Source organism: Trichosurus vulpecula, unplaced genomic scaffold (assembly GCF_011100635.1).
Source record: "Trichosurus vulpecula isolate mTriVul1 unplaced genomic scaffold, mTriVul1.pri scaffold_84_arrow_ctg1, whole genome shotgun sequence".
Classification (NCBI taxonomy): domain Eukaryota; kingdom Metazoa; phylum Chordata; class Mammalia; order Diprotodontia; family Phalangeridae; genus Trichosurus; species Trichosurus vulpecula.
In genome coordinates this window covers 1-50,733 of record NW_023494564.1, presented here as the reverse complement: position 1 = coordinate 50,733, position 50,733 = coordinate 1, and the positions used below count along the sequence as shown (strand labels likewise).

At 49.1% G+C, this 50,733-nt stretch overlaps 1 protein-coding gene across 1 annotated transcript; it reads right to left on the bottom strand.

Annotated features, from left to right (window-relative positions):
* Positions 1-6,124: 6,124 nt before the first annotated feature.
* LOC118833389 (plasma membrane calcium-transporting ATPase 3-like) lies at positions 6,125-27,239 on the bottom strand. Its single transcript, XM_036740746.1, has 6 exons — positions 26,909-27,239; positions 12,575-12,772; positions 10,748-11,005; positions 9,310-9,435; positions 7,039-7,164; positions 6,125-6,237 (listed from the first exon to the last, which is right to left on the bottom strand). The coding sequence occupies exons 1-6, from the start codon at positions 27,111-27,113 to the stop codon at positions 6,125-6,127; spliced, it is 1,026 nt and encodes a 341-aa protein (XP_036596641.1). The 5' UTR covers positions 27,114-27,239.
* Between the last annotated feature and the right edge of the window lie 23,494 nt (positions 27,240-50,733).

Here is a 50,733-nt window from a genome sequence, read left to right as displayed (position 1 = left end):
GTAAGGCTCCACCTCCCCACCCTAGTACCACTCCCACCTCCGGCTGGGGTCTGAAAATACTCAAGGTTCAAGGGGTCCTCCTTTGGGATTTGAGCTCTGTCTTCCAGAAGGCCCTTGACAACATGCAAAGACATCATGCTGGAAGGGGAAGCCATGAATGTGATACTAATAGCAACTCAGTTTAAGAGAGTAGCTGGGTGAACAGAGAGAAGAGCCCTGAGGAGAGGCTGCTCTGGACAAGGAAGTCTGGGGAGGGAGAGGAGAGGGAAAGGTACTACCCTGAGGCTTTGCCTAGAGAGGGCAGGCCTGAGGGAAGAAGCAAGTGGCTTGAGAATCAAGACACCTGGGTTCTATTTTGGACCCTGCCTCTAACTAGCTGTATGACCTTGGACAAGTCATTTTACATCTTTGGGTCTTGCAGAGGTCACTGGGGGCACCACAGTGCATAGAGCCTTGGGTCTGCAGTCAGGAAGACCTGAGTTCAAATCCAGCCTCAGACACTTACTACTAGCTGTGTGACCCTGGCAAGTCACTTAGCCCTGTTTGTCTCAGTTTCCTTAACTGTAAGTGGGGGGTAATAATAATACCTACCTTCCAGGGTTGTGAGGATCAAATGAAATAATAATTGTAAAGTGCTTAGCACAGTGCTTGGCACACAGTAGGTAATATAGAGACACTCCCTTCTCTTCCCCTCCCCTTGGCTTTGTCATCTATAAAATAGGGTGGCTGGATCTCCAGCAGTTTGGGTAATTCTGAAGTTTAAAGGTTCTGTGCCAATTCTATGCCAGATTCTAGCCTTGTGGAACTTTGGGCAAATCATGTTTCCTCTCAAGACCTCAGTTTCCCCCTCAGTAAAATGTGGAGGTCAGACTAGCTGGCCTCTGATTCCTGGGCCAGGGTCAGGTCAGATCAAGTCAGCCTATTCCCTTAGTGGCTACTAAGATAAGCCCTGCCTTTCTCTAGCTCCCAGCCTACTCTTTGCAGGGGGTATTAGAGCAGGACTCGGGAAACCTTCAAGGGCCATCTAAATGCGAGTTATGGTGATAACAACGGCAATGATGGTGATGGTGACAATGATGGATTTCAGTTCTCTGGGCACCTGCTAGAGGGTCTCCCTCTGCTCAAAGCTGAGTAATTGATAGATTCTTCATGGACTTATCTTCCTCATAAGGTCATCTCAGAACAAATAAGTAAAGAGGGGAATGGTTACTGTGGACCAATGGTATCCTAACCCTTAAGAAGCCGATGGTAGGTGATGTAGGAATGACTGGAATCTTGGGATATAAGAAACAAACCATCTGATGAAGATAGAGAAAGGTGGAACCTGACCAGATTTCAAAGACATCAGAGAAAAGACAAGTAACACCCCACAGACCGAACCAAAGGGAAATTGGCTCAAGAAGGATGGGAAGCCAAGAAAAGTAACATTCTGTTGAAAAAGAAAATGGGTAGGCATCTAAAGAGATGATGCAGCTACATAGTGAACTCTCTAATGGGTTCACCTGCAAAAAGTCTACATACAAAAGATAGAAGGAGACACATGTACAGAATCCCAAAGATTGTTATGATTTTCTAGGAACAGTCAGAAAGGCTTACATGGACTGAGGTTTGGGAAGAGTGCTGAGAAGCATCTAAAGGGCTTTTATGGTTATGCTCAGAACAAAAATCATAAGGGACAGGAGTCCTAGTGGAGGACAGGTATTGTGTTACTCTGACTGTGCTTCAGTTCCTCCACTCCTGGCTCTACTCATTGTCCATTTGACCCATTTGACAATAAGTGCACATGAACAGTGCCGACAGCTACATTAAGGTTGGTAGATGGTATAAGTCCCCTTGTGTGCCATGCCACCACCATCCCTGAAGGCCTAAAGGCTGCTTTGAATACTGATCTGCCAAGTGCATTGTCATGGCCAAAGAATTCATCACCTAGGGAGCCTCCTGATGTTCAGTGTCGCCATATTTGGCTAGACTGGTCTTCAGCTGAAGGCAGGCTGGTATGGAAGGTGAACCTGTCCTCCATGCCATGGCAGAGGCCTCAGATTTCAGACTACCTCCCCTCGGGCTCGGCCTAGTGCTCTGCACATGCTAGCTATTATCGGATGATTACTGAATAAATGAATTACTTTGCTTCCATCTTTTCTGCCAACAAATAATCTTTAAATTAGAACATACTGATGAGAGTGAAAGAACTCGCTGTTCCCAGGTCAGTCATTTGTTTGGGCCAGAGGGTTCCATCCAACTCATTTCAAACAGTACATTGCTCTCTTAACTATTCTCGCTTCTCTTGTGCTTATGTTCACTTGATAGTTTTGTTTTAGGAATTGAGGAGATTGGGAAAGGTCTTGGAAGAGCTGCTATCCTAGTTTGTTTGCTACAGCCCAGTAGCAAAATCCATGATTGGGTTGCTTCAATGAATAGGAAGTTTGTGAATGCTCAGGAAAGGAAGAGGTGGTAGCCCTAAGCCAGCCTAACCTTCCTCAAGAGTAGGTCATGCCAAACTAGCTTAATTTCCTTTACTGATATTTCCTGGATGGGCAGATGAAGAGAAGGTCATAGACAACACCAAAGTATCTGGCAGTGCCTTACTAAACCCTTTTGGACAAGATGGTTTTGGATCAGATTGAACAGTTAGGCCCCAAAAATGCCAACCGATGAACAGAAATTAGTTTGGAGAGAGATCTCTAGTGGAGTGCTTCAAAGATCTGTCATTGGTCACGTCATCAGCATTTTCGTCAATGATTTGAATGAAGGCATATATGTAACGCTTCTCAATTTTACCGAGTCAAAAATCTGGAGCTAATAAAGAATCCAAGATTCAAACATTCAATTCAGTTTAACAAACATGCAAAGCACTGAGTTAGATGCTACAGAGAGCAATGCAAGACTGAAGTAGGCTTGAAGAATGGTCTGAAGCACTAACAAGATGAAACTGAATAGATCGAAATAATTAAATGCACAAGTAAAGTACAGGGGAGTCATGGTCACTTACTTATAAGCTCAAGATGAGCCAGCTGTGGGACGCATCTACTAAAGAAGAGCTACCATGATCTCTGGCTGCACTACTGGTGTGCTGACTGGACAGGAAAGTGCTCATGCAATGGTCAGAACACACCTGGGGTCCTGTGGTCAGCTCTAGATGTTGCATTTTAAGAGGAACATTGACTATCTAGAGCCTGTCGAAAGAAGGGAGCCCAGGCTTGTGAAGGGTCTGTGAAAAGCATGTCATGTGATGATATTCAGCCTGAAGAATTAAAGACTTAGGGGAGAATGTGATGAGCATCTTCGGATATTTGAAAACTTGACATGTGGAAGGGAGACTGGACTTTTTTCTGCTTGGCCTCATAGTATAGGATGGGAGGAAGGACTTTCTAATATTCTAAGCTGTGCAATGACAGAAGGAGCTGTGTCTTGAGGTAGTGAGAGCCTCACGATTGCAGGTATCCATGAAATGGCTTGAAGCCCATCTGAAGTCCCTTCCAACTCTAAGATTCTAAGAGCTTAGTCTTGTTCTCTAGACTGAATACTTAGGCACTCCTTGCTATGCGTAATGATTTCTGGACCTTGAATCTATTCTTGTTAGACATATAATGTCTTCCAGGCTCTTTCTATCATCTTCACCCTCAGTCCCTATTAGCTCTACTCCTTGGCAGAGATTCCAACCCAGCACTGACATAGTGAGGTACATAAGAAGGTTGAGCACCCAGAAGATCAAGGGGTCCCAAGCTAGCTCCCGGGCACCATATGGCTTCCTTTCCCATCAAGAGAATGCTCCTTCCAGATGAATCAAGGCTCCATTCAGAGCTTGGGCTGTAGTCATAAGATCCTGCTCTTAGTCCTGGCTATGTCACTTACTGCATAAGTCACTGCTCTTTGGGGGAGCTTCCATTTCCTCTCTGAGGATTTAGTCAAGAGGAGAGTCGTCTCTGGTGGCTGAGAAGAGAGTTAGCTATGGAAAAGGAATCTAGCCTTTAAAAAGAGAATCTGTTTTCTTCCTTTCAAGATGGCTGCTTAGACTGAGTTCTCTCACATACCTACTTCAGTTTGTATCAGATTTAATAACGATCAATAAAATTTCAACAAAAACTATAGTAAGTGGCATCTTCCACCCCAGAATTGCATAAACAGCCAGAAAGAAGAGCACAGGCAAGAGGAAAGGGAGCCCCTTCCAGCAAAGCAAGTGGCACCACAAGAGATGGGATACATTTGGCTCTCAAAGCTCTGAATCAAGAGGCAGGAAGAGCAGGGGACTCCCTTGAGAAAGCCCCAGAGTGATTAAAAGCACATTGGGGGGACTTAGTGACCAGTAACTAGTGTGGTACCTCCCAGTGTTCAGAGGAATACAGACCTTGCACGGGGGCTCTGAGATTCCAAATACTCTGTCCTGAAATCCCAGAGAAAATCTTAAACATCCAGCACTCAACCTCAAAGTTCAGGCAAGTTGAACTATGGTGGATCCAGTGAGAGACCAAATAGAACTGAACCCCATTCCCTGCTCAAGTACAGCAGGTTGGTGGGCCCTAGCCCTGGCATGAAGCCCCAATTCAGGAACTAAAATTAAAGAGATAAGTAAGTAAAAGAAATTATCAAATCTAGATATACACAACCAGAAGGAGCAAGTAAATCCATAATGATTGCAAGCAGAAGTTTAAAGGGAAAAAATGGATTTTCCACAAGACTTGCATGAATACCTAGAAGAAATTATCATAGCCCCCTGTCCCTCACAAAAGGGGTCAATTGTAACATATTTTAAAAGGCACAGAAGAGACTAGAAGGTAGTTTGGAAGGAAGCACCAATCAGCAGGACAGTTTGGAAATTAATGTATAGGATTTATCGCATACTTTTTTTTTTAAAAAAGCAAGTCATGTGAAATGGAGAGTCATGTAGAAATCTATTTTTTTTGTTCCACTATGTTTATGGAAATGCCTTTGGGGATGGTGATGTTTATGTTCAGAATTAAAATTTCAGAAAAACAGAACATAAGGAAAAACTTTTTTTTTTAATGAGGGGATGAGACTAGATTATCTTGAAGGTCCCTTTGAGCTCTCACGTTCTGTGATTCTGTGATCCAACACCACAAAGTTGGCTGGATTCTAGGACCAAGGTGAGAGGGTCTGGTCTTAATTTGGCAACTGGGCACTACGTCAGAGCAGACAGATTGGTGCAGGTGCCCTTTCTAAGCTATCTATCTCCTCAATCTGGTCAGTTCTCAGATCTCAGAGGTGGAACACAAACAGGAGAAGTTCAAAGGTCTGGGACTAGGGAGCACCTAGGGAGACGGAAGGCAGGGATGTGGGTCAGGGCTCTGGTGGATCTTGATGGATTTGGGGCTGTCAGAGACTAGGAAATGACATAAAGGAGGCGATGCTCTAGGATTCAATGATTTCTTTAGGTCTCTTGAACATACTGTTGGCCAGGAAACAAGAATGGTGATGCGGTTGTCTCTGGGCTCCAGACTATGGCTTATCGATGGTTGGAGGTTGGGTGGTGGGGGGGGGGGTAGGATGCATAAGTGACAGAGTGGGATGTGTGTGTGAGGGGGAGGAGGGAGGGAGGAGTGGGGCAATCTGTTCACTGTGGCAAGTGCTGGTTTAGACCTGGGCTTTCAAAAGCAATTCAGCATCCCCACCACCACCACGCTCCCCACTCTGCAGGCTGTAAATATTGCATCAGCTGTTCCTGAACAGCCTGGGGCTACCTGGACCCCTGCCCCTGAGTCAAATGAAGGCTGCCATGCTGGGCAACAAGGGCACTGAGGGACCCCACCCCCACCCGGGAGACTGCTTTGGCACTAATGCCTCATCAGGCTTAGGCATCTATCTCTGGACTAGATGCCACTCTTCCTTGACCCCTGAACTTTCCCTGCCTTTCTCCCTCTTCCCCTGCAAGCCAGGGATTCCTGGGCAAGGGGAGATACTATATTTCCCTAAAGAGATTTCTACTTCTTTTACTGGAATGATTCTCTGGGGACCAGTTGAGGTCCAAGGCCAGTTTCCCATGCCCTCCTTTACTTCTGGGAAGGCTTTCTCCATTGGGGTAGGGTAGTTGTGAAGCCCACCATCTGAGGAATTCAGCCCATTTCTCTTCCCATAAAACCCAACCTCCCTCCTCCTGCAGGAGTCCCCTCTACAGCATCCATATCCGATGGTCATCCAGCCTGAGCCTGAACATTTTACCCCAGCTCCAATACTCACTAGTTTTGTGACCATGAGCACCTCTCTGAGCCTCGATATCCTCATCTGTAAAATGGGGATGAGAATGCTTGCACCACCAACTCTCAAGGGTGATGCAAAGAAAGTACTTTGTAAACCTTAAAGCACTACAGCAATGTGAGTTGCTTTTATATATTGCAACCGTAAGGAAGCCTGAGTAACTGAACTACGAGAGCAGGAAGGCAGTGACCGGTCCTCTGCTCTGGAGTTGCCAAGGGGTGGAAGCTAAAGCAAGATAAGCTGAATCGGATTCATGTCCTAGGCTAGATTGGTCTGTTGTTACCAAGCTAATTCTGCTGGAAGGAGTAGGGAGCCAGATGACTTAGGGGGAGGGAGGGAAAGGATGCTCCATCAATATCTCTAAGTTCTACTTTATTGTATGCATTCTTGGGGAAGTCTTCCATCTTGGAAGCTGTCCGATGTCTCAGTGGTGGTGAACACGGAAGGGCCATGACCTGGTCACCAGAGGTCATAGGACCCTGACATTATGGACTTCTTTAGTCCACTTCCCCTGCCTCCACCTTTTACAATAGCCTTGATGGGCTATTCCTGCCTAGATGTGAACTCTTTCAGCAGCACTTTTAAAAGCACTTTCTCTTCTGGGGGCTATAGTTTAAGGTGATCAAATGCCTTAAGGGAGTCTAAGGAGACTAATGCTGTTTAGGTTGAAACCTGTTTTTTAGTCTTTCCTTTGAAGAGCTGGGGGCCTAGGCTGAAGGTGATTTCTCTTATTTGTAGGGTTAATGGCTCTCAAATGACCCCAACTTGGCTTGAATCTAAGGGAGGGGGAGGGGAAGGCCTGGTGGATAATGGAGCACAGATGCTTACCTTTCTTCTCTTTCTTTTCCTCCTCTTCCCCACTGGCTCCAAGCAAAGTAAAAATAATGCCAGTCTGAGAGTTCACACCGACAGCAGTGACCACCATTCTTCCTGAACCTTCCATGACATGGGTACCTGATTAAACAAGAGAGAGTCAGGATACATGGACCCCTCTAGAGCCTTGGCTCCCTCCATCTATGAATCAGAACTAAGCCCCAGTACGGTTTGAGACACATACAGAAATAGCTGGTATAGAAATCAGGATAGTAGAAATGCTACAAAAAGGGGCAAAAGACCATCATCCAGATGCCTAGTTCAGGGGAGGGAGAAATCCCATCCATCTGGTAGTAGGTTTGGGGAAAATCTCGACAAATGCACATTGAATTGAACTAAATTACTCAACTGGGGATCCAAGGCCCTTCCTAATCTGGCTCCGAACTCACCTCAAATCAATTCTCATTAAGCAGAATACATTCTACACTCTACATTCCAGGCAAAGTTGACTTACTTAAGTCCTGAACATGACTCATGCTTTCCTGCCCCTCTCACCCTGGAATTTCTTCCCTCCACACCTTTCCCTATTGATATTCTGGCTGTCACTTATTGATTGAGTCAACCTGGGGAAATCATTTCAGCCTCAGTTTCTAACATTTCTAAGCCTCAGTTTCCTCACCTGTAAAATGAGGGAGTTGGACTCTATGCTGTTAAAGATCTCTTCCCACTCTAGTGCATCTTTGCTCCGAGGCAGGAAGCAATCTGCCTCAGACCATGAAGCCCGTAGTGGCAAAATCAAGTGACAGGAGTCTGGTCTCCTGGCTGTGAGTCCATTCTCTTCCCAACCCACAACACTGTAGTATATGTAAAGGAAGGATCTGGGATGCTAGGTCTAGGGCTGCCACATCCTTGCTTAGTGACTTTGGGGAACTTCCTTCTTCTCGCTGGGCCCTAGGCTGCTCCTTAAGATGAAGGCACTGGGACAGATAATGTCCCAAGTTCCTCCCAGATCTAACATTCTGTAACTCCATAAAATGGAAAAATCTATCTCTAAAGTGAAGACTTGGGCCAGGCTGTCTCTGTCCCATGAGCCTCGATCTTCCCTACAAGCTAGTCTGACTGTGTGGGACTGGCTTGTATTACTCAGGGTCACTATCTGATGGGTAAGGATGGCTCAGGCCATCCTACTCCCCCTCCCCACTCCCTACCTCCACCTCCCAGACTTCCAATATAGAAATGCCATGGAAAGTCTAAAGTTGGCTTTGATTTTCTCTAGTAAGGACAAATGATCTTCAGATTGAGAAAGATAGCATGAGGTAGCCAACAGGGACTGAACCCAAACTAAGTGTGAAGAAAGTAATGTAATATGCCAGATGCCAGTTAGGCCATTCACTAGGCCCAAGGGAAAACTCCTTTCATGGGTCAAGAGGGATAGGGTCCAAATCGTAATGTGAGTGCTTTCAAAAACCAAAGGCTAGGCCATGGCAAGAATTGGAATTTTTGGGAAAAGTCAAAGTACAAGAGATTATAGGATAATAAGCCCTTTGCTCTAGAGCTGGAAGGGACCTCGGAGGCTATCCAATCTAATCCCCTCATTTTACACAGGATGAATCTAAGGCCCAGGGACGGGAAGGGACTTGTCTAAGGTTGTACCAGGAGTAAAGTAGCAGAGCCAGGACTTGAACCCAAGCCCTCTAACTCCAGTGCCAGGCTGCTACCATACAGTCTCCTTCTAGTCCTTTGTTAGATAGGGTTACAAGAGTGGTGGGGCTGCTAGGTGGCACTGCAGAGGATAGAGCACTGGGCCTAGAGTCAGGAAAACTATGGCCTCAGACACTTAATAGCTGTGTGACCCTGGACAAGTCACATAACCCTTTTTGCCTCAGTTCCCTCATCTGGAAAATGACCTAGAGAAGGAAATGGCAAAACCAGTTCAGTATCTCTGCCAAGAAAACCCCAAATGGGGTCACAAAGAGTAGGATATGTCTGAAATGACTGAACAACAACACTAGAGTGGTGAGGCAGCTAGGTGGGGCAGTGGATAGAGAACCAGGCCTGGAGTCAGGAAGATTTGAGTTCAAATCCAGCCTCAGACACTTTGTGACCCTGGGCAAGTTACTTAACCCCTATTTGCCTCATGTCCTCATCTGCAAGATGGGCGTACACTGGTGAAGGGAGTGGCAAACCACTCCAATATCTTTGCCAAGAAAACCCCATGGACAAAGTCTACCTTTCACCTCATAGAGTCCCCTAGTCCTGCAGCCAGGACTTGGGACTCTTACTTACCAGAGAGCAACATGGGATCTTTGTCCACTGCTTTGCGCACATGATCTGATTCTCCTGTTAGGGAGCTCTCGTCGATTTTGAGGTCATTGCCCTGAATGAGCACTCCATCAGCAGGCAGGAGGTCACCTGGAGGGTCAGCCAGGGAGAAAAGGAATCAGGAAGCAGCGGGAACATTCAGGGCTCAACCAACCTCCCTCCCCTTTCTCTTTCTTTCTTTCAACACAGAAACATAGAAATCTCGTGGTGGGAGGTACCTCAGCAGGCACAGTCCGGCCAGTACCTACCTGTGTGCAAACCCTCCCACAACCCCCCTGACAAGTGGGCTATCCAGATTCTGCCCAAAGTGATGGAGAACTCACTACCTCCATTTCTGCAACAGTATGGTTAGAAAGTCCCTTCTTATATCAAGCTGGAGTCTTCCTCTTTACCCCCTTCTTTCTCTTGGGGCTGAGAATTCAACCTTTTGTCCCTGCTTCCCTTTTGTTCCCCTGCTGCTCCATTGGGGAACTGGGGGGTTCTATGTACAGTTATCTCTTCCACATCTTGGGGTTTAGGAGCACAGCACCTCCGCAATCTGGAAAATCCATGTAAAACCTTTTGGCTGCCCCTTCATACCAAAGAAGTCTGAATAATTATGGCATTATAGATAAAATTTGTTCATATTACACAATGCTATACATATATTTTTATGTATTTCTGAGTTTCTAAACTTTTTCTGTGTCATCTGTGGCTTCTGCAAAACTCCAAGAAACTTCCATTTAATTTCTCATGCAGACCCGCAATATACTGAAACCATGATGGGGAAAGTTGAGATGTGGAAGGCAGAACTGTACTGTATAATGCAGGGGTGGGGAACCTGTGGCCTTGAGGCCACATGTGGCCCTCTAGGTCCTCAAGGGTGGCCCTTTGGGTGAATCCAACTTCACAGAACAAATCCCCTCTAGGTCCTTAAATGCAGCCTTCTGACTGAATCCAAACTTCACAGAACGAATCTCCTTAATAAAAGGATTTGTTCTGTAAAACTTGGACTCGGTCAAAAGGCTGCACACAAGAACTTAGAAGGCCACATGTGGCCTACAGGCCGCAGGTTCCCCAGCCCTGGTAATGGCATATAGAACTGGTCAGTCCTGGGGGTGGATGACTCTAAGGGCAAGAAGAACATGAAAACATCTTCAAAGGGGGCACTGTAATACCTCAGGCCAAGCCTAGACAAAGAGAGAGTCTAGGAGCCACCTGGTTATGGTTGGCCAGCTATCATTAGAATTGGGCCTTTAGGTTAAGGTATGATCTCTAGAAGGCCCCCTTGTAGAGTCCATGTGTTCCCTGATGGAGAGAGGGGAAAGGAGGGAGGTCCCTGGATGGATGGGGAGGAGCGTCTCCATGTTCCAAGCCCTGTTGGCCCCTGGGAAGGTGTCATGAGCCCCCCATCCCTACTCACCGTATTTGATCTGGGCGATATCACCCACCACAAGCTCAGCCACAGGGACCTGGATGACCTGCCCCTTCCGGATGACCTGGAATTTCTGCTCTTGCTCAATTCGGCTCTGCAGACCACGGAACTGTTTCTCTTTGCTCCAATCATTGAAGGCCGTGACCAGCACCACGCAGATGACGGACAGTAGGATAGCTGCTCCCTCAATCCAGCCGGCCTCTGCCTCGCCCTCATCCTCAGCCCCAGCTGAGACATTCCCACAGGCTGCCCCCAAGGGAGAGGGAAAGGCTTAGATAGGCCTTGGCACACTCCCACCACTTCTGCAATCATGCAGGCCTAGGGCAACATCGTTCAGTCAGTCTGACGCTGCCTTAGCATGGGGGTTTGGGGAGAGGGTCAAGAGACAGAAGAGGAGGAGAAAGAGCTGGTCCTTGCCTCTGGGTCAAGGCCCTGGGCACCCCTGGGTCCAGCCAACAGAACAGACAGCGAGGTCTCCCTGGGCATGTGAGCACCTGATTATGTTGGTTGAATTGGATTGTAGAGACTATGGGAAGGAAAGAACACCAGGGGTGGGCAGGCTAAAATAGAAAACGCTGTATTTGGATTTGGAGGACCTGGGTTTGAATTCCTATTTTGCCAATTGCTTGGGCAAGTTGCTTCTGGCCTCAGTTTCCCTCTCTGTAAAATGAAGGGGTTGGACTAGATGGCTTTTGAGGTCTTGCTGGCTCTAGATCTAGGATATTATGTGTGACCTTGAAAGTCCCTTCCCCTTTCTAAGCCTCAGTTTCTTCCTCTGTAAAATGAGGAAATTGGACAGGATGGCCTCTGAGGCCCCTTCCATCTCTAGATCTAGGAGCCTATGAGTGACCCTGGGGAAATCATTTCGTCTCTCTGGGCCTCAGTTTCTCCATCTGTAAAATGAATGATATGGCAGAAGGGAAACAATAGAAGTGATTCCTTCTTTGGAAGGCATGAGGTTTCTTGGTCACCCTCCTCAATGGAGGCAGTGAAAGCAAGGGGAGATACCAACATTAGAAGATCTCAACGGGCCATCACTAGAAAAGGTGTGAGCTGTCTCCCCTGCCATCCGCCCCCCCCCCACGTCACGGCCCCTCATCCCCAGGTGCTATGTATGTAGGGCTCCCCTGATGGTGTGTGGGTAGTTGTGGCTGAGTGTGTCCTAGGTTTATGAGGGAATCATTTATCATGATTTTTCTTACTATACAATTTCATTACAGTTCTTTGCTTTGAATTGTCTTCTGGATGACGTGTTTCTTGCTCATGCACTACGGTATTGAGAGGATACAAGGCCCCGAGGTGGCTAATGTGGGGCCCCAATGAGAGGGCAGCGTCTCAGATGCTACAAAACTGTGAAGACCTCTGGGAGGGCGAAGGGGAAAGCAAATATTTACACCGAAAGAAAATGCGAGTTTTGCCTAGGAGAGAGGGGAGGTGGGTTATCTCAGGGTTCTGAGTACTTGCGGAAGGAAAACAGGGCTGGGGAGGGAGCCACAGTGTCAGCAGGAAGGCACTGGAAGCCTGGAGGCATCTCCAAGTCCTCCAGCCTCCATCAAAGCTTCCCGGCCTACCCTGGTCCTCAGGAATTTCTCCTGCCTTTGAACTGGAGCCCATATTGTCTCCCCCACACTGTTCCCCATTTTGATACATGCCACCTTTGGGTGAGGCCTGGATTCCTCACTGGGACTGGAAGCTTCCTGGGGGGCGGGCCTGAGTCTCTCCTTTCCCCAGATCTGCTGGCCTGAATTGTTGGGCTCCCTCCCTTCCCCTCTCTGTTCCTGGGTCAGCCCTCCTCCCTCATCATCCCATACTCACCATCACTCTGTTCTCCAGGGGGTGCATAAAAGGAGAGACCCAGAGAGATGATGGCAGCAATCTCCAGGATGATGAGGGTGACGTCCTGGAGAGCTTCCCACACCAACTGGAGAAAGGTTTTTGGCTTCTTGGGAGGGATGAAGTTCTGTCCATAGATCTGCCTCCGCTTTTCCAAGTCAGTGACATTATCTGACAGACCTGCATATTGGCAAGAAGGGGAACAAAAACCCAAGACAACAGTCAGACATAGGTGTGGGGTAAACCATCTAAGACTGTGGATGAAATCGTTCATTCAGACTAATTGGTACAACTTTCTCATAGAACAAATGCTGGCTTTGGAGTTGTGAGGGACCTGGGTTCGAATGTTGCCTCATACACTCACTAGCTGTGTGACCATGGGCAAGATACAAGTTCTTAGAGCCTCAGTTTCCTTATCTGTAAAATGGGGGTAAAGATTGTTGCAACATAGTTAGGTAGCAATCAATTAATAATGAATTCCCTGAGTGGTCTCTATATTAAAATTTACACTATTGGAAGTTATAATTGTGTTTTGGTTTAGTCATTTTTCAGTTGTGTCTGACTCTGTGTCCCCATTTGGGGTTTTCTTGGCAGAGAGGCTGGAGTTGTTTGCCATTTCCTTCTCCAACTCATTTTACAGATGAGGAAACTGAGGCCAACAGGGTGAAATGATTTGCCCAAGGTCACATAGCTAGGAAGTGTCTGGGGCTAGATTTGAACTCAGGTCCTCCTGACTTTAGGGCCAATGCTCTATCTACTGTACCACCTAGCTGCCTCTAAGCATCCAATTCCTTTTTCCCCCCACTTTTTTGGGGAGGCAATTGGGGTTAAGTGACTTGCCCAGAGCCACATAGCTAGGAAGTGTCTGAGGCTGGATTTGAACTCAAGTCTTCCTGACTCTAGGTCTGTCACTCTGAATACTGCATCACCAATTATGTAAAATATGGTAATTGGTTCCAGTCCAATGGAAATATGCAGAGAGAATTCAAATAACATGACTATTAGAGGGAATTCCTTATTACCCTAGTCAGAACCTAGCTGTACCGCTTCTCAGTGGTGCTGTGAGGCTCCAATGAGACCGTGGTCTCTTCAATACTTTGCAAACTTGAAAGAGCTTTAGAAATGTACATCAGTTGGACAATTACCGCAGCTTCTTGACCAAAGGGCTTCCATGCTCTTTATCTCCTGGGTGAGCAACAACCCCCAGCAGGGAGACTATTAACCCCCTTTTTAAAAGGACGAAACATCGACTAAGCTGGGTGAGGAAGGAAGGTGATTGGCATCTCTGCCCTACTTTGGAGGCTTTTTAGCTAGAAGGGCCCTTTGCATCCTGTGACCAAGGAAATCAAGGTTCAATGACTTGTTCCAGGTCACAATCACCAAACTGCTTTTGGAACTTGGGTCCTCGAATGCCAAAGCCAGAGTTCTTTTGACTGTACCACATTGTATCTCCCTGTACCCTGTGCTGCTGCTGTTTATACCCAGATGCTGACTTCTAATGGTCCTGTGACCCGGACCTTGGCTAGGGAGGCTTCAGTTAACAGATACCAACTGGAACGGGATTTTGACCAGCTGGGGAAGTTGTAATTGGGATATGAGCAGAATGTTATATACCTGTAATAATTTTTTGGCTTTGTATTTTAGTACATTCTTTCTAATCTAAGCAAGCTCATTACTAAAATGATGACTGTCACCAGAGATTCAACTGTCCTAGCACTGGGGCAAGAAGGAATGGGTATGGCCAAGGATGGGAGCATGGGCCAGAGACCAAAGCAACATCATACTTCTAAACAAGAGAAGACACCTGGGAAACACGGAAGATTTGGGTGATAATCAGTGGGTGACAGCCTCAGGTTGTGACTACTCTGAGAGTACCAGGTCCCAGCATCCCCCACAATACGGATGGTGAATGATGACATAATAAGTATTATTATTCACAGACCCCACCAGAGGGCACACAGGGGTATTTCAGGGCTTGCTTCCTGGATGAGATCACAGGGTTTCGAATTCCAGAATTAGAATACTGGAGTTGAGCTGGGAAGAGGTGTCCTAGGGATCTGTCCTTGGCCCTGTTCTTCCAGTCAATGTTTTTTTATCAATGACATTATGAAAGTGGGAGGGTTAGCTGACATGTAGGATGACAAAGACCCTGAAAGACCTTGGCAGGCTAAAATGATGGGACAAATCTAAGGGTATCTAAAGAATTATTACCACTAGGTTCAATGATCAACTGTATCTGTACTTATGGGGGCAGGGCAGGGGAAAGCAGAGTCAGGCAGCAGAAAAAGATCTGGGAGTTCCAGTGGATGGTAAACTCAATAAGAATAACGGGTGTGAATGAAGGAAGTAGTCTCATGCCCCAGTCAGCCGATGTGGAATATAGTGTTCAGCTCTGGACGCTCTTGGATCCCCAGCTACTAGGCCCCTTCTTTCTCCAGGATCCAGCTTGTGCCCAGCCACCATCTCTCTCATTGGCCTCTCACCAAAAGGCCATTTGGGGATTTACCCTCTTGCCCCATCAGAAAAAGGGGAGAAGTGTCCCAGTACCTGGGGGTGGTTAAACTGAGCTGGGGGAAAACCTGCCTGTTAGCCCTGGCCACCTGCACCCTCCCAGAATCCCTTCCTTTCCAGGGGAAACCCTTCAGTGGCTGTTTTGGTACAAAGAAAGTGCCAGCCCATGGCTGGCCCCTGTGTACCTCGTGCCTCCCTTCCTCTTAGCTTCTCCTTGGTTTGCCCTTGGTGCTGCAGCAAGCCTGCATCTCGCTCATTCCCTCCACCTCTGTGCCCTTCGCCCATGCCCTCCCTCCTTTCTATCTCAGTCTTCCTTTGTCTTGGTCTCTCTCGGGCTTTCCTTCTCCTCCTCAGTTCTCCTTCCTCCCTCAGTCTTTCCTTTATCTTGTTTTTCTTTCCCAAGTTACATGCTACAGGCATGGGCTGGATTCAAGTTCCCTGGAGCACTGCTAGTGAGGGTGTGTGTGTGTGTGTGTGTGTGTGTGTGTGTGTGTGTGTGTGTGTGTGGTTGGGGGTGATGAGGAGAGAGAAGAGAGGGGAGGAAGGGCAGGGAAGAGACAGGACATGGAAAGGAGATGGGAAGAGGTGAACAAGAGGAGAAGAAAAGGTAAAAAAGGAGGAAGGGGAAGAAGGGGAGAGAGGGAAAAGATAGAAAGGAGGAGGAGAAAGATAGAGGGGAGAGGAGAGGAAAAGGAGGAGGAAGGGGAAGAAAGAAAGGAGGAGGTGAAAGAGGGAGAGGAGAGGAGAGGAAAAGGAGAAGGAAGGGGGAAAAGGGGAGAGGGGGAGAAAGATAGAAAGGAGGAGGAGAAAGAGGGAGAGGAGAGGAAAAGAAGGAAGAAGGGGAAGAAGGGGAGAGGGGGAAAGAGAGAAAGGAGGAGGGGAAAGAGGGAGAGGAGAGGGGAGGGAGGAGGACAGCAGAAGAGAGAAGGGAAAGAAGAAATAAGAGAGAGAAGGGGGAGGGGGGAAGGAGACAGGGAGTGAGGCCTCCCATTCCCCCTCACACCCAGCTCTCCTTGCCTCTTTGCTTCCAAGGGCTATGAAGGCTAGGGCAGCAAATGAGTCATAGTGGGGGCAGGGTCTGGCCAGGTGGCACAGACACACACAGGGCACTTTGCCCACGTCAGGCAGCCAGATGCCACAGGAATCAGATTAGAAGCAATGATTGTCAGAGCTGGAAGGGCCTTTAGAGATCATCTCTTACAATCCCACAGAAGTGGAAACTGAGGACCAGGGAAGGTCACATAGACAATAAGCTTTATGCTAGAGCTGGGATTCGAACCGGGTCTCCAGGTTCTCAGGGGATGCCTCTTCAGGAGGAAGAGAAAGGCTTTTCACCTTGGCTGAAGTTCTGGCCTCTGAGCCTCCTTCCCCTCCCCCCTCCTCTTCTCCCCCTTCTCCTCCTCCTCCCTTCCAGACCACAGGGACAGCCTATTTCCCAGCCCCAGGGCAGAATCCTGCAAGTTCCTGAGGACCCTGAGACCCTGACATTTGAAATATTTAACAAGGCTGACAGGTAAAGGAAAGGTTTCCTAGGATTAGACATTTATTCCTATTAAGAGGTCAGTAGGCATGGGGGCCCTCATCTGGTTGGGAATGAGGCACTGGGAGCCATGGGCATTTGGGCCCTGAGAAGGAGGGTGCTATTAATGAGGCCTGGGTTAAAAGGTGGAGAGCTGGGCACCTGAGCTCATCTCCTTGTACCTGGGCTCATCTTGTACCTCGGTTCATCTCTGTGTACCTGGGTTCATTTCCTTGCACCGGGGCTCATCTCTGTGTTCCTGGGCTCGTCTCTGTGTGCCTGGGCTCATCTCCTTGCCCCTTGGCTCATCTTCTTGCACCTGGACTCATCTCCTTGTACCTGGGCTCATCCCCTTGTACCTGGGCTCATCTCTGTGCACCTGGGCTCATCTCTGTGCATCCAGGCTCATCCCCTTGTACCTGGGCTCATCTCCTTGCACCAGGGCTCATCTCCGTGTACCTGGGCTCATCTCCTTGTACCTTGGCTCATTTACGTGTACCTGGGCTCATCTCCTTGCACCTGGACTCATCTCCTTGTACCTGGGCTCATCCCCTTGTACCTGGGCTCATCTCTGTGCACCTGGGCTCATCTCCTTGGAGCTGGGCTCCTGGGCTCGTCTCTGTGTACCTGGGCTCATTTCTGTGTACCTGGGCTCATCTCCTTGGACCTGTGCTCATCTCTATGCACCTGGGCTCATCTCCTTGGACCTGGGCTCATCCCCTTGTACCTGGGCTCATCTCTTTGTACCTGGACTCATCTCCTTGTATCTGGACTCATCTCTGTGTACCTGGGCTCATCTTGTACCTGGGCTCATCTCTGTGCATCCAGGCTCATCTCCTTGTACTTGAGCTCATCTCCTTGTACCTGTACCTGGGCTCATCTCTGTGCACCTGGGCTCATCTCCTTGTACCTGGGATAATGTCTGTGCACCTGGGCTCATCTCTGTGCACCTGGGATCACCTCCTTGCACCTGGGCTCATCTTCTTGTACCCGGGATAATTTCCTTGCACTTAGGCTCATTTCCTTGAATCTAGGATCATCTCCTTGCACCTGGGCACATCTCCTTGCACCTGGGCTCGCTTCTGTGTACCTTGTCTCATCTCCTTGCACCTGGGCTCATCTCCTTGCCCCTCGGCTCATCTTCTTGCACCTGGACTCATCTCCTTGTACCTGGGCTCATCCCCTTGGACCTGGGCTCATATCTATGCACCTGGACTATTCTCCTTGCCCCTTGGCTCATTTCTGTGTACCTGGGCTCATCCTCTTGCACCTGGGCTCATCCCCTTGCACCTGGACTCATCTCCTTGGACCTGGACTCATCTCCTTGGACCTGGGCTCATTTCTGTGTACCTGGGCTCATCCCCTTGTACCTGGGCACATCTCCTTGCACCTGGGCTCATCTCCTTGCCCCTCGGCTCATCTTCTTGCACCTGGACTCATCTCCTTGTACCTGGGCTCATCCCCTTGGACCTGGGCTCATATCTATGCACCTGGACTATTCTCCTTGCCCCTTGGCTCATTTCTGTGTACCTGGGCTCATCCTCTTGCACCTGGACTCATCTCCTTGGACCTGGACTCATCTCCTTGGACCTGGGCTCATTTCTGTGTACCTGGGCTCATCCCCTTGTACCTGGGCTCATCTCCTTGGACCTGGACTCATCTCCTTGTACCTGGACTCATCTCTGTGCACCTGGGCACATCTCCTTGCACCTGGGCTTGCTTCTGTGTACCTGGGCTCATTTCTGTGCACCTGAGCTCATCTCCTTGTACCTGGGCTCATCTTGTACCTCGGTTCATCTCTGTGTACCTGGGTTCATTTCCTTGCACCGGGGCTCATCTCTGTGTTCCTGGGCTCGTCTCTGTGTGCCTGGGCTCATCTCCTTGCCCCTTGGCTCATCTTCTTGCACCTGGACTCATCTCCTTGTACCTGGGCTCATCCCCTTGTACCTGGGCTCATCTCTGTGCACCTGGGCTCATCTCTGTGCATCCAGGCTCATCCCCTTGTACCTGGGCTCATCTCCTTGCACCAGGGCTCATCTCCGTGTACCTGGGCTCATCTCCTTGTACCTTGGCTCATTTACGTGTACCTGGGCTCATCTCCTTGCACCTGGACTCATCTCCTTGTACCTGGGCTCATCCCCTTGTACCTGGACTCATCTCCTTGTACCTGGGCTCATCCCCTTGTACCTGGGCTCATTTCTGTGTACCTGGGCTCATCTCCTTGGACCTGTGCTCATCTCTATGCACCTGGGCTCATCTCCTTGGACCTGGGCTCATCCCCTTGTACCTGGGCTCATCTCTTTGTACCTGGACTCATCTCCTTGTATCTGGACTCATCTCTGTGTACCTGGGCTCATCTTGTACCTGGGCTCATCTCTGTGCATCCAGGCTCATCTCCTTGTACTTGAGCTCATCTCCTTGTACCTGTACCTGGGCTCATCTCTGTGCACCTGGGCTCATCTCCTTGTACCTGGGATAATGTCTGTGCACCTGGGCTCATCTCTGTGCACCTGGGCTCATCTCCTTGTACCTGGGATAATGTCTGTGCACCTGGGCTCATCTCTGTGCACCTGGGATCACCTCCTTGCACCTGGGCTCATCTTCTTGTACCCGGGATAATTTCCTTGCACTTAGGCTCATTTCCTTGAATCTAGGATCATCTCCTTGCACCTGGGCACATCTCCTTGCACCTGGGCTCGCTTCTGTGTACCTTGTCTCATCTCCTTGCACCTGGGCTCATCTCCTTGCCCCTCGGCTCATCTTCTTGCACCTGGACTCATCTCCTTGTACCTGGGCTCATCCCCTTGGACCTGGGCTCATATCTATGCACCTGGACTATTCTCCTTGCCCCTTGGCTCATTTCTGTGTACCTGGGCTCATCCTCTTGCACCTGGGCTCATCCCCTTGCACCTGGACTCATCTCCTTGGACCTGGACTCATCTCCTTGGACCTGGGCTCATTTCTGTGTACCTGGGCTCATCCCCTTGTACCTGGGCACATCTCCTTGCACCTGGGCTTGCTTCTGTGTACCTGGGCTCATTTCTGTGCACCTGGGCTATTCTCCTTGCACCTGGGCTCATTTCTGTGTACCTCGGCTCATCTTCTTGCACCTGGGATAATTTCCTTGCACTTAGGCTCATTTCCTTGCATCTAGGATCATCTCCTTGCACCTGGGCTCATCCCTGTGCACCTGGGCTCATCTCCTTGTACCTAGGCTCTTCTCCTTGCATCTGGGCTCATCTCCTTGTATCTGGGATAATTTCCTTGCACTTAGGCTCATTTACTTTCATCAGGATCATCTCCTTGCACCTGGGCTGATCTCTGTGCACCTGTGCTCATCTCCTTGCACCTGGGCTCATCTTCTTGTACCTGAGATAATTTCCTTGCACCTAGGCTCATTTCCTTGCATCTAGGATCATCTCCTTACACCTGGGCTCATCTCCTCGCACCTGGGCTCATCTCCTTGCACCTGAGCTCATCTCCTTGCACCTGGGCTCATTTCCTTGCCTGTTTCCTGGCCTACTTCTGGTCTCTACATGAAGCCTAAGCCCAGGTTTTTCTGAACCCCTGAATATCAACATCAAGGATTTTGACTACTCAGTAGGGAGACATTGAAAGATTTTTTGAGCAGGTGAGTGTTATGATCAGAGAGGCCTTAAGGAAGATTATTCGGGCCAAAATATGAAGGGTGGATTGTAAGGGGCACTCAGCTGGAGCCAGGGGATCCATTAGGAGGTGAGAAGTGGCAGGTGCCTAGACCAGAGTGGCGAGAACGGGAGAATCCACAGGTAAGACTAATGTCAAGTTCAGAGAGAGGGAAATGTCAAAGAATTTGGAGGAAGCTCATTGGTTTTAAGCCAGAGGTGTGGCCAAGATGGCTGGTGTTTATGACCAAGACCAGGAAGTCCTAAGACCCTAGAGCTGAAAGGGGCTTCGGAGGAGATGGGATCCAACCCTCTCATCTTAGAGATGACGACCCTGTGGCCCAGGGAGAAGTGAGCTGCCCAGTGTCACACAGGTAGGAAGTGGTCTGACTCCAAACCCTGTGCTCCTTCCATTACCTCATGCAGAAATGGGTCTGGAGATGATTACTGAAAATCCTCAATTAACTGATTAATAGGAATGTTTGTGGAAGGAGATGTCTGGTGAACTGGCTATTTCAGGCCTCTGAGCAAGGACCAGAAACCCCTCTTTGTTTCAACACTGATTGAAAACCACCTCTTCAAATGCCGAAAACCCCCAGTGGCTTCTGTGGGCCCAGGCCAGCAGGCCTGACCGGCTGTTTCTTGGCCAGCTGAGGCTTTCCTAGGGGCGCCATGGGGACTGCCCGTGGTTGCTGCCTTGGGATGGATATGGCCTCCCCAACCCTGCTGCCTGGTTTTCTTGGGTTCTGCTTTTGAATGATCAAGGGAGAGGATCAAAGATTTGCTTTGGTACGTATGGGGATCCCCTCCCGGACTGCTGTGGATCCCCCTCTCTCTCTTGACTTAGTAGAGCCTTTATGAGGGATTGTGGCTGAAAATACCTCCCTGCCCAGTGGTCAACCTCCCAAATTAGAGAAGTTGGTTCTCATACAACAGACACCCCCAGTTTGGCCTGGGGCCTGGGCTTAGAGCCTGTCCTCTTGGTAGACTCCAAATGCCAAGGGCCCTAGAGGCCTAGCTTACTCCCAACATCACTCAATGAGAATTCATTAAGCACCTACAATGTGCCAGACACTGTGCTAAGGGCTGGGAATAAAGAGACACAGTGGCCTGGCACATAGTGAACACTTACTAATCGTCTGTTGAATGCTAGAACCTGCCAAAGCTTGGCCTCTGCCTGTGGAACCCAGGGCTTCCTGCCCAGGCAATGAGGCTCCTGCCAGTGGCTTAGTGGACCTGCGATTTTCAATGATACTTCTGCCAATGTCGGAAGAAACCCACTCCTGATCTTTGAGAGTTGCCCGGGGCCGTGAGAGTTCAAGTGACTTACCCAGGGTCCCATAGCCAGTAGATGTCCCAGGCTGGACTTGAACCCAGGGCTTCCAGCTTCTACAATTACCCCTTTAGTTTAAGTAAGCCTTAGTTAGATGGAAAAAGTGAGATCCCTCAGCTGGAAGTATCCAAGTGAAGGCTGGATGACCACATGGTGGGGATGGAGGTTGGAAAGGGAGCTCCTGCAGGGGGAGATAGTGAGACCTCCCAATGAGAATTCTGTCTCTGATCCTAGGATTTTAATGGAAATCTCACTCAGATCCCAGCCTAGGGATAGCAGGATTTGATGGTGTCCCTCCTTGAGTGGACTTGGTACAACCTAATATACATATATAGGGAAGAACTGGAGGGAGGTACAGTGGGAAGGTTGTTGGCTTTGGAGTTAGGGGATCTGTGTTTGAAGCAAGTCACTCTCCCTCCTGGTGCCTCAATTTCCTTTTCTGTAAAAGGAAGGGGCTGGATTAAGTGGCCTCTGAGGTCCCTTCCAACTCTAGATTTAGGGTCTTATGTGTGACTTTAGACAAGTCGCTTCCCCTCCCTTGGACTTGGTTTCTTTTTCTGTAAAATGAGGAAGCTGGACTAAGTGGCCTATGAAGTCCCTTCCAACTCTAGATTTAGGGTCCTATGTGTGACCTTGGACAAGTCCCTTCTCCTCCTTGGGCATCAGATCACTCTCTAAGATCATAAAGGCAGAGCAGATACCTCCCTGCATTGGTAGGGGGCTCTCCTCCATTAAATAGGGGATTGGTCTAGTCGGCCTTGGGGGTCCCAGAATTCTGTGGTCGCATGACAACATATACCCATGTACACATATTCACATATATCTTGTCAGGGAAAGCTTATGTGTGCATGTCCGTGTATGAGTGTGAATGGGGACTCTGTTGAAGCTGAAAGCATGTGAGCATCCATGTGCTTGTATGCTGAAGACACCAGACTCACCAGACATGGAAGACAGGTTGGCCTAGTTATAGATCACTCCATCCTTGCATTCAGAAAGAACTGGCCAACTATGATGGCTGAGCCACTGTCAGAGAGGTCTGAAGGACTGTAGAAAGTAGGACTGAAAAAGGGCAAAGAATGCTCTGGTTTTTCAAAAAGAAAGGAGAATGGAGTCTGTAAACTATAGGTTTAGTGTGTCCAGTGTTGATTCCTGGCAAAATTCTTGAGAAAGGGCCAGTTAATGAACAATCCACAAAGGGAACAATGATATCTAAGAGACAGTATGGCTTCAGCTAGAACGACAGGTCATGCCACACTAACCTTATTTCCTTTTTTTTGCCAGGATTACTAGAGCCTGGTTGATCAAGAGAGTGCTATAGATACTGAATTACCTAGACTTCAGCTAAACATTCGGCAGTGCTCTTCCCACTAATGCTATAGATAAGATGGAGTAACATAAGGGTAGAGAGATAGGAGACATAGATGACTTCAATACTTCGGGTTTGGCTGCATCCAAAAGGAAGTCACAGATGGTGTGATGGCAACTTGGAAGGAATTCCTGGTGGAGTGCCCTAGGCTAGGGATCTGTGCTTGACCCTGGCCTGGATCAAGGCATTGAGGGCATGCTTCTCAAATTTGCAGAAGATACAAAGCTCAGAGGGAATGGATGACTGAGTTAGGATCCCCAAAGGTCTTTACAGGCTAAAACATTGGGCTGGGTTTAGGAAGAAGAAATCTAGTAGGAATAGAAGGAAAAGCCGTGCTCTTGGGTTTTGAAAAAATCACCTGCATGGTTAGACAGCAGTTCATTTGAAGAAGATCTGGTGGGGAGGTTAGTAGACTGCCAAGTTCAATGAGTCAAGAGAGTGGTTTGGCAGCCAAGAAAGAGAATGGGGTCTTAGGCTACATTGCCTGGGATTAGAGAGGTCACATCTAGTCCTGCTGTAATTTGTCCTGGCTAGACTCTACATGAAGTATTTCATCTGGTGCTGCACTTGAAAGCCACCCATAAACTTCTGAGCATTCAGAGGAGAGGGACCAGGATAAGAAAGGACCTGGAGATCACCCAGGAGGAACTGGAGAAGAGAAGGTGAGGAGTGTCCTGTGGAAGAGGGATCAGCCTTGTTCTGCATGGCTGGAGAGGGCAGAACCAAGAGCCCTCCCACTGGATGGCAGGATGAAGCTTCCTCGGAAGGAGGAGAGCCATCTAGAAGCATTCCCAGGAAGGTGCAGACCACCTCTCATGGAATGCCTTCAAGCTGAGGCTGGACAACCTTTTATCAGGGATGTTGTCGAGGGTATGGCTTGGATTAGATGATCTCCCAACTCTGAGATTCAGTGACAACTCCTCCCCTCCCACCCAAGGGAGCCTTTGGTCCCCGTCTCACCCTGGGAAGAAATGAGAATTGGGGCTATGGGCCCCAGTGGAGATACCAGGATTGGATCAGGCCCTTCCTTAGACAGGTGGGCCTACAATGTGTAAGCAGGTGGGTGCAGATGGATGGAAGTCAGGGTTGGGAACACAGCACAGCTCTGCCTAAGGGGTGGGTGACTGACTATGTGGCTCTCCAGAAACATCCCCTGAGCTCAAAATGCTCTGCAGGGAACAGATCCCAGAAGGCTTCGTCATGAAAAACAACAACCACCCCTTCCATCTGTCTCGGCCTTTCAACTTTGCCAAAGCGCTTTCCTGGCGGCATTCAAGCTTCACAACAGATCTGTGAGATGGATGGGGTGGCTATTATTCCCCGCCTCCCCATTTTACAGATGTGAAAACTGAGGCCCTGAGAAATTAAGTGATTTTCTTATACTACTAGTTAGTGGCAGAGCCCAGATGAGAATCTAGTTTTCCTGCCTTAGCTAGTTTAGCTCCACAGAGCTGGAAGCAGGGAGTTTGGGAACAAATCGAAGATAAATGTGGTAGTTTGGGAGGATGAATGGGGAGGGGAGAGACTAGAGCCTCGGGAGAGTCTAGAGACTTGGAAGGTGGTAATTGTCACCAGGTCAGTGATCAGGGCCATAGGATAAGAAGAGAGGGGCTAGAGAGGAGAAACATTGTTGGGTCTACTGGACAGGACCCAAGGTGGATGGATGTGGGGAATAAGAAAGAGGGAGAATATTTGTTCTAATTCTTCTATATACAACATGACTAATGTGAAAATATATTTAATAGGAATGCATATGTAGAGCCTATATAGGATTGCAAGCCATCTTGGGGAGGGGGAGGAGAGGAAGGGGGAGAAAATTTAAAGCTTATAGAAGTGAATGTTGAAAACTAAAAATAAATAAACTTTAAAAAAAGAAAGAGGGACAGAGAGGCTGGGGGTGGGGAGGATGGGGTAGAAGGGGGGGGGAATCAATTACTTTGCTACTAAGCTCATTTCATATTTCCCCAACAGGCCTGGGCAAGGCCTTGGCACAGACCACTCCCAAAGCTCTCCATCTCAAATGGAATCAAATCCACCCACCCTTGGGACAGGAAACCAGGCGCAGCAACGGTCCCTTTAGCCTCATTTCACAGCCAAAACTCATTAATGTGGGATTTAGTTCTGTTAATTTAATTTCATGAATGTGATGACATGGCAGGTAGATGTTAACAGGAGGGGCAGCATGAAAGAACGACGAATACAGAATCAGAGGATTTGCATTCAAATCCTGGCTCTGTTGCTTATCAGCTGTGTGACATTGGGCAAGTCACTTCACCTCTCTTGGCCTCAGTTTCCCCTCTGTAAAGTGAGGGACCTCTGAGGTCTCTTCCAGCTCTAGCTCTAGGATCCTATTCGTGACCTTAGGCAAGTCCCTTCCCCTCTCTGGGCCTCAGTTTCCCTTTCAGTAAAACAAAGGAGGTGGGGTTGGGAGTGGACATGTTGACTTCTGAAATGCCTTCCAGTTTTAGTCTACAATCCTATGATTTTATTACTAACCCAGAAGCAGTACTGGAGTTGGCCTTCACAATCTCTACAAGAAAAGGGATTGCTGAACAAGTAAATCGCATAAAGGAGAGTGCAGTAGGAATATTTAATCTATGGTGGGGGGAGATGTTTTCAAGCATTTTAAAAGTACCAATGTATATGAATAACAAATCAATCTCATTGTTCATTAGAACAGATTCACTAAGGTTTTAGGCTCAAGAACCTATAACGGCTGTCTACTAGTGAAAAATCCTTAGTCTGGCATTCAAAGCCCATTCCAATCTGACTCCAACTAACCTTTTCCAAATTCCTCTTCCTCAGTCTCCTGCATCCTCGTCTCCTAACTATCCCTCTGCACCTGCTAGCTTCCCTCCCACCTCCTGCTATTTATTTATGGTGCTCCCTCTCCGGAATGCCCTTCCACCTTTTCCTACTCGAATCCTACCAGCTCAGATGCCATCTCTTCCCCGGTACCCATACACCCCAGTGAAAGAACTGTAACAAAGCCTGTCTGCCTAGTATGGAGGGGAAGAATCACAGTGAGGAGTGCTCACTCTGCTCAGAAGGAGCGTTGGTAGCTGTTCCTGCTGTGCCCTGTCCGTATGCCCTGGGCCATTCGAAATATATTTACTCAGAGGATCCTGGTTCAGTGACTTTGGGCAAGTCGCTGAACTACTGTAAGCCTCTATGTGGAAAGTCAGCCCCTGCCTTTGCACTGTTTCTAGAAGGTCCCACTAACCCAAGAGAATCACAGACTTGGAAACACCCCCCCCCACACACACACACACAGAAAGGCAGCTTGGATGGAGTGTTGGACCTGAAATCAGGAAGACCTGTGTTGGAATGTCATCACAGACACCTACTGTGTGACCCTGAGCAAGTCACTTAACCTCTCTGTCCCCTAGTCTCCTCACCTGTAAAAAGAGGGGGCTGTACCTCTAAGATCCAGCTCTAAATCTATGAGCCTATATGTGACTTGGGGCACATCATTAAGTCACCTGGACTTAGTTTCCTCTTCTGTAGAATGAAGAGGAAGGGGGGAAGGGAGGAAATAAGCATTTATTGAGTCCCTGCTATGTGCTAGGCACCATGCTAAGTGATCTATAAACATTCTCTCTCCAAATAACCTCTGAAGTTCCTTCTGGCTCTAAATCCTGTGACCTTCTCAGGGAAGTCCATTAGCATCCACAGAATATATTTGTATAGGCCAAAGTGTCAGATAAATTTGAAAAAAAAAAACCAAGAGCAAAATCCTGAAAAGAAAAGATCTAAGATGAGTCAGTTTTGATCAGGAGATAGGAAAGGGGAAAATAAGGTGGGGGGCGGACAGAGTAGGCAGCCCGAAAAGGGGAGAAGCAGGGTGCCTGGCTTGGGGGCTGGGAAGGTGAAGAAGTGGCCCTCTGGTACCCAGCTGACCATGCTGCTAAGACCAGTGATTCCCGCTTTGGGGCCCACCTACCTTCAGTGGGGGAGGTCTTCAACCTCTTGCAGAGACCACTGACATCTCCATAGGTTTCCTGGATTTTCTGCAGAGCTTCAGCCCCCCGGAGCTCCATGAGGGAACGGAGCTCGGGCAGCGTACAGCCGAAGCCCCCAGCCCGGTTGGCTCCATGCTGCTGATTCTTGGCATGGTGACCGACAGAGCTGTTGGCTACGTCTCCCATCTTGCTTTCACAACTGGTAACCCCTTTCTTCGCTCGGTGTTAGCACTTGGCTCGATGTGCTGGGAGGGCTACTTGGTCGAAAAGAACACTGCTGAGTAAAGCAGTCTCTGAGAGCAGAAATATGGAGCGCCTGGTGGAACAAGAAGGGAAAAGAGAAAACAAGAATGGGGACATGAATGAGTGGGATCAAGATTACAAAGATGCTCTGCTCCGCATCGACTCAGGTTTCAATGAATAAATTTTTTGGGCTGTTTACTTGGTGAATCATTGAATGCAAATACCCAATTGCACTGAGGCTAGCTTTCCTTCCTGGGCATAATCCACCCCTCCCCAACCCCCCCTTCAGCATCAGGTGGTGTGTGGCTTTGGGGAAGGATAGTCTTAACCCACATGCCTGGTTAAGAGGTCATCAATAGTGATTTCATGCTATGTAGAAGTCTGGAGGAATCTTCTTTTGGGAACTCGGCCAGCTAACAGTCACAAGCACTGTGGTTTGTCGAAGTCCGAAGAGAGGACTGATCCATGGACAAGGTTGCTCTCTGAGACAGGTGGGGGGATCCCAGTCACAATCTAGCACACCTGGTGTCTCCGCTGCACTGGGAAATCCTGGTCAAAGACAGAACAGGCAAGGAGAAGGGGCAGAGAAGCCCTGTGGGTTAGCAAATGACGGTACCAGAGAGCTCGCCCTCGGCCCTGCAGGCCATGCTCTGAGTGGACCAAATTGTCCCCAAGCCCCAGTTCTAGTTTGGAGAAGGCTAAGGCTGGTGGTCATTAGAAGTGCCCTCCCCAGGCACAAGCTAAGGCTTAAGCAGCTCCAGGTCAAGCTTCGGTCCTATTTCTGAGAGGCCAGAATTGGCTCCAGTCCCTGTTCTAAGTCAAACTCTGAGTTCTAATTCTAAACAGACTGAGGCTGCCCCAGTTATGGCTGGAATCCCCAGAGTTTGAAGAGTCAGGGCATCTGTGGGCCCAATTTTTACAGACTTAAGTCCTCAGCAGGCCAGTCCTCTTCCTCCCCAGCTTCTTGGTTCCCTAGCCCATGGTCACATCTCTCATCCAGTGGGCCCAATGCCTGGATGATTCTCTGAACCCTAAGACCTTTGGAAACAAGAGCTCCCATCTCCTTGTACCAGAGCCTCCCCCTCATCACCACCCCACTCTGCCTGTTCTGACATGATGGGTGTATCTATGCATACATCCATCACTCATGGGCTCTGCCACATCATTCATGGCATACAGCATGCCATGATGGCTAATGAACCAGCCCACACCAATGGGACAAGTGCCCGATAATTGATGAGTGGGGGGGCACACAAAGAGGGTTTAAGCTGCTCACAGTGGGGCTGTTGCCCATCTGCTCCTACCTCCTGGGGGTCCTGCTTCACATACTAATCTCTCCTCTTCACTGGCCTCCTCTTCACTTTCCTCAGCCTTTCAAATATGCTTGGAAAAAACTTTGACCGGGTCCCTCTGGGTCCTCAAGCTACCAGCCTCCCTCTCCTCTCTTTCACTGCCAAACTCCTCAGACTTGTGGTTTAAGCTCCCTGCCTCCACTTCCCAACCACCCACTGCCTCCTCAATCCCTTACAAACAGGCTTCTGTCCCCGCCCACTTGCCACTCTACAGAAACTTCTCTCTCCAAGGTGACCTCCTAGGGGGTCCTAATCCGTTCCTTGAGGCCGAAATTCACCAAGAGCTGAGTGAGGGTTGGATTATGATTCAGGTGACCTAGGGTCAGCTCCCAGTTCTGCCATTACTAGCTGTGTGACCTTGGGGAGCCCAAGCCTCCCTTTCTCTAAGGGTAAAATGAAGACAAAAATTACTGCCTCCCAGGTCGCAGAGGATGTGAGGCTGAGCTGGGACAATACAGAGAAGCAAGCGCCACCATTGTAACTAGCCTAACACATAGTAGGGCTGTAAATTTGTGTTCAATTCTATTCAATTCAATCAATTAACCAAGACACATTGATGGAGAGCGGGGTGCAGGGGGTGCTGTAGGCACAATTACTCTCATTTTACAAGTAAGAGAACTGAGGCGCAGAGAAGTTAACTGACCTGCCCAAGTTTATGAGTCTAGGATATAGCAGGGCTGAGACTTGATCCTAGGTCTTCTTACTAGCACATCAAGCTGTTTCTCACCTCAATCTCCCTTTCTACATGTTGACGAGGGAAGGTGAGAACTCTTCTCCCCTCCTCAATACCTCCTCTATTGCCCTAATCTCAGAGGCAGTCCCCCTGCCTCCTTCCCTCCCATCTCCACCAGCCCGTTGTCCCATCAATCACCACACCCGCTCGCCAACTTGAGTCCCTCCTTCCTCCCAACTCTGTTCTCATCTCTATCGATGGCAGCCCTACTCTCCTAGTCATCAAGGCTTTCTCCATTCAATCGCCCATACCTCCTCTACCGCACCAAGCAGAATACGGGGCTTGAAGAGAGCAGGGAAGGCCAGGCACAGCAGCTGGGGGAAGAATGAAGCCAATCAAGCAGAGATGAATGAAAAGTTTGTCCAGTGGCAGTGACAGCCTTGTTGAGGTTAGAGAGTGTGACTCTATGGTGTACCCCCTTCAGCAGCGTCTCATGACTTGGCGACTCAGAAGTAGGAGTGGAGAAGCTGGAGGTGGAGGCTAAGCCAGGATTGAGGATTAGCGGGGTGGGAACAGCAGAAGTTAGAGGGGGGGAGTGAAGCCTAGAGCTAGAGCTGGAAGGGACTTCCAAGGCCAATTCCTGCATTTTACAGAAAAAGAAACTGAGTCCAAGAAAGGTGGGAGGGAGATGCCCAAGATCACACAAGCAGTAAGCATGTCCTACTGCCTGGCCCCTTGCTGTTCTCCTTCCTTAAAATCCCACCCAAGGCAATTTCTGGGCTCTTGAGTGGGTGGGGGTGGTGGGGAGGTCCCACATAATGCAAAAGAACACAGAATTCATGAGTTGTGTCAGGAATTTCAGGGTCCCTTTTACTCAGCAGCTCCTTTTAACTGATGATCCCTTATTGACATTGCGGACTATTTCCTGTCCCTGATGCTAATGACTTGTATGACCTTGGATGAGTCACTTGACCTTTAAATCTTCCTGTCTCCCCCTCTGTCAAACGAGAGAGGATTGGACTAGATGGATGGCTTCTGAGGTTCCTTTCACATCTAGAGCTAGGCTCCTACATTACAGTGAAGTAGCCAGAAAGTCCAGAAAGTAGACACAGGCAACAGGAGCCAAAGGGGTTAATAGCACAGCCGATTCCCACAAGTGAAAGAAAGCAGCTGCCAAGTCCAGGCCTGGGGAGGAGAGTGAGAGGGAGCAGCTGGCACCAGGGCTGGGTAACCAGAATTGCCCCTTCATGGGTGAGGGGAGATGAACAGAGCCTCCCTTCCCCCCACCCCTGACGCCCAGTGACTGGGGGGCTTCTGGATCAGTTTGTCTCCTTTCAGTGACCTCCTCCCTGTGGGAGCAGGTCTGACCTCCTTAGCCGCCCCCCCACCCCGCCCCCATCTAGTGATCCAGCCTTCCTTCCCCCTGGTACCCTAGGCAAACTCAGCTCCAGCCAGGTCAGGCTGTTCCTGAAAATCCACTAGGCTCAAGCCAGCCCTCTCTGCTCCCTCTCCTCTCTCTACCTGCTCAACCTCTATCGTCCTCCAAGCATTGGCGGCTCAGGTCCCACCTCAGCCATGGAGCATTCTCTACCCACCGGGGACCACGGCCAAGGGGCTATTTTGAACAAAGTGTCTCCTCAGCTTACCATTGGAGGCCCTCCCCAGTCTGACCCCACCCACCCTCTCAGGCTCGGAGATTTCCTCTGCCCCATATACACCAGCCAGGTCCTGCCTCCTATACATTATGGGTTCACTGCTGCCTCCAAGCCTTTGCTGGGTTCCCCTCCCCACACCTTACAGTGCCCACCTAACCAAGTATGCCCTGCCCTCAAAACTCCCCTGCTGTGATTAGTGTTCCCCAAGCGCTGCCCTCAACACTCTGTCCCTTACTGCTTACTCCTATGGTCTTTTTTCTGAGGACAGATCACTGACACGGGACCCACACATAGTAGATGCTTAGGACTTCGAACCAATGCCAAAATGAATGTGAGTGGTGCTCCCTGCCTTGTAGAAATCTCTCTCCCCCCAGACCTTCCACAGAGCAATCCTCAACGCCTCAGATTTGTTGAATGAATGTCTAAGCCTGGAAAGGGAGGCAGTGGGAACGAGCCTTTTATCTGTGTCCTCCTGGGAGAAGGGAGGGGGGAGTTGGACAAATTATCCAGATAACTGTCCTTTTCTTCAACAGACATTCCAGGCGTCATTCCTCCTGTTAAGAAAACCTCTTGTATGATCATCTACAGCTACTGGGCAGATCAAGTAGGGGCTGATGGCTTGTTCCGCAGAAATGTCCTTCGTGTCCCCAAGGGATTCACCCTGGGGGATTCCTTGAAATAGCCACACTGCACCCCCACTTGCCACATATTTACAATAGGGCTTGGTTCCTAAGGCCACAAGCCCCTTCAGTTTGGTAAGACGGGAGGGCTCCGCCTCCTGCGCACCAACTTCTCCCTGTGCACACAGGGACTCCCACTTGCCCCTCACCACATTTCTCTGCATGCTCATGCCAGCATGCTCATGCCTACACACACATGCTGCCGTGTAGACACATACACACACACACACACACACACACACACTTGCCTGCACCCATGACCACACATAAATCTGGGCGTTTACACGTTGTTCACATACAGAATCCATAGCACACGAACACACACAAACTCCTCCCCAGTACCCATCGGATGGCTGCTCCTCCCTTCTCTGGCCCTCTTCTATCCCACAGGGGTTGCTAGCCTGTAGTAGAGCTGGATTGGGGGAAGGGCGGGGCGGGTCAGAGGATTTCTAGGGTGAGTGCATTGAGACCGCCAGGGCAGGTGCTCAGGAGGGCCCAGGGGACAGAGCCAAGTGCACGGTGGGTCCCCTATGCCAGAGCCTGGCGTCTCTCACAGGCTTCCAGCCATCCTTTGGCTGTCTTTGGGGTCCATCCTGATTTTCAGGGGCTGTCGGTGCCTGAATGGCCAGCTCATGACCTTGGCCATGAGTCTTTCACCCTGTGCGCCTCAGTCACCCCGGGCCCCGGCGCCCTCCTCGCCACCCTCTCCCGCCAGACGCACCTTTGTGCCCACCCGGTAGGGAAGGGGATGGTTCCAAGGACAAGGCCTGCATTCAGCCAAGGAGGGCGGGGAGCCGGGGGGAGGGAGCTGAGGCTGAGCACGGCCTCATTAATATTTCAGAGGCACAGTCACTGCAGCTCCAGGGCCCTCACTGCTCTGCTACTTGTGCTAGTGGAGGGAGGCGGATGGGGGGGAATAGAAAGGGAAAAAAGAAAGACAGATTTAAAGAGACAGACCTTCTCCCAACCCCCCACCCCACCCCCTCCCTTCTCCTCATGGGCACACGCCTGCAAATGCCAAATGGCTCCCTCTGTGGGGACAGGGCAGCAGCAGCTGCTGCCACTGCCTCCTTCCCCCAACCCCTGCCAGCGACGGGCAGGGGTCTCTGAAGCCCCCCAAGACTAGCCCTGAACAGCAGCTCAGTCACCTTTTGTCGGAGGACAGCCCTAGGCACACACCTTCCCATGATCACTGGCCTCAGAGACCCAAGGAGTCAGTAGCCCAATAGAATCAGATACAGATTCTTAAAAGCATGGAATTCTAGACTCAAAGAATCATGGGATTATGGAGTCATTGAATTCCGGAGCGGCAAGGGGCCCCGAAGAGACCAACTGGTGCAGGCACCAGCCTTCAGGGAGGCCAAGGTTTAGACCAGGGGGACAGGTGGCCATTTCTTTAAAGAAAAATGATTACCAACTGAACAACCATTAATGAAAACAATCTCCCAGAAACATGGGAGGGGGGTCAAAATCTCCACCCAAATCCTTAGCTTTGATCAAGGCAGAACCAAGAATTCAACAACAAATAAGTGGGAAAAACGCCAGTCTAATAATTACTAGCTGTGGGAGACTATGAGTCACTCCCCTCCCCTCCGAGCCTCAGTTTTGTCATCTGTAAGGTGGGGAGAATAATGTACTTGCACTACCTGGGTTTCATGAGACATGGGGGGGCAGTATTATATAAATTCAAGTGACTGGGAGACTCTGAGGCTTCCCTCAGTTGCCCATCCTATCCCCCATGATGATCCCAAGCATGGTGGGGGGAGGGGAGGGTTTTGAACCTGGGGTCCCTGGATAGAGGATCCAAGCACTTGGAGGGAGAAAACCCCCACATCTTCATGTTCATTCACCTCTAACTGAAAGTTAGCATTTACTTAAGGGCAGACTGAGAAGGGCCTCAGAGGTTTCACTCAGCTGCCAGAGGGGTCCAAAGACACCATAAAAGTTCAGAAGGCTTTCTCAATATTCCACCCCAATCCCCCAACCTCTTGTTTTCTCAGCCAGCCACATCTGAGGTTCTGCCTGTGGTTCTTAGGAACCTCTGCTATTTATAAGTAGAAATCTAAACAGAAACCCCACCCTTTCCATCCCTCTACCTAATGGTCTTTGAATCGAACGGTTCCTTACCTAGACCTGTGTATATGTAAAGTGCTTGGGAAGCTTTCAAGGCCTATAAATGTCAGCTGATGTTATGTTTATTGCTTGGCGGAGGTGCCTCCGTTGCTCTGGCCTTTGGGCCTCACCCGCTCCTCCATTCTGCCACAGTAGACTGTTGCTGCATTGAACCTTCCCCACTTATCTTTCCCACTCTCCTTTTCCTCTGGGGGGTACCTCTGGACAGAGACAAAGACCTCCCTATCACTCAAACAACTGCTGTCCAGGTTCCTTCCCTCCATTCGCCTTCCTCCACCCCGACCCTGGCCCCCAACTCCTGCTGACCAGTTCCAGCCAGGATGCTTCTAGTAAGCGGTGGTTCAGACATGGGGAAGATCATTTGCAAAATATAAACTTGTAGATTCCAGAGCTAGAACTGAGAGGGGCCTCAGAGGCCATCAAGGCCAATCCTTTGATTTCCCAGAAGAAACGGAGACTCATAGAGAGGTGACTTGCCCACCGTCACACAGTTAGTAAGTACCAGAGGTGAGATCTGACCCCACGTCCTCTGCCTCCAGAGTCTGTACCATATTGCCCCCCCACCTTCATTCTGACATCATGTCCAGCTGCCACAGACCCTCCCAGAGTCCAAGGATGTCAAGATGGTCACGGCACTAGGGTCACTGACATGGCCCCTATGTTGGATCTCTGTGAAATAAATGTTCCCCCAGAGCTTTCCCAGGATCCCCTAGGCTCCAACAGAGGTGCGAGCTATATCTTTAAGCCAAGACAGGGCACTAGGAGAGAGGGTCCTCCTCGGGCAGAGGTCTCCAGTCCCCCAAATCTTATTCTTTCAAAGAAAAACTGATATCTGGCTATGTTACTGTGCCACAGTAGCAGCTGTGACCCCCATTCCCCAACCTGATTCTCTCCTTTGCCCCTCTGCCTTTATTTCCCTGCTCTCTCCCTTAAAACAGAGAACCAACCAAACCTGAGACCTCCTTTCTTGCTGGGGGAAAGAAATAACCCATCACATCCATTGCCAACCACTCCCCATTGCTTCTCTGAAGCCCTGGCCTTGCAAGTGGGACTGAGCAGGCAGTTGGGGCCTAGCTGGGAGGCTGGAGTACCTAGGGAAGCCAGACTTGAGGAAGGCAGCTGGGGCCCTCCTTAGTTATCACCTCTCAGGAAGCTGGGCAACACATGGCCATCCCACCCCCTGGGAGCTCTGAACCACTTAATAATCTGAGCTCCAAGTCTTGCCTTGGTCACATGCTATCTTCTATCAGACTAGGTGTTCCAGGCAGAATCAAGGGCAGCACCTGGCTCTCCTCTTCTTCCTCTCTCCCTCATAAAATATGGCCTGGCTTGCTGGGCCTGGCATACAATATTTATAACTTATAATGTAAAAAATGGCCATTGGCTACATCCAACCAGGTGCCCAAAGCAGACATTCTAGTATTAAAGATGCAAATGACTAAGTGTCTGACTCTTCCTCAGCCCATTTGGGGTTTTCTTGGCCAAGATATTGGAGTAGCTTGCCATTTCCTTTTCCAGCTCATTTTACAGATAAGGAAACTGAGGCACACAGGGTGAAGTGACTTGCCCAAGGTCACACAGCTAGGAAGTATCTGAGGCTGGATTTGAACTCAGGTCTTCCTGACTCTAGGCCTGGCACTCTATCCATTGCAACACCTAGCTCACAAAGGCTGTTGGGAAAGTGAAGTTCATTAGGCAAGGGTTCTAAGGCTATGATCAAATTAAGCCTCAGGTAACTAACTGGATGCCCACCCACCAAATCATTGCTGGGTCCCCTTTCCCCTGCCCTTCCCATGACTGATTCTCTCCTTTCTCAGGGCTTGGCAAACCCAGGACCAAACAAAAACAGGTAGAGGGTAGGATGTGATTCTGGGTTCGAGTTTGCTGACCTACTGCTGAGAAGGGGAAGACAGAGATGGACTGAGTGTTCCATATTTGGAGCTTAGCCCTCTGTATGGGGAGGCAAGCAACAATCTTCTCTAAATCCACCAGACTTTTCCTTCTGTCTGGAGTATCCTCCCAAGCCTTCTCACCTTCAGAGTCAGAGGAGTGACCTTGGGCAAATCACTACCCCCCTGGGCCTCAGTTTCCTCACCTGTAAAATGAGAGGACTGAACTCAATCCTCCTATGAACCTCCAATTTCCAGGAAATTTATACAAGTTGGATCCCGCAGACTTAAAGCACTCTGAAGGAAGGGATCATTTCTACAGTTGGTTTTGTAGCCCCAAAACCCAGAACCAGCTGTTGCACACAATAGGGCTTATTAAACATTTGTGAAATTGCTTTGAATCTGCGGAAAATGAGTAATTGAATGACAATCCTTCCTACAATAACCATTTCCTAAGTGCCTAGGACAAAGCACGGTGTGGGGTGGGAGGGAAGTCCTGGAGATAAAGAAGCTGGCAGTCTCTGCCCTCAGATCCTGTCATCTTCCAGGTAACTCAGAGCTGCACACAGATACAGTATGAGATGTGTGCTGGATGCCCAAGAGTCACGTGGAAAGAGGCCTCTTCCCTTCCCCAGCCAGAACACTGGGTGAAGTTTACTGGGTTTACCTCCTCCCCACCAATCTGCCGCCTCTCCTTCCATCAAACACTTTCTCCCAGTCTGAGCTGGCCAATCCTTCCCCAGCTCCAGCAGCAACTTTGAGCTTGCGGTCCTTCTGGACTCACAATCAGGAGGACGTTAACTGCCTTAGTGGGTCAATGAGGCAAAGGTCAAGGCTTTGACTCACCCATATCTTGCCCCAGACACACCCGTCCTGATCCCAGGCTGAGCCCTGATCCAAGCTCTAGACTGAGCTCTGACCCCAGTCCAAGACCGAGCCCTGACCCCAGCTTTAGACTGAGCTCTGACCCCAGCTCTAGACTGAGCTCTGACCCCAGTTCTAGACTGAGCTATGACCCCCAGCTCTAGACTGAGCTCTGACCCCAGTTCAAGACTGAGCCTTGACCCCAGCTCTAGACTGAGCCCTGACCCCAGCTCTAGACTGAGCTCTGACTCCAGTCCAAGACTGAGCCTTGACCCCAGCTCTAGACTGAGCCCTGACCCCAGTTCTAGACTGAGCCCTGACCCCAGCTCTAGATTGAGCCCTGACCTTAGCTCTAGACTAAGCCCTGACCCCAGCCCAAGACTGAGCCTTGACCCCAGCTCTAGACTGAGCCCTGACCCCTAGCTCTAGACTGAGCCCTGATCCCAGCCCAAAACTAAGCCTTGACCCCAGCTCTAGACTGAGCTCTGACCCCAGATCTCAGATCAGAGCTGGAGTGGCCCTCAGAGGTCATGGAGTCCCATATCCTCATTTTATAGAGGCAGAAACTGAAGCCGAAGGAGGGCAGTGACTTGCCCAAGGATTCATATAGCTAAGCACCTAAGGGCAGTTCTTGCTAACTCAGTCTATTTCAATGCCCAATCTACTCTATCAGCTCCTGTGAATGAAGCCTGTCTTCCCAACTGGAAAGGGAGCTCTCTAACATGGGTGAACCTCGTACTTGGCACTTTAGTAAATATTTGATAAACAAGTGAATGAACGAATGGACTCTTCAGGTCAAATACTTACTCTGAGCTCTAGGGCATATGAGTTGGGCCATGAAAGATGGGTAGGATTTTGGCAAGTGGAGACAGATAAGGAATGGATGATCTAGAAATTCATCCTGCCTACCCATGGAAGGCAGCTCGGGAGCTCAAGTGCCACTAGAATGGCTAATAAAATGTTTGCTTCCCCCAGAGCCAGCCAGGTTATCCAGACAGTTAATGGGAACCTCTGACTTGTGATGTGAGATGTGTCACAAAGTCCCACATATTGCAAGATGGGTCCCCTAGCAACCTATCACTTTGCTCAAAATCCCCACTAAAGAAATCTTTTTTGAGGGGTTAAGTCATTGTCTCCAGAAGGCCCTTAGAATGGACATGTGCTACCTAGGAGGAGGGTCAGATTCGGTCATTTTCACTTTCATGGGGACATTTCTCTCAGAAGGGAAAGGAGTAAGGTCAGCTTAAGGTGAAAGTTGATAGGGGGAGGATGTTAGGGGTGGGGAGGGGAAGGCTGGGAACCTGGAGTGCTACCTAAATGGGTACTCTGTGCATCTCTGGGGAGGACAGCCATGCTAGGGCAAAGAGTCCTGGACTGTCAGTCTGTGTTCTTGTGCCAGCTTTGTCATTAATTCACAATGCGACCTTGGGTAAGTCCTTGAGTCCTCAACGTCCTCCTCTGTAAAATACTAATAAATGGGATTTGTTGACCACTTTAATTGCTTTGCACACATTACCTTACTTGGTCCTCACAACAATGGCAGGTAAGATTTTTCCATTTTACAGATGGAGAAACTGAGGCAGGGAGTGCCCTGGGTCATGCAAACTTGTGTTTGAGGCTAGATTTGAAGGTAGCTCTTCCTCAGTCCAGATCCAGCACTCAATCCATTTTTCCACACTATTTTTCCGTGAAGAGATTGGTCACCAGATGACCTCTAAAGCCCTGCCTAGGGCTGATATTCTGTGTCTCTTATATTGGATATACTGGATTCTTCGTAGATATATGATCTCACTTCCTATGGAAATCTTCTCCAGTAGTGCCAATACTGACCCATCTAGAAAGCAGTGTGCTGATTTAACAACCGGCTCTCCAAAACCACATGGCATTCTTTTCGATTTAATCTGCATCATTAACATTTTCTCCATCAGTACATTAAATCTAGGCAATCAAAAGAAAACACCAGAAAACAAAAAAACAACCAACCAAACTCATTAATCAAACCCCAATTTGTAGCATTTGATGATTTCCAAGGTGTAAATGCTAACACTGAAAATTTAACAATTGGCTCAACAGCCAGTATGAGCTGGCTTCAGCACCCTCCTGCATCCAGGCTTTCTCATCCAGTGCATTCTTGTTTAGACTTTCCAGAAGTCTTCATAGAGGACCTACCCAGCATGCTTTGGGTCTCTTTCCATTTTAGAGTACCAGTGCAGCCCTAGGATATCCAATCCTTTTAACCCTTGTTCATGCTCTTTTGTGATCTGCACATAGTAGGCCAGTGCTTCCCACATAATAGGTGCTCAGTAATGGTCTTATTACAGGACCTGACTACCACTTTATCCGATCCTCTGATCTTTGGCTATCTGCTACTGCCTGCTTGCTTCCAGCACATCTTTCTTCACCAACCTCCTTGACAGAATTTGTGACTGCTCAAAAAAGGTCCCCTGAAAAGAGCGGAGGGAGGACTCTGGTGGGGCTGGAAGGCTGGGAGAAGGAGACTTTAGAACCAGGAGACTGGGAGGGGGAGCTGAAAAATGAACTCCAGGGAGAGGGGATATGGGAGGAGGGGCAGGCTGTGGAAAGTACAGGGTGCCCTAGGAGTGAGGGCTAGAGAAGAGACCTCTCCCTTCTCTCCCTCTCCCCCAAACCCTCAGTGCCAGGGGAAGACTGGGAGGGCTAGAAGGCAAAAGGGATCCTTAGGGAATAGCATACAGAAAAGAGACCCTGGGGGAGAAGGTAGACCAAAGAAGGTAGATCTTTGAAGACAGGGTTCAGTTTTCCTTTTGTTTTTATATCCAGAATGCCTGGCACTGGGTAGTCAGTTAATCCATGGTTTGAGGGTTGTACAGAACTGGGTTGGAGAGCCAACTAACAATCCATACAGGAAAAACCAAATGGATGCAGAATACCTATTGTTCAAATTCTGCTTTGCAGTTGGATGTACCAATAAGGCAATAAACACAACATCACCAATAATCGTGACTACGCCTGTGTAGTTCTGCATGGCAAAGTATGAGAGACTCTCCATAAAGAAGGTAAAAGTTGACTTTTACACTTACTCAGACACCAGAGAACCACACCCCATAACCAAAGGACCAGTCAGCCCACTTAAAACACCGTATCACAGACTGGAGCCTCGCCATCCCAAAACCTCTCCGACCCCTGCTGGGGTCTTCCCCCCAAACAAACTCACAGCATAGCTAAGTCAGCCTGTTCTGTTCTAATAATCACGAGGGCAGCTATTAGCAGCCATAACACCTCTCTCTCTCTCTCAGTGCATTTCCTGTGATATAACTTTCTTTTCCTTTCAGGAAGCTCCTCCCACCACATGTGACCTAGGCTTCCTGTGATGTAAGCAGGTCACATGGCCTATTAATGGCTGGTTAAGATTTTTCAAATCTAAATTGGTACTACAGCATCTTGTTCACTTAGTCTTTTCGACTGATGTCATAGATAGCAAATGAGGTGGCCCCACAACTGAAGGACACTCTAGACACAAAGACAAGAGGAAGAGATCCAGATGAGCCGCACTTGAGAAACTGTCCTTTCGACAATCTCAAGCAGCTCCTTGCTTCAAAATCCATTTGTGAAAACATCAATGTTCTCCCAGTTGCTATATGACTGAGTTACAAAACACCAGTCTTCAAACTAACCCAATAAGCATTTATTAAGCACCTTCTGTGTGCCAGGCACAGGGGACACAATCACAGCAATGACAACCACCACCTCCCCATCACCACTACCACCACCCAGCTGCCGCCAACAGCAGCAGCAACAGCAACTACTGGGTTGTTCCTTGCCCTCAGGGAACCTCAGTGGTGGTGGTGGGGAGGTGGAAATAACATGTAACCAAAGAGTCAAAACTGAAGATGACCCAAGACAAAATACTGCAAGATTCCAAGTCTCTGAGATCTTATCACTTCCCGATCTGGCCAAGGACCAAGCTCGAATGCTTTTGCTGGATGTTTCTATTGTCATATTCTAGGCTCTATATAGAAAAAGACATTGGCCCTGCTGCCAAGGCATTCACAGTCTGCTTGAGGAGACAGGACTCACCCAGAGGAAACAATTAGAGACTGGGATTGGCCGTCAGAAAGCACCGACAGCCACATCACTACATAGAGGGGGTAACAGTCACTGTGCTATTGTCATACTCATGGAGGGAGTAGACATTGCTAAACAACAGGAAAGGCAGAAAGTATAAAGAAAGGACCTTCCAGGCAAGAATCATGGAATGTGCAAAAGCAGGAATGGGCCTGTGTGTGTGTTTGTGTGTGTGTGTGTGTGTGTGTGTGTGTGTGTGTGTAGGTGTGTCGGGGCCAGGGGGGGGGGTGGATTTTTGGGAGATCAGCCTCAATGGAGGGAAGGGAGGGATGCCTTTGTGTAGGAGAGCAGTGTGAGAGAACGCTGGAAAGGGTGGTCGGAGACAGAGCACAGAGGGTCTTCAGTGCCAGTCTGGCCTTAGTCCAATGGGCAATGGGGAGCTCTTGATGATTCCAGGCCAGCAGACTGATGAGATGAAGGCAGGCAAGGAACAATGTCAATAGAAGTCATTGTGTGTGTGTGTGTGTGTGTGTGTGTGTGTGTGTGTGTGTATTTACATACCTACCAGGGCAGTTCATTGGCCTCAAATCTCAACCTTGGGCCGATCTCATTTTCTCATCTCGACCCAGCAGGGGTGAGAGCTGAAATGCTCAGGGTAAGACTCTGCCATTACCTGGGGAAACACCACCTCCAGGGCTGTCTCCCCTTCTATATGGAAGCATACCCCTAGGAACCCTGGGAGTCCAAAACTAGCCAGGAGCTGGGCATCAAGCTTCACCTACTCTCTAGTGCTGTGCTCCCCAACTCCCAGGCCTCTGGACCCCAGCTACCTAGGCCCAGCCTTAGCTTGAGCTATCTCCTGTGGGACTCAGTCTCCTCCCTGCCTGTACCTTGCCCTGGCTCCTCTAATGGAACTGGGCTCTTTTCCTTCTAGCTCTGGGCCAGGTCTCTCCTGCTCATCCTGCTGCTGCTGGTGTGGTTGCTGCTGTGCCCCCCCCCCACCTCTGGGCGCAGTGGAACACTGCCCTACTAGAAGAGAAGGTCAGGCTCTCCTTTGTGGAAAGGACCTTGGGCGCTCTCAGGGCCGAGCCCCTAGAGCTGGGGAGGGGGGACTCGCAGCATTGAGCAGAGTGAAGCATCTTGGGTGGGTGGGGGTGATGCAGAGAGAGACCAGCAAGAAGGAAGCGCGATGACACTAATTAGCCAGTTACAGCAGAGCTTTTCTGGGAGAAAACTGCATTGCAGCATGGATGGCGTGGCGCCCAGAGGCAGCAAACACTGGGGCTCTCCCCCATGTACACATTTACACGCTCGCGCCCCCTCACACATGCACACACACCCTCACACACATATACACCATCTTACACACACCCACAGCCATTCCCACATATGCCCCCTCAGACACACAGTCACTTCTACCTATAGCCCCCCAGGAACAGATTCACACTCCTAAACTCCCCTTTCTTTCCATAACAATTGGAAGGGGACAGTCCTGTGGTGGCCACGGGGAACAGCTCTCCTCCAGGTCAGAATATTGAAATGCCGCTTTCTCTTGCCACACGTCCTCATCCCCCTTATCAGCCTTCTCCCACACCCAGGGCTGGGGGGCCTGTTTTGTATCATTCCCAGGGAGAGAGGGAGGCAGCGGTTTGGGCAGCAAGCAGTGTTTGGGCTGGAAACTGACCTTCTCTAAGTATCTCCAGCTCCCTTAGCTGCCCCCAGCCCCACCCCAAGCTCCCCTCCCTCTCCATTGGCCTTAGAGTCAAGAAAACCTGGCTTCTAATTCTACTTCTGACAGTAGCTTTGTGACCCTGGATAGGTCACTTGCCTGAGAGGCTAGCTTCTCAATTGTAAAATGTGGGAGGTCTTGCTCACCTCCCAGCTCGAAATCCAGCATGGATGGAGCCAAGCCCTTCTGGAGCTGGCTTCTCCCCCCAGTCTGGGCCCCCAGTCAGGTGTCCATACTTACATGGCTCAGAGTTACTCCCTTTTGGAAAGAGCAGCACACACAGAGGCCTAATAACTTCATGCATTTGAACGAATGTAAATTTAAAATGCAATGATTTGAAAGTTCTGGCTGCGTTTTCTTTGTTTTAAATAGGCAGATAATTTTATTACAATCGATTTCATTACCAAAGTTAATAAACTTAATAAAAATGGCAATTGAAAAAGGAAGGAAAGAAGAAGGAAGGTATAAAGAAAGGAAGAAAGAAAAGAAAAAAGCTTAGAGCCTGGGTTCTTAACCTTCTGTGTGACATTGATGGATGCCTTTGATGTCAGGAGAAATCCAAGGACTTGTTCTCAGAATGATGTTTTTAAGTGTATGAAATAAAATCCATGAGATTGCAAAGGAAATCAATTATACTGAACTATAGTCACCAAAGATTTTTTTTAAAGTTCTCAGACCCCAAGTTAAGAACCTCTAGCTTAGAACTCAGCCTCTGAAAACATCCTTTCAAGAAGGAAGACAAGGAAGAAGATAAGTATGAATCTCTTGAGGTTGGGGGCAGGAGGCCTCTCCAGCCCCTTCAGAGAGGGAAGGGGAGAATCACAGAACAGACTGACAGAATCAGAAGGGTACTTAATGGCTATACAATCGAATCCTCTCATTTTACAGAAGGGAAAACTGAGATTCAGAGGGGAAAGGGATCTGGGTTCAGGGGCCCACAGTTAATGGCAGAGCCAGGGCTAGATCCCAGGTCACCTGATTCTTTGTCTCTGCCTGTTCCATCACCCCATGGTCTCTCATTTTGCTCTTTTCCTCTCACTCCAGATTCTGAGCCCAACTAAGCCAGAGTGGCCCAGGTCCACCCAGCCTCCAGAGGCTAATTAAATGAATGTGAGACAGATGGAACGTAGAGTCCCACTCTGGTTCCTATCAACACGGGCCAAAGGGACTCCTCCTCTACATATGTGGTAGGACTAGTAGGGAAGGGGACAGGCTTGGCAGTCAACAGGGCCCTTGAGTGAGTGCATGATGACTCCAATGAGGCCATCCGGGATCAGACCACTCCGGAGGTTCCTCTCCAGAAATGGCCTTCAGCACCTACGGCACATTATTTCCAACGGCCTTGAGAGGGACAGATCTGGGTCCTCTGACGGAGGAACTGATTTTTGAAAACAGCTCAAAGCTGGTGTGAGGCAAGAGTGGGGAAGGAGTGGGGGTGGGCAGGGTGTCAGGCTGGTGAGTAAGGACCAACATGGCTTCCTTCTGAGGACCCTAATGGGCCTCAGGAAAGCCCAGGTAGGCAGTTGGGGCTGATTTGACCACCTCCCCATAGTATGACTGGGCTGAAGGGGGTGGGGGAGGGACTGACTCCCTGGAGGCTAGGAAGGAGAGACAGGGAATGAATGTCCCTGCCTCTAGATACTCAGTGAAGAGAAGGAAGATCTCTCTAGATTGGGAAAGTGGCCACCAGACTCTTTTGGAGTTACTGAAAGCCTTGTGTTTACAGGCTTTGTGGGTATTAGGGGCCACAGTAGTGTCTCCAGAGATGTGGTTTGAACTCTGGGATAATCAAATGTCTGGGATAATGAGGCATTTTTTTTAATATGGTCTACCTCACTACTGCGAGATTCCTGAGTTCTGGGACAAGGGCTAGGGGAGCAAGGCCTTGCGGTATTTTAGGCAAGGGACATAAGCTTGAAGAGTAAACGAAAGGCAGAAATCAGATTGTAGAGGAGACATTTAGTCTACTTGAGAGAACAGACTGCTTCATTTGGACCCACTTCAATCAAAAAATCTAATCAATCAACATTTATTAAGCACCTATCAAGCATGAGGCACTGTGCTAAATGCTTGTCAACAAACGTATATGTCCTGAGGCTGGTAAATCAACAAGAAGTACCTACTATGTGCCAAGTGCTGGGTATATGAAGAAAGGCAAAAGCGTGGTCCCTGCCTTGAAGGAGCTAACTTTCTAATGAGGAGATACTATGGGCATACACCCAGATAGCCAGCAGCAGAGAACTTAGAAGCAGGAAGACCTGGGTTTGAATTCCAACTCGAACATTCACTAACTGGGCAAGTCTCTGAGCCGCACTGTCTCCTTCTGTAAAACAAGAGGGTTGGACAGATGGCCCCTTTATAGCTCTAGCTCCAGGATCCCATGTGTCCCTTCTCCTTCCTCAGTTTCTTTCTCTGTCAAATGAGGGCAGGGGTGCGCTGGTAAACAACTAGCTTTCCTCTCCCCCACCCTGGCGCCCACCCCTCTGCACGGCTGGACACACTCGGAAGTTGAAGTTGCATTATTAATATTTTCGCCCCCTCTTTCTTAAGTCTAGACAATCAACAAAACAATCAAATTCTGACTTACAGAGTTTGCTGAGGAGTAAATGCTCCTGCTGAAAATTGACCAATTCGAGTTGGCTCTAGCTGGCCTCCGAGCTCCCATGCATCACCTTGGGCAGGTCACTTCCCTTCTAGGGGGTGGCACCATTCACAGAGCACTGGCTCTGGGGTCAGGAAGATCTGAGTTCAAATTTGGCCTCAAACACTTCTTAGTTGTGCAACCCTGGGCAAGTGGCTTCATTTCTGTCTACCTCAGTTTCCCCAACTATAAAAATGGGGATCAATTTAATAGCATCTTCCTCACAGGGTTGTTATGAGGATCAAATGAAATAACATTTGTAAAGAGCTTAGCACACAGTAGGCACGATATAAATCTAGCTATTATTATTATAATTATTATCCCCCTCCCTGGACCTCAGTTTCCACCTCTATAAAACGAGTGGCTGGACTTGATGATCTCTGAGGGCCCTCCCATCTCTAAAGCTAGGAGCCACTGAACTGAGTCATTCAAAAATTATTCTTATCTATTAACTCAAGTTAATAGGAGGAAAGCACAGACATAAGACACAGCCCAGGAGGGCGAACAGAGAATTCACCTTTGGCCCACGAGGGCCGGAGTGGGTCCCGCATGAGGATACAATGGAGTCTCGCTCGGCTTCTGTGCTTTAGGCACAAGCAATTTGTTCCTCAGAGTCTCTGAGCCTGGCAAGTCACTCTTGACCTTTGTCATCTCAGGTTTGAGCTGAAATAACAGCTGCGGCCCATGGCATGCCTGGCTCCACCTACTGTAACAGTAATAGGTGGTGTCTGGCTTCCCATGCGCCAACTAAACTGGAGGGTCCACAGGGCTGCCACCCCGCAAGGGCTGCTGGGGGAGGGGGTAGGAAGGTCAGCTTGCAGCCAGACACCAAGCATTTGGGAAGTGCCTACTATATGCCAGATGGTCTGCTGAAGGCCAGTCTCCTCACCCCTAGGTTCCTAAATTACCCCAAAAGAGGTGGGGGAAGAGCCTGGGCTACTTCTGTTCCCCCAGAACCCTCCAGAATCATTTCCCAAAACAACAAAAAATTAACCAAGAATTTTAACAATTCCACCAAAGCACTCCCCCCCCCACATAGAAGGCTCTAGGCAAAGCTAGACAGTGTCCTCATGACTTATGGCCTTGCTGGTGGCAGAACACAGAGCATCAACAGCTGGGAAAGGAATGGACCAAAGAGGGAGTGGGAATGTTTGGGTAGAGGGGACATTAGGTCTTTGGGCCAGTTCTGAGAGCAGCCCCCCATCCCCCACTTCGGGCCCTCTTCACTGGACTGAAGTCGACCCTTGAAAAAAGGGGGAAAAACCATGTTTGTTGAGCAAATGAAGGGCACAAATAAAACTTCAGCAAGGGCAGTGGGTTTAAAAACCTAAAGGAACTCGATGATTTTGAGTATATGCTTCTATCCCAATTTCCCATCTGGCCAGTCCTTCTCTTCCCTTTGCTGAATCATCAGCCCTGCCCTGCTCTCTACAGAGGCCCCTCAAGGCTTCACGCTGGGCCCTCTACTCTTCTATCTCTACACCAGGGGTGGGGAACCTTTGGACTCGTGGCCACGTGTGGCCTTCTAGGTCCTTGGGTGCAGCCTTTTGACTGAGTCCAAGTTTGATAGAACAAATCCTTTTATTAAGAGGATTTGTTCTGTGAAGTCTGGATTCAGTAAAAGGGTCACACTTGAGGACCTAAAGGGGATTTGCTCTGTGAAGTTTGGATTCAGTCAAAGGGCTACACTTGAGGACCTAGAGGGGGTTCGTTCTGGGAAGTTTGGATTCAGTCAAAAGGCTGCACTTGAGGACCTAAAGGGGATTTGCTCTGTGAGGTTTGGATTCAGTCAAAGGGCCACACTTGAGCACGTAGAGGGGATTCGTCCTGGGAAGTTTGGATTCAGTCAGAGGGCTGCACTTGAGGACCTAGAGGGGACTTGTTCTGGGAAGTTTGGATTCAGTCAGAGGGCTGCACTTGAGGACCTAGAGGGGATTTGTTCTGGGAAGTTTGGATTCAGCCAGAGGGCTGAACTTTAGGACCTAGAGGGGATTTGTTCTGTGAAGTTGGGATTCGGTCAAAGGGCCATACTTGAAGACCTAGAGGGTTACATGTGGCCTCAAGGCCGCAGGCTCCCCACCCCTGCTCTACATACTTGTGAGCTCCCTAGGGTTCAGTTAGGGCCTCCACGCAGCTGACTCCCAGATTGATAGACTGAGTCCTAGGGTCTTTCTGGAATTCCAGGCTCACCTCGGTCACTGCTGATGGACATTTCACACTGGGTGTCCTATAGGCATCTCAAATTCTCCAGATCCCAAACAGAACTCATTTTCTTTCATATTCATCCCTCTTCTGAACTTCCAAGTGTCCTTAGAGGCCATGACCATCCTTCCAGCATCCTCTACCCTTCCCCCTCCCTCATCCCACAGAGCTAATTAGTTGCCAACTCTCATCAGTTACCTCTACAATATATCCTTAGTTTATCAGTTTTCTCATTTGTAAAACAGGGCAGCTAGGTGGCGCTGCAGTGTATAGAGCACCAGGCCTGGAGTCAGAAAGACTCACCTTCCTGAGTTCTAATGTGGCCTCAGACACTTCCTAGCTGTATGACCCTGGGCAAGTCACTTCACTCTGTTTGCCTCAGTTTCCTCATCTCTAAAATGATCCAGAGAAGGAAATATCAAACCACTCCAGTACCTCTATCAAGAAAACCCCAAATGGGGTCACAAAGAGTCGCACTCAACTGAAATAACCAAACATTTGTAAAACAAGGGACTTGGCCTAGATGGTCTCCAAGGGTCCTTCTAACTCAAGACCTCTGGCCTTGTGATTCTTTCCACTCACAAGACTCTGGGCCCTTCCTCGGCCCCCCATCACCTATCGCCTGGACTATTGCATTAGCCTTCTAATTGGTCTAGCTGCCTCCGGGCTCTCCTCTCTCCAGTCCATCTTCCACCAATCTGCCAAAGTGATCTTGTTAAAGTACAGGTCTGACCCAGGCACTCCCCTGCTCCACTGAGTCCTTACTGCCTGTAGGATCAAACACAATCTCCTCGGTTTGGCATTTAAAGCCCTTCACACCCTGGTTCTAAATGACTTTTCCATCCTTATTATATATTATTCCCTTCTAGAACTATACAGTCCAGCTAAGCTGCTCCCTAAACTCAGCATGCCACCTGCCACCTCCGGGCCTGGAATGTGCTCACCCCTCCCTCAGCCCTTTAAAATCCCCAGCTCCCAGCTGAGCTCAGCTCAAAAGCCACCTCCTCCATGAGGCCTTTTCTGATCCCCCCACTTGCAAGTGCCTCCCCTCACCCCAAGCGCCTTCAACTGATCTTGCATCTACTGTGTTTGGGACTTGTATACACCTAGACGCAGACACATTTCCCCAGCCAGAAAATCAGCTCCTTGGGGGCTGCTCTGGACACACACATCTTTGTGTGCCCCACATGAAGACCTCAGCAGACAGTTGCTAAATGCTAACTGATTATTTGGTTCTAATCTACTAACTCTGGTCCTATTCAGTCTAACATCTATGGTTGGTGTCCCTCTCTTTCTGCAAGAGTGGCGGTCCCCGAAAAAACTGTGTACAACCATTGCTTTGGGAAAGGACATCACACTATCCCAACATCCTGCCCCACCATGGGTCAAGACTTAAACATAAGAGGCGCACATATCACATATTTGCATGTATCACAATAGGGGTGCACATATCACATATTTACACATATCACAGAAGAGGTGCACATATCACACATTTACACATATCACAGAAGGGGTGCACATATCACACATTCACACATATCACAGAAGGGGTGCATATATCACATATTACCATTTAGAGAGTATTTTCCATACAACACACCTATGAAATGGTGAGGATGAGGATAATTATACCCTGTCTACAAATGAAGAAACTGAATTTTAGGGAGGCTAAATGACTTGTCTGGAGTCACATGGATAGGTAGTGTTAAAAAAGAGCACCGACCGACTTGGGAGTCAGAGGACCCGAGTTCAAATACTATCTCTGCTACTTACTACCTATGTGACCCTGAGCAAGTCACAACTTCCCTGGGCCTCAATTTCTCATCTGTATAATGAGGGCGTTGAACTAGATGGTTTCTGAAACGTTTTCTAGCTCTCTAGCTATGATCCTGTGTATGACCTTGAACAATGACCTTCATGGGCCTCAGTTTCTTCAACTGTAAAATGACTAGACAGTCCCTTCCCACTTTAGATCTATGATTTCCTGTTTGACCATGAACAAGTCAATTTTCCTCCATAGACCTTAATTCTCTCCATGTAAAAAGAAAATGTTGGACTCAATGACCCCTTTCAGCTCTCAATCTCCAATCCTATGACTTAATGACAGCTGGGGTTTATACAGCATCTATTGCTATAAATCACAAATACATCGTCTCAGAGCTTCACAGTAGGCTGTACAAGTTACAGATAAGGCAACTGAGCCTCTCAGAATGATTCAGTGACTTGCCCAGGGTCCCACAGTTAGTCATTAGTAGAGCCTAGACCCCGGACCTCCTCCTGGCAACCTCTGCGTTTTAGACTGCCCCACTTCTGGCTGGTCTGAAACCGTGAACACCTTTTGGGTATAGGGCACTCACTGGACTCTGTCCTAGGCTTTTGTAACTGGGAAGCCCAATCCCACCATCGCTTGTGCCTTCATTTTTTTTAAGAAATAGTACCAAAGTCAATTTCAGTCCCCAGTGAAGAAGCAGTCACAGAGGTGACTGCTGCTGGAATTGGTCCGAGGTACACAGAAATTCCTAGTTTCCCCTTTGTCCAAATTTGTCTACTCGCTGTCTGTTCTTTCTTTCTCAGTTGGAAAAACCCTCATTGCAGGGACTGGGTCAGAGGGTGGGTTTGATGAGGGAGGAGAACAGAGAAAAGGTTGGGCAGAGTATGCCAAGGCAGGGCACCTCCTCAGAGCAGGATTTTCTCGGTCTCCAAGGGGGAAAGGAGGCTGGCTTCCTTGGGCGGAAAGCCTTTTATCAAGTGAGTTCCCTTCAACTTCCAGAGCCATAACTCAGTTCACTGACCTCAACTCTCAGGACCTTGTGGCTAAAGTGGCCTGTGAGGCCCCAGCCCTCCCCACAGAAAGGCTGCCTGTCTTTCCTCTAGCCACCCCCCTTCCCGGCTCACCTCCAGCTGCATTCGATGAGAAGGAGACATGGGATTGGATTAGGAGCAGAGAGCTTGAGATGTCGCCAAACGCGCCCTTGGCACCCTGATGAGGAGATACGGAAGAGAAGGGCATGGAAGCCAGGGAGTCTCGGCAGAGACAATAAACAGGCCAAATTAAGTTCTAATTCAATTGCTCTCAACTCATCTCACCCATTCCCCTGCCCTTCCCTCCCGCACATCCCCTTAACGCCCACCTCATTGCAACTCAACTTAATTCACTTCAAGTTAATCCAATTCAAATCCTTCGTTCGGTTCATCTCTAATTTGATTCCATTTTGTCCTTTTCTCTTTTTTTCAATTTAATTTCTATTTACTGAGCACCTACGGTGGTGTGTGCCTGGCTCACCGGGAATACAAAAGACCTGGCTTCCACCTGCCCTCAGGGAGTCCCGCCTACGGTGGGGGTGCTAAGCCTCATCCACAGGAAACAAAGAAGCTGCCAGGACAGTATATGATTAAATGTCAAACCAAATCTAAGCCAGGGCTTAGATACATGGTACAGACTCATGGTCAGGAGAGATGGGGATAAGCTGGAGTCAGCTCGGACTGGTTCAGTCCAGTCAACAAGCACTTGCTAAGTGTTGGGGGCAGGGTAGATTCCCGCTTTCCGAGCAATATGAGAATGTCACTCCACTTTCATTCCTAGCTCTAAGCCTCTGCTCACGTCAAGCCTCTCTACCTGCTGCACCCCCTGAATTCTCTATACCTACTATAATCCTATGTGTTTAGCTTAGGTCTCAGCGCCCGAGACACCCCCAGAT

Coding starts and splice junctions, on each gene's coding strand:
- LOC118833389 (XM_036740746.1), bottom strand. CDS start 27,113: ATGGGAGACGTAGCCAACAGCTCTGTCGGTCACCATGCCAAGAATCAG. Junction 9,436..10,747: donor TATCGCCCAGATCAAATACG/GTGAGTAGGGAT, acceptor CTGACCCTCCAG/GTGACCTCCTGCCTGCTGAT. Junction 6,238..7,038: donor GGAAAAGAAAGAGAAGAAAG/GTAAGCATCTGT, acceptor CCCATTTTACAG/ATGAGGATATCGAGGCTCAG.